The sequence below is a fragment of the Schistocerca cancellata genome, chromosome 7, assembly GCF_023864275.1.
Source record: "Schistocerca cancellata isolate TAMUIC-IGC-003103 chromosome 7, iqSchCanc2.1, whole genome shotgun sequence".
NCBI classification, from domain to species: Eukaryota; Metazoa; Arthropoda; class Insecta; order Orthoptera; family Acrididae; genus Schistocerca; species Schistocerca cancellata.
In genome coordinates, this window is record NC_064632.1 from 106,917,303 (window position 1) to 106,989,391 (window position 72,089).

The window sequence follows — 72,089 nt, forward strand, 5'->3', positions numbered from 1 at the left end:
TGACCTCGCCAGGGCTGATGGCAACCCGCCTTGGTACCGGGATCGCTGAACTTCGCCTACACATGTAACTGCTGACCTGCTTGGAATGGACATCAGTCAGAATCCAACACGCAGCTTGTAGTGCGACGAAATTGAAGCGTCACCCATCCACCAGTGTCAGCCCAGTTTGCAGGTGAATATAAGTTTAATTTAGTTTTTGTTTATGTACTTTTGTAATATTTTGTAATGGTTGTGAATTGCCTAAAGTTTTGTATTTTTTTATGTTTCATGTACGGAGAGGGCGGCGCAACGAACGGAGACAGCATCTTCGCTGCCGCGACCAGAGAGAAAATTGCTGGCCACTATACGTCGCGGGTCGACAGCCAAAGAGCAACAGAGGGTCCTGGAACCGAGTTGTTGCGTCGTGCTTCTAAAAATTGATAAATGAAAATATGTAAATTTTTTGTACAACAATGATATCATAGGAAGTTTAATTTTATTGAAAATGTTAGTTTTGTCTCGTCAAGGCTCAGGTTCACGTCTGTATGTAGGAAGATAATAAACTGGTGGGTGCTATTAAAGTTGAAATACGTGTTCTGAGGATTTATTTATGAAGAATTATGTGAATGAATTAATAATATATTTGACGAGATTATTGAATTTTGACAGTGTTCATCGCGACTTTGAATCTCAAAGTTTATTTAATGTGGTTCTAATATCGATTAAATCAAAATAAAGTGTATCAATATAATTTCTGAGGAGAAACAAACGACGTCAAAAATTGAAAAAGTTCACGCAAACCAATTGGCCCGAGTGACGTAATTCTGCGCATACGACTCAAATGATGTTTTACAGTTTCGTTCAAGAACCATTCTGAGACAATTTAAAAAGAATATAAATAATTTTGGAGTGGGTTGTAACTGACGTAGGTGACGAAGTCTGCACAAGGTCATATGTCGAAAGAAAATCATTTATAAGAAACTTACGTCGTTACACTACAAGCTGAACGAGTAACGGCAGAGCCGGTCTGGAAGAACGATGTCTTGTAAACATTGAGAATAAGAGAATCAACTGTAATAATGTCATACCAGCGTCGTTGACGCTTCACAGTTTCCCAACAGGTTTTCTGACTTCACGCAGAGGTTTCCCCACTCGGCCTTCTGCGCATGGAACGATATACTGACCCCTGATTGGAGGGCACAAAAAAGTGTTCCGCAGGCCGGTCTGAAGACAATACCACTCGAAAAAGGCACTTCGTTCAGGGCAAAATAGTGAGTGGTAGACCTGCAATACGTTTTCATCGACACTTGTGACCTGGTGACTAGGTTTGAGTATAATGGGGCACAACATTCGTAAGATCTACAGTAATTTACTCCATTGGCAGTGGGTTTCCCTAGCTAGGAACATTTCGTGTAATATCCACTTTACAGAAACAGATGGTATGAGGAGATAGGACAGGAGTGGCCTGCAGTAGTGTTCATGTAGTGTGCAGCCACCATGATGCCTTCGATTATTACCGCAGGCCCTATGGAAGCCAAGATATGTGTCCTACACAGCAAAATATCAGCGGAACAATGCTCCCATCGGAGTACAAAACATATGTTCAAGTTTATTTAAAAACTCTGACTGAAAAGTGGGGTGCCAGCTGCCCCACTCTCCCTTCCTCAGAACCTTTGAAAACTTTTGTCATGCGAAAATATTCGCGCTCTTCTTAAGATGCAACGCACCTCAAACCCCAATAACCTCTCTTAACTGTAACTCTCTCACACCCAGCAGTTCACCGCTGTAAGTGACTCACCCACTCCCAGTCGCCATTTCTCACTCACTCATTCAGAGACACTGTTTTTTTTGCGATTATAGTAGCTTGCAGCACACATTAAAAGCTTTTTTCATCGTTGGCCTGAGTAATTTTTGTGCAAATAAAATTAAATATAGTAGCCCTTCATTGTATTCCCACATCTGACACATCTCTCACTTTTATTATTATCGATATCAAGAGCCACAGACAACTTCAATGCATTCTTTAGACTCTTTGAGTGCAATTCACCACAGTTGAGTGCATTATGTGTAACTAACAAAATCAGATGGGTATTCTCAACGCAAAGTCCAAACGAAAAATACTTAACCCTAGTGAAACGATAACAATTTAACTATTTAAATTATGCCATGAGTCCCGTATTACTGCTCTGGCGTAGGAGAATCTACTGACAATGTTTCTCTCCTCTCGAGCTACATGAATGTAACAAAGTTAATGGGATCGCCACATAAATTTCCATTTCAGTCACTTAATATGAGAACCAAACTGAAAAACAAACGAGCGGTTCTGTCCTTATTTCAGCGAGGGGATAATCCCCTATAATGGCTCGTACGTTACTCACAATTAGAGTAGCTTGGTGGCAGAAAGTCGAAGTACCTGTTATGCGAGAAAAGTAATGTCTTCTTTTAAATGATCTGTTCACTGCTACGTCCCAAACAAGTCGACGTATAAGAATTCGTGAACATATCGCACGTTTCGGAACATCAAGGTGACAGTTAAGTACATGTGGATAAATGCCATATATCGAATTGTCAGTTCACCTTACAACACACTGTTTTATTTCCTTATTCCTTACTAAGTGTTGAAGCCAATGAATGTCTCCATCATATTCGTGTTTACATCACGAAGGTAATTTACTACCATCTTACTCAAAAGACAAGTAGAGATGTCAGCCGCAAATGGGCATACTTATGGCGATAAGTGAAAATTAGTGCTGGACCGGGACTGGAACCCGGGTTTCCCACTTTACGCGAACTGTCGCTTCAGCTGCTCCGGTTATCGTGACACACTTCCCTTCCAGTCCTACTTCTCAAACTGTCACACACTATACAGACGGTGTCCACTGTCCATTATCCTCACTGCTCGCACCTTTATCTGATCCCTGAAAGACTTCGGACACAGTGTGCATCCGCACTGAAATTATCATTACCATCAGAGCGTGTATACACTGATGAACCAAAACATTATAACCACCTGAGTCGTTCTTTGGAACGAAATACATCCCTGCTACTGCGTATCAGGGATCCGACATGCACTGAAGCGCCAAAAAATCTGGTAGAGGCTTGCGTATTCAAATACAGAGATATGTAAACAGGCAGAATACGGCGCTGCACTTGGCAACGTTTATACGTAGAAGACGACAAGTTCTGGCGCAGTTGTTAGGTCGGTTACTGCAGCTACAATAGCAGGACATCAAAATTTAAGTTACTTTGGACATGGTGTTATAGTCGGAGCACGAGCGATAGGGACACAGCATCTCCGAGATAACGATGAAGTGGGGGTTTTCCCATACGACCATTTCACGAGTGTACCGTGAATATCAGGAATCCGGTAAAATAACAAGTCTTCGACATCGCTGAGGCAGGAAAAAAGTCCAGGAACAGGACAAACGATGACTGAAGAGAATCGTTCAACGTGACATAAGTGCAACCCTTCCGCAAACTGCTGCAGATTTCGATGCTGGGCGAATCATTCAGCGAAACTTGATCGATACGAGTTTTCGGAGTCGAAGGCCCACTCGTGTACCCTTGATGACTTCACGACATAAACCTTTACGTCGCGCCTGAGCCAGTCAACACCGTCATTGGACTGTTGATGACTGGAAACACGTTTCCTGGTCGGACGAGTCTCGTTTGCCATCGAGCGGATGAATGTATACACCTATGGAGACAACCTCAGGAATCCATGGACCCTGCATGTCAGCAGGGGCTGTCCACGCTGGTGGAGGTGTGTGCATTCGGAATGATACGGGAGCCCTGATACGTCTAGATACCACTCTGACAGTGACGGATACGTAAGCATCCTGCCTCATAATCTGCATCCATTCATGTCCATTTGGATTCCGACGGACTTGGCCAATTCCAGAAGAACAATGCGTCACCCCACACGTCTTGAATTGCTACAGAGTGGCTCCATAAACATCCTTCTGAGCTTAGACATTTCCTATGGCCACCAAACTCCCCAGACAAGAACATTATTGAGCATATCTTGGATGCCTCGCAACGTGCTGATCAGAAGAGATCTACAGCCCCTCGAACTCTTACGGTTTTGTTGACGGTCCTGCAGGATTCATGGTGTCAGTTTCCTCCAGCACTACTTCAGACATTAGCCAAGTGCATGCCATGTCGTGCTGCTGCACTTCTGCGTAAGCGCGGGGGCCTTACACGATATTAGGTAGATGTACTAGTTTGTTTGGCTCTTCAGTTTATGTTGGTAGGTTTGTAGAGATACTTGGCATTATATGTCTACGCACAGGTCATGTAATTAGCGTAAACAACGGGCCGCTGATTTGCGTACGCGGTGATGGAGACTATAGCGACCCAGATGGGTTCCACAGGAGTTGGGCGAATTTCGTCGTCAACGTGAATTAACTATAGTAATCTTCAAAGCTATGTAGCAATTAAGACTCAAAAACTGTAAGTGAAAGGAGACGAAAATTTAATAGTCATGGGTGACTGGAATTCGATAGTAGGAAAAGGAAGAGAAGGAAAAGTAGTAGGTGAATATGGATTGAGGGGAAGAAATGAAAGAGGAAGCCGCCTGGTGGAATTTTGCACAGAGCACAACTTAATCATAGCTAACACTTGGTTCAAGAATCATAAAAGAACGTTGTATACATGGAAGAAGCCTGGAGATACTGACAGGTTTTAGAAACATTATATAATGGTAAGACAGAGATTTAGAAACCAGGTTTTAAATTGTAAGACATTTCCAGGGGCAGATGTGGACTCTGACCACAATCTATTGGTTATGAACTGTAGATTAAAACTGAAGAAACTGCAAAAAGGTGGGAATTTATGGAGATGGGGCCTGGATAAACTGAGTAAACCAGAGGTTGTACTGAGTTTCAGGTAGAGCATAAGGGAACAATTGACAGGAATGGGGGAAAGAAATACAGTAGAAGAAGAATGGGTAGCTTTGAGGAATGGCATAGCGAAGGCAGAAGAGGATCAAGTAGGTAAAAAGACGAGGGATAGTAGAAATCCTTGGGAATTTAATTGACGAAAGGAGAAAATACAAAAATGCAGTAAGTGAAGCAGGCAAAAAGGAATACAAACGTCTCAAAAATGAGATCGACAGGAAGTGCAAAATGGCTAAGCACGGATGGCTAGAGGACAAATGTAAGGATGTAGAGGTTAATCTCACGAGGGGTAAGATAGATACTGCCTACAGGAAAATTAAAGAGACCTTTGGAGAAAAGAGAACCACTTGCATGAATATCAAGAGCTCAGATGGAAACCCAGTTCTAAGCAAAGAAGGGAAAGCAGAAAGGTGGAAGGAGTATATAGAGGGTCTATACAAGGGCGATGTACTTGAGGTCAATGTTATAGAAATGGAAGAGGATGTAGATGAAGATGGAATGGGAGATATGACACTGCATGAAGAGTTTGATAGATCACTAAAAGACCTTAGTCGAAACAAGGCCCCGGGAGCAGACAACATTCCGTTAGAACTACTGACAGCCTTGGGAGAGCGAGTCCTGACAAAACTCTACCATATGGTGAGCAAAATGTATGAGACAGGCGAAATACCCTCATACTTCAAAAAGAATATAATTCCAATCCCAAAGAAAGCAGGCGTTGACAGATATGAAAATTACCGAACTAACAGTTTAATAAGTCACGGCAGCATAATACTAACGCGAATTCTTTACAGACGAATGGAAAAACTGGTAGAAGCCAACCTCAGTTTGGATTCCGTAGAAATATGGGAACACGTGAGACAATACTGACTCTACGACTTATCTTAGAAGCTAGATTAAGGAAAGGCAAACCTATGTTTCTAGCATTTGTAGACTTAGAGAAAGCGTTTGACAATGTTGACGGGAATACTCTCTTTCAAATTCTGAAGGTGTCAGGAGTAAAATACAGGGAGCTAAAGGCTCTTTACAGAAACCACATGGCAGTTATAATAGTCGAGGGACATGAAAGAGAAGCAGTGGTTGGGAAGGGAGTGAGACAGGGTTGTAGCCTTTCCCCGATGTTATTCAATCTTTATATTGAGCAAGCAGTGAAGGAAACAAAAGAAAAATTCGGAGTAGGAATGAAAATCCGTGGAGAAGAAATAAAAACTTTGAGGTTCGCCGATGACATTGTAATTCTGTCAGAGACAGCAAAGGACTTGGAAGAGCAGTTGAACGGAATGGATAGTGTCTTGAAGGGAGGATATAAGATGAACATCAACAAAAGCAAAACGAGGATAATGGAATGTAGTCGAATTAAGCCGGGTGATGCTGAGGGAATTAGATTAGGAAATGAGACACAAAGTAGTAAAGGAGTTTTGATATTAGGGGAGCAAAATAACTGATGATGGTCGAAGTAGAGAGGATATAAAAGGTAGACTGGCAATGGCAAGGAAAGCGGTTCTGAAGAAGAAAAATTTGTTAACATCGAGTATAGATTTAAATGTCAGGAAGTCGTTTCTGAAAGTATTTGTATGGAGTGTAGCCATGTATGGAAGTGAAACATGGGCGATAAATAGTTTGGACAAGAAGAGAATAGAAGCTTTCGAAATGTGGTGCTACAGAAGAACGCTGAAGATTAGATGGGTAGATCACATAACTAATGAAGAGGTATTGAATGGAATTGGGGAGAATAGGAGTTTGTGGCACAACTTGACTAGAAGAAGGTATCGGTTGGTAGGACATGTTCTGAGACATCGAAGGATGACCAATTTAGTATTTGAGGGCAGCGTGGAGGGTAAAAATCGTGGATGGAGACCAAGAGATGAATACACTAAGCAGATTCAGAAGGATGTAGGCTGCAGTACGTACTGGGAGATGAAGAAGCTTGCACAGGATAGAGTAGCATGGAGAGTTGCATCAAAGGAGCCTCAGGACTGAAGACCACAACAACAACAACTGTAAAACTTAAACTTTTATGAAACTATTCCGAGTCATCACGTCGTGGACGAATGAGATTTTTTGCATAAGTCATACGTTTCCTCTCCATGCGCGGACGACATCTTCAAATGGGACTGTAGTTTCTTTGAAAGTACAATCCAAGACCATTTCCGCGTGATCCCAGCAGAGGCATGATGCCACATGTTTTCAAAAGTAGTGCGCAACTGGCCTTGTCGGTTGTAGTGTCCGCTATTACTATCGCCCCATGATGCTTGACATTAAATTTATTGACGTGCTAAGTAATGTCTGTTTCCAGCTGGTATAGCCTATCGTGGTATCGACTTGTGTCTACCAGTACCTGAGTCTTAGGGAACTGAATCTGAAGGCTTCTCCGTTGCAAAACGTGTTGCACAACAATTGATGTGTTTGTTTCTCCCAAACTACAGTTAATGATCTTACAGTCGTTTTTCCACTCTTCTGTTTGTGATACAGACGATTATTTCTCCACAGGTTTTTGGTTTCCTATACATCCTTACTTTATACAACGGTTTTCGAGCACTCTTGGCCTACGCTAGTGATTCGTGTATCGTATGGGTTGATTTGTACTCCTAGGCAATATTGTGCTCCTTTGCTGCATTTTAACGAACGATTTCAAAACCATGGGTTGTGCAGACGGCTGTACGTCACTATAATCTCAACGTTCATTTTACGGCAGTTGACGAACATTCATTATTCCACAACGTATTGGCGAGATATTCCAATTCTGTGTCGAGCGTCTTCTGTCCACAAATGTTCTTCTATCTGATAATGTTTTCGTAACAACGCACATTTTAAATGGATGGTGATTTCAATCCCGATGTTGGTAATGCTGAACGTGTGAGGATTTTCGGTATACTGTGTGGCCCAATGTAGCCCAAGATACGTCTTTCTTCCTGGAGAATAGCACAACGAGAAAACGGTATCTGCTGTCTACCTCCTCCTCCATCTTGAACAGAAGCTTCGGATTAATCACATTGAGGTGTTCATGAAACTGACCTAGACTGAGCAACAAAATCACGTCGTCCACGTATCGGAACCAGATGTTTCGTTACTTTGAGCCCAGTTTCCAGGGCACATTAAAATTTTACCATGAAGGAATATGCTGATAGCCAGCTTAATGTTGTAATATCAACAGGAAAAATTCGATTCAGCTGTACCAACACCTCAGTAAATGGAACCTTAGTAAACAGTTATACCACATCGATGACGGCTAACGTGTTTCCCAGTTGGATCACTATTCCATTTATTTTATTTGTAAAGTGCACCGAATTCTTTAGATCCTGTATAAGATGGAGACCTTGTTGAGCTTCTTACGTGTCTGCGGATCTAATATGTCGGTAATGCTACTGTCATAATCGATGACATTCATAACTAATGCTGCTTTGTCCTTGTCAGCTGGGTGAATTTTCGTACTCTTTCATACGTCTTGTAGCATTGCTCTGAGTCACAGTAAATACATGAAATTAAAGCTTTCACTAAAAAACGACAATACTGTGTATGCTTGGGAACTGGGAGTATTACCAGCAACAAGCACACTATACATCATTATTTCAGAAAAATTTGCCATACGTTTCTATCGATGGACGACTGCACACTTGCTCTTGCTATGACTGAACAGGACAACACAGATAATCCGTGACAATGTGGCGTTTGGCAGGGACTGAGGGAGCATCGTGAATGGAACGTCAGCAAACTGCGCAGCGGAGAGTTTGTCATAGACAGTTTTCCAACGAGCGATAGGATAGCAGGAGCCAGCTGTGCATTGGCGAAGGAAACTACGGGGAGGCAGACGCGATCCGGAACTCGTCTGAAAAATCGTGACGTCACTCCCTTGTCCAGCGTTGTCGTTGGTCGCATCACCCGGTGTGATTGCCTGCCGCCGAATCAAGCCGAAACAATGGCTGCCATGCTGACAGCCCGTGGGTCTCCACTCCTTGTCACGTTGTCAATGTGGACACTTATCTTGCTACAAACAATCCCACCTCCTGATTCAATGAGTCTGACATGGCTGTAATATGAATATTTCATCCATAATGGACGGCATTACAATGGCTTCGATTGTTGATCAATACAAATAAAACACTTTCTGCGTCAGTCACTTGTTTAATTTGCCACTAAGATTTTTCATGGTTCACACCATCATCTTCAGGTAGAGAACTCTTTGTTTTTTTCACCTGATGATGGTGTGAACTATCGAAACGCGCAGTGTCGAAATAAAGAAGTGACTCACGCAGAATGGTTTTATTTGTAAAGCTGTAAGGTCTTACACTGCCGAGCGAAGAATATACATGTTCTCTCTCGTGCAAGAGATCCTCATGACTTTGAGAATGCTGTCCTGAACCCGTCAATTCCATATTCGCATGGCAGTTGTGGGATCCCGACCTTGGTGAGCAGCAATACGTGAATCGAGAAACAGCCGTCTCGACAGCCCAACATTTTATTTTTTATTTTATTTATTTGCTATTATGTTTTAGTCTTATTTATGTAACAAGAACAGACCTAATGTTGGACACAAATTGGCATGAATATTGTCCATAATATTTTAATGTAATTTCAGGTGTGTTAGGATAACTATAAAGAAAAAAATAATAATTAAAAAATGTTTACATAGGAATTCCGACACCTGAATAGACGCTTCCCCATACACGAGGCATAACACGAACTTCTCACAAACAAACAATATTAAAATATTTTTTCTTAAAACCGCTGCGTAATCTTTATATATACAGAATGTAGATGGCATTACACCTACTGAGGTTTCGTTAAAATGCTAGTCCTTTGCATATCCAAGCATGTAGAATATTTCTTGCCAGGCTGGTGACTGTTGCATGCTACTTTCTAAGTGTTCCAATTTTAATGGACAGCATGATATATGAAACAGCGGAAGATAGTCTTTGATCATACAGGCTGGTGACAGAATAAAAAAATTAATACTGGGATCTGTGGGTGTTTTTAACATATTGTAATTTCGTTCAGTATTTAACAGGCGTGGAGAACTGCTTATCGAAAATATTGCTATTTGTCGTCAGTTTTAAAAAGAAGCCAACTGATTTGTGTGCATACTTATTACTGCGGGTTAGATCGATGTCCATCACTTCATCCCAGAAACTGAACTGCAATCAAATCAGTGGCTGCTAGCCTGTGGCTTTGGAACGAAATGAACGAAGTCGGAACTCATTCTTGTGAAACACAGTGGACAATAAAATGCATTGGCCTGACGAGGAGCTACGTCGAAAAGTAAATATATTTTGAGCTAAAATTGACTGTCCGAGACTTTGTTTCGCGAGGACCTGTCAATTATTTTAGTGCGAGACCATGGCTGTTATTAGAAGACAAATGTTGATGGTGTTGAGACAGCAACCAGCCACAAATTTATTTTAAGTTCCTTTATTCAAAAGGTACCGTTACTGGTTTCGAATCATTACGATTCATCGTCAGACGGCTTTAGACTTTCATTACAACATGTGCTGCCTTTTTTACTGATTAGTTATCCTAAAATATAAATAATACTTATTTATAAGCACGTCACAAAGATGGCTTACGGAGCTGCATTGGGATGACACGTGAAATGTCGGTTTGGAGTACTTGTTTTCATAGTTTTCGTCCAGCAGACAACATTTGTAGTTTTCACCGCATTCACAGCATTGCACACATAAATTTGCATAATGGAGTGCTTCAGATTTGAATGCGGCGAAAACTATGGAAACAAGTACTCCAAACCGACATGTCACGTGAGTGTCATCCCAATGCAAATCCGTAAGCCATCTTTGTGACGTGCTTATAATTATGTATTATTTATATTTTAGGATAACTAATCAGTAAAAAAAACGCAGCACATGTTGTAATGAAAGTCTAAAGCCGCCTGACGATGAATCGTAATGATTCGAAACCGGTTAACGGTAGCTTTTGAATAAAGGAACTTAAATTTTTGACCGGTTGCTGTCTCAACATCATCAACAATTATTTTATTACCTACCTTGCTCCGACTTCACGATAATTCATTGTCGGTTGCTTTGTTGGAAACTGTATAGCAGTTTGACTCTGACGAGACAACTTTCCAGCACTTTTTCCCCATTCACGCGCTCGCCAAGATGTTCTGCATCAACAACATCAGCACAATCATTCATACAGTATGACACCGCTATATTGACTTTCTTAACATATATAATGACAGAAAAAGATCGAATACCAATAATTTTTAAGATAGAGTAATGAAATTCTTGGAATAATTGAGTAATTAACACTGCAAGATCACAAATTAACGTAACAAGCTATTGCAAATGTGAGTCACTGGGACATTTATAACCGATGTAACCACCAGACTGTTGAACGCAAGCATGCAAACGTGCATTCATTGTGTTGCGCAGGTGTCGAATGTCAGTTTGTGAGTTGGAGTTCTATTACTGTTACATTTCGTCGGTCAGAACAGGGACGGTTAATGCTGGTTGTGGATGACGCCGGAGTTGTTGTCCGCAGATGCCCTAAACGTATGTGCTCAATTGGAGACAAATCTCGTTATCTGTGGAGAATATTGGGCTGTATGTGGACGAGGGTTATCCTGTTGGAAAACACCCACTGGGCAGCACGACAGCTCTAATCACCAGATTTACGTTCAATTTAGCAGTCAGGATGCGTGAGACGACCAGGAGAGCACTTCTGCTGTCATAAAAAATCGCACCACAGACCATAGCTCCGGCTAAAGTTCCAATGCGTCTTGTACGCAGACAGGCCGGTTGCAGGCCCTCAAGCCGTCTGCTCCTAAACAACATACGGCCATCACTGGCACCGAGGCAGAACCAGCTTTCATCAGACCTGCACCCCAGCCTCCAGTGAACTCTCGCAAGGCATCACTGAAGTCGCAAATAGTGTTAGCTTGCAGTAGGTGGAATCCACATTACAGGGCGTCTGGCTCGAAGCAGTCCTTGAAGTAACCGATTTGTAACAGTTGTGTCAGCTGCTGCTCAAATTGCTGCTGCAGACGCAGTACGTTGCTCGAGAGCCATACACCGAACGCGACGGTCTTCCCTCTGAGCAGTGGCACGTGACCGTCCGGAGCCCGGTTTTCTCGCGACTGTACATTCTCGTGAAGACCGCTGCCAGCAATCATGTGCAGTGGCTACGTTCCTGACGAGTCTTTATGTTAAATCGCAGAAGGAACGTCTGGCTTTTCGTATCACTATTACACGACCTCATTCAAACTCAGTGAGATATTGATAATGGCGTCTTTGAAGCCTTAGAGGTGTTCTTGGCTGACATCAGCTCACCACGCCCAACCTCAAAGGTAACTCTCGCTCACGACCGTTGCAGAGTGTATTTAAAGAAAACTTGATTTGTATTCTCCAAACAATGTGAAGCGTAAGGGACTTAAAATGAGAGTTCGAACGTCGGAATGTATCCCATGATTTCGTGCAGCTCTGCAGCGAAGCCTGTAGCGATCTGTCAATCGCCACTGCAGAACATTACAGATCCCTCGAAGGTGTTTGAAGAAGACTGTGAAACAGGATTTAAAGCTGCAAGTGTCTCAACAGTTACAGCTGAGAGATAAATTGAGTAGGCGCAATTTCTGCACAACACTTCTGGATAGAATCGATCAGGATGACGCTTCTCTGACAAGTCTAGTCTTGTCTGAGGCGGCAAACTTTCATCCGATATTCTGCGTTCACAAAACATGGTCGACGAGGTCGCCAGACCTTTCAGACCTAGAATTTTTGTATGGAGTCATCTCAAGAATAAAGTCTTTCTGCACCGACTCCGCAATAATGATCCGTTGAAAGCCGTGTTTCGGAAAGGGAAAGAGGCCATTTCTCAAGAAACGACTGCGAATATAATGAACAGCTTCTACAAATTCTCATCAATGCATCCCCAATGATGAAAGTCACTTTTGTGATGCACTTTTTAAGAAAGAAACTTACGTTTGGCTTTTCAGTAATGGCAATGTTTGTAGAACAGTTACCGATTTACCCATATGGAACTTCCTGGCAGATTAAAATGTGCAGGACCGTGACTCAAAGATGGTACCTTCTCCTTTCGCGGACAAGTGCTTTACCAACTGAGTTACCCAAACATGCAGTAGAGTTTCTGTGAAGTTTGGGAGGTATGGGATGAGGTACTGGCGGAAGTAAAGCTGTCAGGATGGGTCGTCAGTCGTATTTGGGTAGTTAGTATAGCACGCTCCAGCTAAAGGTAAACATCCCGAGTTCGAGTCTCGTTCCGGCACACACTTTTATCTGCCAGGAAGCTTTATAGCAGCTCACACTCCGCTGCAGACTGAAAATTTTATTCTAGTAAGGACCTACGGTTTGGCACCCCTCCCCCCTCCTCCCACTCCTTCTTTTTCGTAGACTTTCACCCATCTCAGTTTTCGCTATTAGTTGTGATACGTAATGAATACAAATCTTGCTCTTGGCCGCTCTTTACAGCTTCGCGCCCCAAGCGGCCACTAGTAATTGCGATACGCCCTGTACAGAAATTCTACTGCCGTGGCGCCTCTGGCCTCCCTATCAGTTTGCGCCTCGAGCGGCGGCTTCTGTCGCTTGGGTCTTAAACCGGTCCTGGCCCTACCCACCACATCTTGCAGATTGCGTAGAGTAAGCAAGATGCAAGACAAAAAGCATCAGTGACGCGATTGGAAATCTGCAAGTAAGTGCTCTTGCTCACTGGTCGGACACTTACGGGTGGATTTGGAGCCGTACCTGCAGGGTAAGGTGAAAGTTGTATGTAATGGTGGACCAAATTTGTCTGTAGCCGCCAATGAAAGAAAGACGTCGAATTAATCTGTTTGTCACCCGTCGTCTGCTTACAACGTGAAAGCGACAATCGTCCAGGGAAATACTTTTACTGGTTTTCAGAGTACTATTTGTGTATGTTACTATTCTATATGTTTAACCACTGAGTCCTTGCTTTCAAAATGCCCCTCTTACGGGAAACGCTGTTGACATATGCACAAAAATTCTTACACCGTTAATTATCCAATGAAAGACACTTAATTGGAATTCACATTTGAGGGAATTGTTTCTCAATTTTCGCTGTTGGTTTGCAGTGCTGAAAGTAAGCTAAATTACTGTATACGAGACAGAATGAAATTGAAATAGAATTGAAAAAGAGGCGTGTGTAAAACATTATTTTCAGTTATCGTATCGTTTGATTTTCGCTTTATACTGCTGTTCTTGCAAGTTCTTCTACAATTTAAGAAAATCATTGTGACATTAACACGAAAGTATTAGATAGTTTATGTATGTACTTGTAAAATCTAGTGATAAATAACGACGCATCGGTTCAGGACTTCAGTAAACTTAAATGTTATTGAAGAAACATGTGTTAGCGGAGACCTCCAGTGAATAAATAAATAAGTAAATAACGTCCCTCAGATAATCTCGTGAGTCCCTATGATACTGAGGGATGGGAGCTATAAATTATACCTATCTTGCTGTAGCACTTTGACTATAAATCGACGCCAGTCTCTAGCTTCCTAGCAACAGTGAAATATTGGCAACGGTGTAACGTAGGAAATAATGAATTATGGAGGCCTCCAGTCTAAGCAGCTAGCGTGATCTCAGAAATTGGTCATTCCAGCTGGGCGTTGAGTAGAGAGAGAGAGAAAAACAGGGGGATGGGAGAGAGTGAGACAGAGAGAGAGAGAGAGAGAGAGAGAGAGAGAGAGAGAGAAAGAGAGAGAGACAGACAGAATCAGGACTAAATCTCAAAATTACAAAAAGCATATAAGCTCACCTAGAGTCACTGCAATAAAAGTCTATGTCTCATGCAAAACTAATATATTACAGCACAATAGCTCTAACGAAGGTATAATATGCTGCAGGAACTTCAGTGATTCATAAATCAAACCAAAATAAGAGATTGATCCTCAAGAAAGAAAAACTCTAAGGAGAGTATTCGGACCAATTTTTTGTGAAGGAACTGGGATAAAAAGGCTTCCGAGAGAGATCTACAAACACGCAGGAAAAAAAAATTACGTTACTCAAACAGAAGAAGATATTAAGGAAGTGGATATCACACAAGATAACATAGACACTCTGGACCAGTTCAGAAACACAGAAATGAAATAAAATATGGAAAACGCACGGAAAAGAGAACAGATAATAAATGTTTGGAAGATCTAAGAACAATGAAGGAACAAGAAAAACTCATGACTACTCAAAGAAAGACTCATGACTACTCAATTTCTAACGCTCTCCTAAAAAAGAATATTCTGAAATAGCAACGATAATAATAATAATAATAAGAAAGTTCGTGAGCATTCAGAAGTATTGTTTTTGATGTACATATAATTACTACATTGTCGAGATGTGGCAGATGCTTTCGATCTTGAGAGGGCACTCTCATATATACATTGACATGAACAATGAATACTATTGTGCGAGGTGAGGCCACTTAAGAAACAGAAAAAATAAATAAGAAAGGCACGACTCTTAAATATTCTGAAGGTTTGATGAGTCGAACTGGAAAGCGGTAGCAGATGAAATTGTTGACGGGTTGAATGGTGTCTGTATAGTGACTATATCATATTTGTGATCTAAACTGCAACGTTAAGCGATCGTTAAGTCCCACATAAAGGTTGTCCTTTCTTGAAAAATGAATAAGACCCAAGCCAGAAATATATATTTTAATCCGACAATCCTGCATTATGGTTCTTCAGACACTCATAACTAAATAACGCTGGGTAACTTTCTCATTACTAGAACCGATTTTATTCTACCTAGCAACATTTAGTTGTTGCCTAATTAAGAGAATATGAATCCTAACGTGGACTTGAAACACAACAGTACAACAAACCATGTAACCAGAGTATCAAGCAGCTACTCTTTCGAAGATCTCGGAGCAACTTACATTCAGTGACCTGGAAATAATTTTGTGGTGCAAAGAGTAGTTCATTTTTGAACATCTGCATAGTACGAGCAGAAGTGCTTCTGACAAAAAATGAAACAGACTGATATTACATGAGAATGCTTAATTTCGTAACTTCTGCGTAATACATTTGCGCTAGGCCTGGGGGACGTGCTCTACTACTACCTTACAAAATTGGTACTTTATTTATTAAACTTACGAAAGGTACGTATTTGAAATGAATACATGAAATATGGATTGAGTTTATAATTATTATTCGATCTGAAGGATACAAAAGTTTTACAGAAGCCAGTGAGACGAAGCTTACTTAAAACACACGCTGCCCTCACCAGTTCTTTATCATACCTTTGAAAACGCAAAACCTATTTGGTGATTGAAACCCCATTGCGAATTACATACAGTTCATAAAAAGATCGGAAACTGTCTCTTGAATCGTAATCGTGCAAGCCACTCTGCCATAGTATTCAATGTATGACAAGTCAACATGTCACGAAACCAAGTCCCAATCAGCCCAATGAAAACTGCCTGCGGAGCCAAGATCGAGAAAAACATTCGGCAATTTCGATCACAAGTGAATGTTCTTCTCATTGTTTTCTTCGAGTACTATGAGATATCTCATCAAGGGCTCTTGTCTTTTGGTCGTATTGCCGACCGAAGTGGCCGTGCGGTTAAAGGCGCTGCAGTCTGGAACCGCAAGACCGCTACGGTCGCAGGTTCGAATCCTGCCTCAGGCATGGATGTTTGTGATGTCCTTAGGTTAGTTAGGTTTAACTAGTTCTAAGTTCTAGGGGACTAATGACCTCAGCAGTTGAGTCCCATAGTGCTCAGAGCCATTTGAACCATTTTGGTCGTATTGTTAATAAGAATACTGCCTGGAAGTTGTGCCCCGTTTGCGCTAAGCAATCCGAAGAAAACGACAAGAATTGTGGCAAAATCACTAGAAATTGTATTACAATAATACTTCCACTCACACCTCAGTGCTTGTTCGTCATATTTCACAAAAAACAAAGCAATATTCGCTGAACATGGCCCTCTGCGATTTTTTTCTGTTCCTGAGGCTGAAGAGAACAATGAAAGGAAGTCGTTTTACCAGCAGTGATGAGACGAAAACAGAATCGCTGAAGAAGCTGCTCATCATAACGAAAGATGAATTCCAGAAGTGCTTCCAAGATTGGAAAAAGCCTTGGCACAAGTGTTTTATATCTGAGGGGCATTACTTCAAAGGAGAAAAAGTTGGTGATGATGAATAAACAAATACTCTTTAAAAAAATCACTTAACTTTTTGATTAAACCTCGTACACCACTCTCGACAGAACGATACAAGTCCGTGGGTACACTTCCAGTATGACGTACAGCTTTTCTGGGGAAATTACGCACTACGTCACGCGGACAACGTGTCAGTTTAATTTTGTATCTAAGTAGCTAACAAATTGCGGTGCTGCGTGCGGGCAATCTACCGTTTACCCGAAATGTCTAAGAGAAACAGATGATCGGCGTCGACTTTGTAAATGACCTATGGCAGATCCTATAAGTCAATGGCTTCGGAACTTCGTACTGATCAGTTTGTAATATTCAAACACTCCCCAGCAGTGCGGCGTGGTAACTTGCTGTGCGCGACTAATGCACGACTGTAGCGAGATGCAACTGACGGGCAGCGTCTGCATCTGCATGACTACTTTGCAATTCACAAGTGAGTATTTGGCAGAGGGTTCATAGAACCACCTCTAGACTAATTCGCGACCGTTCCACACTCTAAAAGCATGTGTGAAACTGAACACTTAAACACAGTGCTTGACATAAAAAATGAAGCACCAAGAAGACGTGGCCGGGTGTCAATGTGACTTCGTACACGCACACACCATTGGCGGGCGTGCAAATGATCAGTGTTGCAGTTCTCTGTGATAGGTAGAACGGCCACAAGAGTGCATTACTGACGTTCGTGTTTAATGTCTTTACCAAGTCTGGTAGGGTATACACGGGGCACGAACAGCGCCAGATGTGTGATCACTCTGAAGGACACGAAGATATCGTGTACCCATGGGAGGCAACGGTATCAGCACCTGACAGTGTTTAAAGGGTGCCTCTTTGTACGTGTCCATTTGGCCGTCTGGCTGGACCGTGCAATATCCAGATTTGTGGAGCATTCTGACTGGACAGCATCCCGATGTTGGACTGTGTGTGAACGTGAGTGCACGTACTCTCGTCGGCAAAGTTCCAGTCGATCACGTGACTACCACAACGGAATATCGTCGTATTGTCCAGCACGCACAGCTTAGCCCATTCACATCTGCTCCTGTTATCCGAGAACAAGTAACGGACTACCTGGAGTATTCAGCGTTATCTCGCATCATTGGTCGGGGACTAGAAGCGGCAGGATTAGGGAATGGCGGTCTCATGTGTAAGCACCACAACGGGACCTGCTGAGACTGGAATGATCGTCGGTGCGAGTATTCTGGTGACCTGGGGGACTTCCTTTGCTTCATTTGTTTTGAAGAGGCACAGCGGTCATGGTATGGGGAACTATCAGGTATGACTTCAGGTTACGGCTGGTTCTCGTTGACGGAATCCTCAAGGCACAACGCTACGTCACGGACGTACTATGTCTTCATGTGATCGTCCACACCCTGCACGGTTGTCTACGAACTGCCTGCGTGGTGTTGAGGTACACATATGGCCAGTCAGGTCCCCATATCTATACCCATAAAACAACAATGGAAGCAAAAAAAAAAGGGTTCAAATGGCTCTGAGCACTATGGGACTTAACTTCTGAGGTCATCAGTCCCCTAGAACTTAGAACTACTTAAACCTGACTAACCTTAGGACATCTTTCACATCCATGGCCGAGGCAGGATTCGAACCTGTGACTGTAGCGGTCGCGCGGCTCCAGACTGTAGGGCCTGGAACCGCTCGGCCACTCCGGCCGGCAACAATGGAAGAAGCTTGGACGTTTCTGCGATCTAGTGCTAGTATCCAGGATATCAATAGCCAATCAGGACAGTTGTGGGCCAGCTTGCCTCTGGAGAGGATTCAATGACTTTATGACACCATACCCAATAGAATCAGCGCATGCATGTAAGCCAGAGGGAGTGTAACGTCATTGGGATTGGTGGGCTCATAATGCAAAGATCTGTGTAAGTTTTTTTCGATTTCGTAATCACTGCAGTAACATCACATGACCTCTCAACCCGTGAAGTTTCATTTCGTTTCTTCTTCACCTCTCTGAGTGCTTTCTGTTTTTTTTTTTTTTTTGCAGTTGTCATTCTTCCTTACGTTTTCGAAAGTCAACAAAATGTTTTGGCGCTGAGAGGAGAAAATAGATCTTAACGTCGTGAAAAGATTTCTGCCCAATGAGAAGCGCCTATGTTCTAATGATTGCCACCGCAACACGACTATTATATCTGTAACGCTCACTCCCTATTTCGTGATAATACAAAGCGAGGTGCCCTTTTTAAACTGTATAGATGTCCTGTCTGCTAAGGATCCCATACCGCCCAGCGACATTCAAGAAGGGGACGGACAAGTTTGTTGTAGGCAGTCTCTTCATTAAATGTGTTGCATCGCCTAGGTGTTCTAGAAATTCAATGTAGTCTGTGGATCGCTTTCCCCACAGCATTTTAACAAAACAATTTTAACTGTATTCCTAGGCATTTCGTTGAATCGACATCCTTTAAGTTTGTGTGACTTTTAAGGTAACCGAAATGTAACGGAATTTGTTATTACTCATGTGTGAGACCTTATACTTTTTATTATTCAGGGTGAATTGCCACTTTTCGCATCACGCAGATACCTAAATTGTTTTGTTATTAGTTTTGATTTCTGATGACTTTACTAGAATGTTAATCAAAGCATCGTATGATAATGAGAGATTGTCTGTTATGTCGTTTATATAGCTCAAGAATAGCAGAGATCCTGTAACATTTCCTGGAGAAACCCCAGGTACAGCTTCAAGTTGACTAGATGCCTTCTCGTCAATTACTATGAAAAGTCAAAATATTTCTGACAGGAAACCAGGAATCCAGTTTCAGAGCTGAGACGATACTCCAAAAGTATACAATTTTCGTAGAAGCATGTTGTGTTTTAGGAGTTTCTTCCACAGTCACAGATTTTTTTTTTTAATTTATCAGAAGCTGCTTGCAAGAAATGGTGTCAAAAGCTTTCTGGAAATCTAGAAATATAGATCAAACTCATTACTTCGTGTGAATAAAGAGACAGTTGTGTTCTTAAAGGAATGATTATTTCTGAGTCTTTGCTGATTAGGCCGTTCACGATGAGGAATTTAATGACGTTGGATCACTCTATGTGTTTCAAAAAAATGGTTCTGAGCGCTATGGGACTTAACATCTCAGGTCATCAGTCCCCTAGAACTTAGAACTACTTAAACCTAACTAACCTAAGGACATCACACACATCCATGCCAGAGGCAGGATTAGAACCTGCGACCGTAGCGGTCGTGCGGTTCCAGACTGAAGCGCCTAGAACCACTCGGCCACAACGGCCGGCACACTATGTGTTTCCAAATCCTACTAGAGATCTACGTGAATCCTATGGGTCTGTAATTCAGTGAATTACTTCTGTTTCTGTTCTTGTTTGTTCATCTGCCCTATGTAGTTTTCCAGTTTTTAGATACGGATGTCTCGTCTTAGCAGCAGTTTCACGTGATTACCCAAAATGGAGCTATTGCTTCAACATATTTTATCAACACATTGTCTTTATTAAATGATTTAAGTTGCCTCGTTACACTGAGAGCATCGACCTCCAAACTGATCATGTTGACGGTTGTTCTTGTTTCGAATTCTGGAATGGTCTACAGGCCGTTCTTTGAACCAGGAGGGGACTTCTGAAAATGACCTTGGAGTGTGCTAGCCACTGCAAAAATTAAATAGTATATGTTCTTGTAGTAAAAGTTGCCAATCGTTAGTAAAGTCTCTAAGTGAGCACATCCGTACTATAGAACATCTTGTGCAAGTAAATCATTGAGTTGAAATTGGAAGTGTTGGCCAAAATTGTAAGAAAGATCAAAAGTTAACGATCTGTCGACAACGAGATCACTGGAGAGTAGCAAAAGTTCGTATTTAGGGAAGGGTGATGGAAGGAAGTCAGCTGTTTCCTCTCAAAGGAACCATTTGGACATTTACCTTAAGAGATTTAGGCGAATAATGTACAAAGTGAGAATGTTTATTTTACACGTAGAGAAAAGTGTTGATGTCAAGTACAGCGTTTTGTTGAATGTGCTGGACGACACAACTGAATGTAGGATAGACGATCAATACGTGATCGTAAATAAACTGGACAGAAGAGGAAGAGACGTCAAAAATGTAACGTATTGTGTTAAAGAAACTCATTGAGCAGTGCCGATCCCCTGAAACTGCTGCATAAAAGTTTAGAGTTGTGCGGGGATCCAGGCATGGTTTAAATGATTTAATTATGACTGAGTGACATGTTTACCGGATACCATCTTCCTTATAGTCTCTGTGGCATTGGAGAATAGGGGTGGAGGGATCGGGGAGGGAGTGTGATCAATGACTACACTTCGAGGCGTCTCTAGATACATGATTCAGCGAGATAATAGTCTTAAAAAAGACATCATCGTGCGAGCCCCGGTACGGTGACCGTTTTTTTTTTCTGTGAGGATTTCTCATATAGATATCACATTTCACTGCACTTGTAGGGGTAAGTGCTGCGGTGTTAGTCGCCACCGTCGAGGAATGTGCGACGCAGCATGGTCTGTGGTGAGCTGAAATTGTTTTAAAGTCATTGTTCGTCGTTAGCTCGGCGATAAGAGGATAGCTTCCTGGAAGGTCAGCAGGTGGCAGGTTTATCTGCAAGGCCTGTCCCTGTCCGTGAAGAGTTACGCCGATAGCTGTGTCAGCGCTGTCCGTGTGCGGCAGCGACCAGCACAAGGCCCAGTGTCTGACTGACCACACACACTGCAGCCATGAAGGCGGTGCTGGCCATTCTGGTGGCCACGGCCGCTTTGGCAGCGGCGTCTCGCTTCGGAACGCCGTATGGGCGAGCCGTTTCTCCAGGTAACTGCTCTTTCTGCTGGGGGTGCTGCCTGCGTTTCCTTTCAGTATCATCGTGCTGTGGGCTTTGCAACCTAGTACTTATAAAATGATTTAAAATTACTTTCTAGTACACACTGCTGAGCCAAAAGATTATGAACACTTATTTAATAGCTTTGGAAGGCAGTTCAGGAGCTGTTCGGGGCGGTGTGGATTCGACGAGCCGCTGGTAAGTTTGTGGTAACAGGTGTCTATGCACAGGTTACGCAGTTACCGTCAGTTGTCGGCCGGTTTTTGTGGACGCGCAGCTAGCGCCATACAGAGTCCCAGCTGTGTCCACTCGAGTTGAGACTAGATCACTCTCGCAGCCGAGACATCAACGGTGGTTCGTTGTCATACTCTTTAAACCACTGTAGCACGGTTATGGCCTGATCAAAGACAGATATCCCCAGTGGGGAAATGCCATCGCCGTCGAAAGAGACATCAAGCAAGAAATGGCGCAGGCGGTTCGCGAAGATGTTCATTTACCCCACAACTGTCATGATGCCTTAGGTTATTAACACAAGTGTCATGGAAGCATAGCACAGCCCCTAGCACAATACGGCCCCCACCAGCTTCTGTGGCGCGATGCGTGTTTCGAACAGTTCTTCCCCAGGGTGACGGCGTACCAGGACACGAAAGTCGACCTAGTGTAACGAGAAACGTGATTCATTCCACCAGCCGATGCGTTTACATTGATCCACGGTCCAATCTCAATGATACTATGCCCACTGAAATAGTAACTGACGATTACGTCTACCAAAAATGTTTCGCCTGTTCATACTAGGCCTCTTCAGTGGTCTATAACACAAAGAAAATGATTTAACACAAATATTTTGATAGGAGTGATGTAGCGATTACATGCAGCTCATTTGTTGTTGTTGTTGTTGTGGTCTTCAGTCCTGAGACTGGTTTGATGCAGCTCTCCATGTTACTCTATCATTTAACTTATCTAAATGCTTACGAATATAGGGTGCCGCAGAAGGAATTGCCAGTATTCAAGGACATGACAGGAAAGACCATTTGAAGCAAAGAAATTCATTGTTGGATACATTGGCTTCCGAGATAGAACACATTTAATGTACATTATTATTTATTTTATGCATTACTCGATACATCGTCAGGCTTACAAATCCATACATGTACAACTGCTAGTAAACATTAAAACATGCGATTTAATAAGTATTAAATGAAACATAAGTATTTTTCACACATTCATGTCTAAGCATTATCGCACAAGTCACATTACAGCTCTTGTACTGTTCACAATAAATGTTCAAATATATCACCATAAACTTCATTGTGTTTGTGAGCTCTTTGAAGAAAACGTTGTGTTTCATATCTGAGAGAACTGCGCTACCATGATACGACCACGCAATTCATCTCGCGTATTCAGCTTCCTTTTGTACACGTCAGACGTCCTCCAGCCCCATCAACAAAAATCTAATTATGTAAGGTCTGGCGAGCTTGGCGGCCAGTTAACTGTTCTAGCACGACCAATTGATGTTGAGATGTTCCCTCGCATTTCTCGTAAAGTGTGGAGAAGCGCCGTCACGCTACAAGTACACAGCAGGCCGCGTCGCAAGAGGAACATCCTCAAGGTGCTCAACAAACGAATTTTCCAAAAAATGCAACTAATTCCGTCCCGCCACTGGCCTAAAAGAAATGTACATTCAATGTGTTCTATCACGGAAACCATTCGGAATGGGGCATACATCAATGTGAAGTTTTTGCTCCAAATGAATACTAACTACTCGCCTCGAACACCCTGTACGTGGTTGTGGTTTTTACACCTGCATTCGTTTTTGTGTCCGTTCCATATATCCATGTGTTCTTCTGTAAGTACTAAATGCACATAGTAGAGGTTTCTAAAGGATAGGTCACATTTAAGCATTAAATTACAGATAACCGATACAGTAGCGCACTGAATGTGGTCTTGCACACATCCTTTAGGGCTCACTCAGGTATTGTGGAAACTGGAGAGCGTGAGAGTATAATGGGATCCTTGGGTGGGAGGAAAGGAAATTTTTATTTATTTTGTTTTTAATGTGAACTGTGACTTAGTTTGAATATTGTTCTTCTGTTGTCGCTCTTTTGGTCATTTTGTATATTATGACCTTCTGAATAAAATATTCTTCCTGAATAGATCATATTGCCTCTCTTTTGTTTTTATGGCATAAGACTGCCATAAAACGCTCAGTTGCAAAAGACCGAGTTTTTTTCTTATCTGTATGGTAAAACATAATTGGAGCAGCAACTGAGGAAAAATGGCTGCAAATGGCTCTGAGCACTATGCGACTTAACTTCTGAGGTCATCAGTCGCCTAGAACTAACTAACCTAAGGACATCACACACATCCATGCCCGAGGCAGGATTCGAACCTGCGACCGTAGCAGTCCCGCGGTTCCGGACTGAGCGCCTAGAACCGGTAGACGAAAAATGGCTGCAGATATTAACAATATCCATACTGTCGTTCACCTTCTGTGGGCTGACTCACATAAAAATTAAATATTTCCGGACATGCTGTTTAGCATTAACAGTTTGCTGAAAGACTGGTGTTACAGTGCGTACATCAGACATTGCATAACAACAGATATTGCGCACCAGAACAGCAGTCTTGAGATCATGCAACGATAGTGACGTGGACGGTTACGACGCGTGTTCTGTGACATCTGGTGACAAGACACGTCTGCTTCTCTCTCTTGCTCAACAAACGTAATGACGCAGCGATGTGCTCGGGACAGAGTACATGAGAGACGCACATGCACAGACATGTGACAGCAACCGACTGGTACGCTGAAATCACTGTTTCCAGCATTTTGAATAATGGGAAGTGCTCATTTTTTTCAACAAGCGTCAAATCCGTGTCAGTCTCATAAATATTTTTCCGGGCTAGTTTTATTTTTCTTATCCTGTGTTACCACCGACTGCGTTTCACGTAATACAAAAAAATGGTTCAAATGGCTCTGAGCACTATGGGACTTAACTGCTGAGGTCATCAGTCCCCTAGAACTTAGAACTACTTAAACCTCACTAATCTAAGGACATCACACACATCCATGCCCGAGGCAGGATTCGAACCTGCGACCGTAGCGGTCGCGCGGTTCCAGACTGAAGCGCCTAGAACCGCTCGGCCACTCGGCCGGCTCAGGTAATACAGTAAGGCAGAAAACACACGCGTTAGAGAAGAAGTCTTGCCAGTTGCCAGTGGTGACTATACAAATGGGTATGTCTACGATGGACATGACAAGTGATTACCTTCCACCCCTATAATGAAGGCTGTAGTTTTCTGTTGTCTTCATTCAAAGAAAAGGACTGGTAGGAGATAACGGCTTTACAACTTAATTATCTACAATTACAAGTTTAATTACCTACAAATTACTCACTCTTACGAAGTCATAAAAGAATGAAATGTTTCCAGGTGAAGAAGCAGACTCTAGAACAAATAGAGGGAATTATATAATCACTAGCCAGGATCGAATACGTGCACTTGAAAACTTACTTCTGCACAAACAGTAATGTTGGCGCATACCCCGAAAAAAAAGTATAAGCAGTTCTGTAGCATAGAGAAAAACTGATTGCCTCCGTCTAAATTACTGACCCCTAAATATGTATAACGGTACTTCTCTGCAACTGTCCAGCATCTCGTCGTCTCGCTGAAAGAAAATATACTGATGTGCCAGTACACGCAATGTACGCCGTACGCCACTTATTAGGTTACAAAAAGGCGGGATTGTGACCAAGGGAACGATAGGGTTGGGTGTCAAAAAACGTTTCCAACTCTTAATAGGTCTATGTATCGAGCAGAAAAAAATAGCAAAACAAAAGGTCTACCAATTACTGTATATGCGTTAATTTAAGTAGACGAGGCCAACAGCTGAAGATAAACACTGTGTCACCATGTGTCATTAGGTACAAACCATACAAAGTTATACATTAACCGTAGTTAGAGCAATCAAGATTGTGAGAAAAGCAAAGATCTACTGCATCACTATAAATATGTAGGTTAACCTAACTAGATCTGTAGGTTAGTATGAAAAACATAGTCTGCTAATCACTGTAAAGATGACAAATTGATTTGCAGACAGGCATAGTGAAAAGGCTTTCAGCCAAAGCCTCCTTCAGAAAAGAAAACACACACATTCACAGAGCAAGCATATCTCATGCATAAATGATCGCAATGTCTGGCAGCTCAGAACAGAATGAAACTGTCACGTTGAGCAGCAGTCTGGTCCTGGGCAGGGAAGGGGGGCGAATGGCAGGGTATGGATGGGGGGAGAGAGGAGTGATGTGGAGTGTGCAGGGATTAGATGGAGGCATGTCAAGACTGCCAGGCACAGCATCAGAAGGCTGTGGGGTAAGGGAGTAGGGAGGAGGTGTATGGGGGAGAGGAAAAGGGGAAGATACTGTAATAGGGGGTGAGGGGGTGAAGAGTGGATGGATTGACCAGTCGAGTCACTTACTTATCCTGCCCCATCAGAGGATCAGGCCAACTATGAAAGCAGCCATGTCACATACCAGCTCTGCTGCAGTCATAGCACAACTACTTTTATTGATACAACTTCCAACCAGCTGTCCACCAGGAAGAACAGCCGCCACCAAACTATGAACAACATGCAACTGGACGTAATGTGCTTGATTTCAATTCCCTTCTGCCCTAAGCTTTTTTGAACTGGCCAAATGGATTTTATCGCAACATATTTCCATTTCTGTAACTATTGTGGCCTCTGCCTTTGCTAATCTACTGTCCTATTACCTCCACCCAACAGTTTCCGCCCTCTGTCCTATTATCTCCTTCCTATTCACATCCGCTCACCCTCATTGTGTTCCAGCCTCTGCCAACGCAACCACCCACCTTTCCCCTTCCCTGCTCCTCTCCCTTTCCCCTCCCTGTATGCCCCCTCCCCACCTCCTTACCCTACGGTCTCCTAGTGCTGCAACTGGCAGCCTTGCTACGCCTCCATGTAGTGCCTGTGCACTCCATCAGACAGGAGTCTTCTCTCCCCCATCCATACCCTACTACCTCTCCCTCTCCTCTGCCCCACTCCACATTGTCACTCAACATAAAGTTGCATTCTGGGTCGAGCTGCCAGAGATGGACATTGTGTGTGCATGAAATGTGCTTGCTTGATGAATGTATGTGTGTTTTATTTTCTGAAGAAGACTTTGGCTGGAGGCTAAATGCATAAAAATCTTTTCATTGTACCTGTCGGTAACCTAGTGTGTCATCTTTACGGTCAGTAGCAATCTATCCTTTCTAAAATATTGTTGATATTTCAACCTGCAGTTTCCATTGTTTGATTCTGTAGACAGTAATTTTATGCAAACACATTGCCGCCTTTCAATATGTCAATGGATTTTTAATACTATCTAACATAAGAAAATTCACCGGTATACTTGGGAAGGCAGGGGAACCAGATCTGTCATTGATTATGTAATAACAGATCAGGAATTCAGGAAGGCTGTGAGGGACACACGTGTATTCAGGGGATTTTTTGATGACATTGATCATTATTTAATCTGCAGTGAAATTGGGATTGTGAGGCCGAATGTGCAGGAGGTCAGGTCCATATGTAGGAGGATAAGAGTCGAGAAACTTCAGGATAAGGAAATCAGGCACAAGTACATCACAGCGATCTCAGAAAGGTACCAGTTAGTTGAATGGAGTCAATTACAGTCATTGGAAAAGGAATGGACAAGTTACAGGGACACAGTACTAGAAGTAGCTAAAGAATGTCTTGGAACAGTAGTGTGTAAAGTTAGGATGAAGCAAACAGCTTGGTGGAATGATACAGTCAAGGCAGCCTGTAAAAGGAAAAAGAAGGCGTATCAAAAATGGCTACATACCAGAACCCAGGTAGACAGAGAAAGTTATGTTGAAGAAAGAAACAAAGCCAAACAGATAATTGCAGCATCCAAGAAGAAATCGTGGGAAGACTTTGAAAACAGGTTGGAGACTATGGGTCAGGCTGCTGGAAAACCATTCTGGAGTGTAATTAGCAGTCTTCGAAAGGGAGGTAAGAAGGAAATGACAAGTATTTTGGACAGGTCAGGAAAACTGCTGGTGAATCCTGTGGATGCCTTGGGCAGATGGAGGGAATATTTTGAAGAGTTGCTCAATGTAGGTGAAAATGCGATCAGTAATGTTTCAGATTTAGGGGTAGAATGGGATAGGAATGATGATGGAAATAGGATCACATTTGAGGAAGTGGAAAAAATGGTCAATAGATTGCAGTGCAATAAAGCGGCTAGGGTGGATGAAATTAAGTCGGAACTAAAATGGCTCTGAGCACTATGCGACTCAACTTCTGAGGTCATCAGTCGCCTAGAACTTAGAACTAATTAAACCTAACTAACCTAAGGACATCACACACATCCATGCCCGAGGCAGGATTCGAACCTGCGACCGTAGCGGTCACGCGGTTCCAGACTGAAGCGCCTTTAACCGCACGGCCACACCGGCCGGCTAAGTCGGAACTCATCAAATACAGTGGAATGTCAGGTCTTAAATGGCTACAAAGGATAATTGAAATGGCCTGGGAGTTGGGACAGGTTCCATCAGACTGGACAAAAGCAGTAATCACACCAATCTTTAAACATGGAAACAGAAAAGATTGTAACAACTGCAGAGGTATCTCTTTAATCAGCGTTGTGGGTAAAATACTCTCAGGTATTTTTGAAAGGAAAGTGCGAGTATTAGTTGAGGACCAATTGGATGAAAATCAATGTGGGTTTAGGCCTCTTAGAGGTTGTCAGGACCAGATCTTTAGCTTACGGCAAATAATGGAGAAGTGTTATGAGTGGAACAGGGAATTGTATCTATGCTTTATAGATCTAGAAAAGGCGTATTACCGCGTTCCTAGGAAGAAGTTAATTTCTGTTCTACAAGATTATCGAATAGGAGGCAAACTTTTGCAAGCAATTAAAGGTCTTTACATGGATATTCAGGCAGCAGTTAGAGTTGACGGTAAATTGAGTTCATGGTTCAGAGTAGTTTCAGGGGTAAGACAAGGCTGCAACCTGTCTCCTCTGTTGTTCATATTATTTATGGATCATATGTTGAAAACAATAGACTGGCTGGGTGAGAGTAAGATATGTGAACACAAAATAAGCAGTCTTGCAAATGCGGATGACTTACGTTGTGATGGCAGATTCGATTGAAAGTTTGCAAAGTAATATTTCAGAGCTAGATCAGAAATGTAAGGACTATGGTATGAAGATTAGCATCTCCAAAACGAAAGTAATGTCAGTGGGAAAGAAATATAAACGGATTGAGTGCCAAATAGGAGGAACAAAGTTAGAACAGGTGGACGGTTTCAAGTCCTTAGGATGCATATTCTCACAGGATGGCAACATAGTGAAAGAACTGGAAGCGAGGGGTAGCAAAGCAAATGCAGTGAGCGCTCAGCTACGATTTACTTTCTTCTGCAAGAAGGAAGTCAGTACCAATACTAAGTTATCTGTGCACCGTTAAATCTTTCGATCAACTTTGTTGTACGGGAGCGAAAGCTGGGTGGATTCAGCTTACCTTATCAATAAGGTTGAGTTTACGGATATGAAAGTTGCGAGGATGACTGCAGGTACTAGTAGATGGGATCAATGGCAGGAGGGTGCCCCAATGAGGTAATCAAAGAAAAACTGGGAATGAACTCTATAGATGTAGCAGTCAGGGCGAACAGGCTTAGATGGTGGGGTCATGTTACACGCATGGGAGAAGCAAGGTTACCCAAGAGACTCATGGGTTCAGCAGTAGAGGGTAGGAGGAGTCAGGGTAGACCAAGGAGAAGGTACCTGGATTCGGTTAAGAATGGTTTTGAAGTAATAGGCTTAACATCAGAAGAGGCATCAATGTTAGCACTGAATAGGGGATTATGGAGGAATTTTATAAGGGGGACTATGCTCTAGACTGAACGCTGAATGGCATAATCAGTCTTAAATGATGATGATGATGATGATGATCCTCACATATTAAAAATGACTGAAATTAAAATATGCCATGTGCTATTCATGTAGCGATAATGGAAGAGAGGGCTACAGGAAATGGGGGAAGGGAAGAAACTAAGGCCATAGGTGAAGTGAGGAGGATAACAGGGTGTTCTGTTTCTACTCATGATTACGCGTTTTTAATATGAAAACCTGTATTTTGGTAGTTTCGTGCACTACCTCATTATAGAATTTCGTCTTTTATATCGAGTATGCGAAGGCATACTTTCCAAGAAATCAAGGAAAGAAATTGTTACGATTGTTGCTTATGTACCCGCAAAGTGGTGAACATGTGTTCGATTGCGGTGCAACATATGAACTCTGATTATGAATACTCTGACAAAACTGCACTGGCAGATGTTGGTACACCAGTAAATGAATAGCAAACCAATCTGGTAAAATCGTTATATGTTCCTGAGGGCCCGTGGCTTGGGTAGGTGTACATTCGTCATCTCCATTCCTCCGTTACATTCCATACTTGTATTCGTTGCCTCCATGAACCACTGACCTTGCTGTTGGTGAGGTGGCTTACGTGCCTCAGCAAATGCAGATAACCTTACCACAGATGCAGCCACAACGAAGCTGAGATGGTGAAAAGACGGAAGAAGCGTGTCGTGAGATAAAAGAAATTATTCAGGTAGTTAAGGGAGACGAAAGTTTAATAATGATGGAGGACTGGAATCTGATAGTTGTAAAACGAAGAGAAAGAGAGATTGTAGGTCAATATGGTCTGGGGGAAACAAATGAAAGAGAAAGTTGCCTTAGAATATTACACACAGCGTAACTTAATCACAGCTAAAACTTGCCTTAAGAATCGTGAAAGAAGGTTGTATACCTGGAAGAGACATGGACACACCAGAAGGCTTCAGATTTATTTTATATGGTAAGATAGAGATTTAGGATTCAGATTTTAAATTGTAAGACATTTCCACGGGCGGGTGTGAACTCTCACCACAATTTTATGGTTATGAACTGTAGATTAAAATTAAAGAAATTGGAAAAAGATAGGAAATTCAAGAGATGGTACCAGCATAAGCTACAAAATCAGAGTTTGTTGAGAATTACAGAGGGAGCATCAGGCAACGATTGAGTAGACCAGGGGAAAGGAATACAGTAGAAGACGAAAGAGTAGCTTTGAGGAACGAAATAGTGAAGACAGCAGAGGATCAAATAGGTAAAAAGGAACAGTAGAAATCCTTGGACAACGCAGGAGATACTGAATTTTACTGATGGAAGGAGAAAATATAAAAATGTACTAAATGAAGCAGGCGAATGTGAAATGAGAGTGACAGGAAGTGCAAAATGGCTAATCAGGAATGGTGTAGTACAATTGTAAGGATTTACAAACACATTTAACTAGGAGAAACATAGATACTTCTTGTAGCAAAATTAAAGAGCACTTTGGAGAATTGAGAAGCAGATGATGAATATCAAGAGATCCTATAGAAAACCAGTCCTAAGCAAAGAAGGAAAAGTTGAAAGGTGGAAGGAGTATATAGAAGGACTGTGCAAGGCAGACGCACTTGCCGTATTACAGAAATGGAAGAGGGTGTAGGTGAAGACGAGGTGGGGAATATAATACTGAGAGAAGAATTTGACGGAGCACTGGAAGATCTATGTCGAAACAGGGAATAGACAACATTCCGTCAGTACTACTGATAGCCTTGGGAGAGCCAGCCACGATAAAAATCTTCCATCTGGTGTGAAAGATATATGAGTCAAAAGATACACCCTTAGACTTCAAGAAGAATATAATAATTCCAACTCAAAAGAAGGCAGGTGATGACAGGCGTGAATATTAACGAACCATCAATTTCACAAGTCATAGTTGAAAATACTAACACGAATTATATTAGAGAAGAGTGGGAAAACTAGTAGAAACCGACCTCGGGGAAGATCAGTTTGGACTCCGGAAATATGTAGGAACACTAGAGGCAATACTGCCCCAACAACTTATCTCAGATCTTACAGGATAATGTAATGTAATCGAATTAAATCAGGTGATCCTGAGGAAATTACATTAGGAAATGAGACACTGATAGTTGTAGATGAGTTCTGTTATTTCGAAAGCAAAATACATGATGAGGGCTAAAGTAGAGAGGATATAAAATGTAGACTTGCAGCGCCAAGAAAAGCGTTTCTGAAGAAGAGAAATTTGTTGACATTGAAAGATTTAAGTGATAGGAAATCTTTTCTGAAGTATTCGTATGGAGTGTAGCCATGTCTGGAAGTGAAACATGGACGATAAACAGTTTAGACAAGAAGAGAATACAAGCTTTTGAACTGTGGTACTATAGAAGAATGCTGAAGATTTGATGGGTAGATCACGTAACTGATGAGGAGGTACTGAATACAATTGGGGAGTAAAGGAATTTGTGTCACAACCCGACTAGAAGATGATTGACAGGACACATTGTGAGACATCAAGGGATCACCAATTTAATAATGGAGTGAAGTGTGTGGCCTAAAATCTGAGGAGGAAGACGAAGAGATGATTGCACTAAGCAGATTCAGAAGAATGTACGTTGTAGTACACGTAGTTATTCGGAGATGAAGAAGCTAGCACAGGATAGAATGACACGGGGAGCAGCCTCCAACGAAACCGTTACTCGCATATGAATTTACAAGTATAAGCTGACACAACACTGTTATACTGTGGTATATGTTTGATGCTCTCTGGCGTGTGGGATTTAAAACCACAACGCCAGGGTAGTTTAGGATCTGCTGGTAATTAATATCCCAATATTCCGAAAGACAAAAAATTATCTAAATCTACCGTCGTCACGATCAAGAAGTCGGCAGTGATAACACAATCACCACAATGAAACATTAAACAGCTAGAGGAAACAAATCATCACGTGTACCAACATGAGTTGGAGTGAAGGTGTATCGCACGGCACAAGCTTTGCTCATTATCTGTTCGTCTAACACATAAGTCAGCGTAACTCGTAAACAGGCGCGGCCAGGAAGGCCCAACGGTATCGACCGGCCGCCATGTCATCGTCGGCCCACAGTTGTCACTGGGTGGGGATATGGAGGGTCAAGTGGTCAGCACACCGCTTTCCCGACCGTACGTCAGTTTCCGAGACCAGAGCCACTACTTCTCAATCAAGTAGCTCCTCAGTTTGCCTCAGAAGTTTGCACTCCGCTTGCCAACAGCGTTCGGCAGACCTGATGGTCACCCATCCAAGTGCTAGCCCAGCCCAACAGTGCTTAACTTCGGTGATCGGACAGGAACCGGTGTTACTACTGCGACAAGGCCGTTGGCCAAGTCAGCCTAAAATTGTCACAAATCAAAATATATTTTTGTACTTGATTAGACGTATGAAGAAAGGTGATCATGCCGTAGATATGGGGCTGACGTCCGCTGCATGTCTGACTCTTTCATCAGTCACATCCTCCTTGAACAATGGCGTGTCACCCCCACTGCTAACCGTTCTGTGCTGCAAAGACGTCAGACCATTCACGTTAAGATTATTAATGTTTCTCATACTATAATGGCTTAAACAGATGTCTCCAGTGAAGGCACTTTCAGAGCGATACATGACATAATTCCTCCTACTTCCTAACTCTGAAAGCCCGTAATTTCACGATGGACTATTTTTCCTTTCTTGTTCTGCATTTCTTGGACCAGGCTACCAGCTACCAGACCGTAGCTGAGGTGTCTGTCCCTGCAGACTAAGCCATATTTTTATGTTCGTCACTCTCAGTATTCTTACTCCAGCCCTCCAGAATTTCAGATGACGCAATCTGCACTTCCATTGTGTTTACTTGGATTTTTGTGTGCATCTACTCCTTCCACTGTGACAATGGCTGCTCACGTCTTCATGAATCCAGATCATTAAACTCAGTTAAAATTTGAAAATCTCGTGAGCCCTAGCTCGAATCACGATGCTGTTTTCACCAATCTCACTTTCATACACTCTCACATCCATCTGTATATGTTTCCAGCCGATTCCTTATCTCTATCTACCAAGTTATTAACACTGGGATGGGTGTCTGATGCCGCGTCTCAACCTGACGCAAAATAAATTTTAGTATTTGAAACTCAGCTGATAATAATGTCAATGAAATTCTTAGAAGCTTGAATCAAAGGATCTTATATCAGAAATACTAGCTGGAGGGAATGTGTGTACGCACGTGAGAGGGCTCCTACTATGAAAGACACGTGTCTGTGGTATGTAGATTATGTAAACGTTATTGTACGACCACTTCAAATACAACATTTACTAAGTGCCTGACAGCTCCGTTCTCAGGAAAGGAAATATACAGTGATGTGACAATTTTCATAGGATGTCTCGCAATATCGTGTCGAAACTCCTTTTGCCCGACATAGTGCAGCAGCTCGATGTGCTATGGACTCAACAAACCGTTGGAAGTAGTGAGCTATATTGCGTTTATGGCCACTCATAATTGCGAAAGTGTTGCTGGTGCAGGATTTTGTGCATTAACTGACCTCACAACTATGTCGTGTAAATGTTCGATGGAATTCTTGTTGGGGATCCAGAGTGACAAAATCATTCACTCAAATTGTCTGTTCTTCAAAGCAATCGCTAACCATTGTGCCCCGGTGACATGGCGCATTGTGATCCACAAGCATTCCATCGTTGATTTGGAACGTCAATTTGATGAATGGCTGCAAATGGTCACAGGGTAGCTGAACATAACCATTTCCGGCCAATGATCGGTTCATTTGGTCCAGAGGACCCAGTCTATTCCATGTAAACACAGCCCACACTATTATGGAGCCATCACCAGCTTGCACAGTACCTTGTTGACAACTTTGGTCCGGCCGGCCAGGGTGGCCGAGCGGTTCTAGGTGCTTCATCTGGAACCGCGCGACCGCTCCAGTCGCAGGTTCGAATCCTGCCTCGGGCATGGATGTGTGTGGTGTCCTTAGCTTAGTTAGGTTTAAGTAGTTCTAAGTTCTAGTGGACTGATGACGTCAGATGTTAAGTCCCGTAGTGCTCAGAGCCATTTGAACCATTTGAACAACTTGGGTCCATGACTTCGTGGAGTCTTGCCACATTCGGACACTACCATAGCTCTCCCAACTGATATGGGGGCCCATCTGACCGGGTCATAGTTGTCAGTCATCTAGTCCAGCCGATATGGTGAGGAACCCAGGAGAGGCACTGCAGGCAATGTGGTGTTGTTAACAAAGGCACTCAGGTCGGTTGTCTGCTGCCATAGCCCATTAACTCCAGATTTCGCCACACAGTCGTAACAGATACGTTCACCTTACATCACCCATGGATCTCTACGGTTATGTTGCTTATCTGTTAACATCTCTACTCTAACGCCACTGTTCTCGGTCGTTAAGCGATGGACTTCGGTCACTGATTTGTACCGGGTAAGAGGTTGTGCCTGAAATTTGTGTATTCTCGGTATAGTCTTGACACTGTGGGTTTTAGAATATTGAATCCCCTAACCATTTCCGAAATGGAATGTCTGATGGGTCTAACTTCAACAACCATTGCGTGTTCAAAGTCTGTTAATTCCCATCGTGAAGCCAATAATCACGTCGGAAATTTTTTCACATGAATCACCTGTGTACAAATTACAGCTCCGCCAATGGACTGCCTTTACACACTTTGTGTGCGCGATACTGTCACCATCTGTATATGTGCATATCGCTGTGACGTTTGTCATCTCACAAGGGAAACTCCCCATCGCACCACCTTCAGATTTAGCAGTAAAATTGCTCAGAGAATAGCCTGTCAAAAACTGAACCAATGAAGCATGAAAATAAGAATAAGGTGTATTGAACTGGAGAAAAGCAAAGCAGAAACAGTGAACATACCAAGCTCAAGACGTGCAACATCGAGCGACTCCTGAGAAACACATCAAGGCTGTATGGTCGCGGTGTTGGACCGCAAAACGGGAGATCTGTACCCATACCTCTCTCTTCCTCCATTTTTTTCCGAATATTTATGAACTGCCCGTTCAGTCACTGGCATGATTGTTCTCCTTCTGTAGTCTCGAAAATCGTCATACTATACATTGCTTACAGCATATGATTCATATGGTAAGAATGTTGAGCTGTGTTGCGGCTCACATTAGTTCCATTGGTAGGTTGGCATCGAGTAATAGGGATAGTCGCATCTCGTTTTCTTCTTGTGTTTACAGGCGCCACTACATTTGCTAGCGTTGTCTGTATGCGAGTGGCAGCAGCAGCAGTTATCGATATCTAGTACGGTGGTGCTATCTTTGGAGGGATGTCAAGTGTTTTCGGGGTCGGAGTGTGTTGGGGAGATCAGCTGGGACGGAGCAGCAGTGTGGACCGGCCGCGCGGCGACATGCCAGGATCGCTGGCGGCATGCAGGCGCTGCCAGATCAAGGGGCTACAGTTGCGAGGGCCACAACCTCGTTGTCCACCAGACCCAGAAAGTTTGAGCTGAGTGAACATTAATCCAGTAGTGAAGCCTGTTACCCTCAATAGGCTGCCACCTTATTGCCAACTCATAAATGAGGTCGTCTTTCCTCAACAGGCTGATCCCGGGGCACTGCCTCACTGCCATTAGAATCGGTCACCTGAAACAACAAAATAGCAAAGACAAATATCGTGTAACACTGACAGAGTTACAATTTGAACCAACGGTAACTATAATGACAATATTACAATCATAATCACGCTCTGCTACCACTGAGACCTGGGTTATTGGGGGAAGGCATGATTCAGTGTGGATAGGGCCGTAATCAGATACCGTTGGTTGTTCAGTCTTTTTATAAATCACGTACACCTTATTTGGTAACAATTGCAAATAAAGTTGACAATAAGCAACAACTATCAGATCTGACTTTAATGACACAATGTCTAATTAAAATTTTTTTTAAACAAGTTGCACTCACGGCTGAAGGCCTTATTGACCAGAAATTCAAATTATCTGTCGGCTGAAGGCCCCAATAGTAATAACTCAAAAAACAATTTGACGGATGAAGACCTGGATAGCAAATTCTTCAGAACCAGTTTAAGTTCTCCAGGAGATACCAAAATATTTTTAAAAAAGACAATCATCAAAATTTCACTACTAAGAGACAATATCTAATTAAAAATTCTTAAGACCAACTGCATCCACGGCTGAAGGTCTTATTGACAAGAAATTCAAATTTTTTTTCGGCTGGACTCCCCAATAGTAATAACTCAAAAAACAATTTCACAGCTGAAGGCCTGGATAGCAAATTCTTGAGAAGCAATTAAACTTCTGAAAACGATATTTAAAGAACGATCATCAACAATTCAGAGTTAAGATATTTTGTCTGATTAAAATTTCTTAAGACAAATTACACTCACAGCTGAAGGCGTTATTAACAAGGAATTCAAACTGTTTGTCGGCTGAAGGCCGTAACAGTAATAATTCAAAATTAAAATATTTTTGTTAAAAACTTTCTGACCAAATCAAGAGAGAAGTGGACCTCAGACAGTGCTCCAAGGATCGACCTTGGAAAGTCGCTCAACTTCGTAAACGAAGAGACAGGCAGCCAAGAGTTGTATTCACTTAACCAGTTGGTAACTCAAACCAGTGACAGTTTAAACGCAGACCAACACTCTTGCATAATCTACCTAACGTCTGATAGCCAATACAATTATGAAATAACCCAGGCAAGGCGGAACTGGCAGACAGCACTGCATCTTCAGAATCCAGTGCTTAGAACATCCAGAAGCAGAAGGAAGCACTATGACCAAATTAGTCCAAAAGAAACAAAGTATCCGAACCACAATCAAGGAGGCTATTGAACTACATGCCTTACCGGACAGCAGCGGCAAGTGCGGCGAAAATGCACTAACCTCCAGCTCAGGTAACTGGGGCGTTAATGGCCACTAGGCAGAAAAAATACTGCTGGTTGAACCTCACCAATAATAACACAAGGAATTCAATGATTAATAATAAGAAGTGGAAGACAGCTAATAAATTTGACCAACTCCAAACACTCCACTCGTTGCTCTTCATCTCAGCGACGCTGCGAGCAGCAACGCGCAAACAAACGGAGTGATCTCAAAATAGTGGAGGTTCCACTACTGTGTTAATGTTCACTCAGCTCAAACATCCTGGGTCCGGTGAACAACGAGGTTGTGGCCATCGCAACTACAGCCCCTCGATCCGGCAGTGCCTGCGTGCTACCAGCGGTCCTAGCATGTCCTCGCACTACCTGACCTCACTGCTGCTCCGCCCCAACTGAACTGTCTGATGTACTCCAAACTGGAAAACACTTGACGTCCCTCCAAAGATAGTACCACCGTACTAACCGCTGCTGCTGCCACTCACGGACAGACAATGCCAGCAAACATAGTGGCGCCAGTAAACACAAGAAGAAAACGAGACGCCACTATACCTATTACGTGATGCCAACCTACAAAGGGCACCAACGTGAGCCGCAACACGACTCAGATACACTCCTGGAAATGGAAAAAAGAACACATTGACACCGGTGTGTCAGACCCACCATACTTGCTCCGGACACTGCGAGAGGGCTGTACAAGCAATGATCACACGCACGGCACAGCGGACACACCAGGAACCGCGGTGTTGGCCGTCGAATGGCGCTAGCTGCGCAGCATTTGTGCACCGCCGCCGTCAGTGTCAGCCAGTTTGCCGTGGCATACGGAGCTCCATCGCAGTCTTTAACACTGGTAGCATGCCGCGACAGCGTGGACGTGAACCGTATGTGCAGTTGACGGACTTTGAGCGAGGGCGTATAGTGGGCATGCGGGAGGCCGGGTGGACGTACCGCCGAATTGCTCAACACGTGGGGCGTGAGGTCTCCACAGTACATCGATGTTGTCGCCTGTGGTCGGCGGAAGGTGCACGTGTCCGTCGACCTGGGACCGGACCGCAGCGACGCACGGATGCACGCCAAGACCGTAGGATCCTACGCAGTGCCGTAGGGGACCGCACCGCCACTTCCCAGCAAATTAGGGACACTGTTGCTCCTGGGGTATCGGCGAGGACCATTCGCAACCGTCTCCATGAAGCTGGGCTACGGTCCCGCACACCGTTAGGCCGTCTTCCGCTCACGCCCCAACATCGTGCAGCCCGCCTCCAGTGGTGTCGCGACAGGCGTGAATGGAGGGACGAATGGAGACGTGTCGTCTTCAGCGATGAGAGTCGCTTCTGCCTTGGTGCCAATGATGGTCGTATGCGTGTTTGGCGCCGTGCAGGTGAGCGCCACAATCAGGACTGCATACGACCGAGGCACACAGGGCCAACACCCGGCATCATGGTGTGGGGAGCGATCTCCTACACTGGCCGTACACCACTGGTGATCGTCGAGGGGACACTGAATAGTGCACGGTACATCCAAACCGTCATCGAACCCATCGTTCTACTATTCCTAGACCGGCAAGGTAACTTGCTGTTCCAACAGGACAATGCACGTCCGCATGTATCCCGTGCCACCCAACGTGCTCTAGAAGGTGTAAGTCAACTACCCTGGCCAGCAAGATCTCCGGATCTGTCCCCATTGAGCATGTTTGGGACTGGATGAAGCGTCGTCTCACGCGGTCTGCACGTTCAGCACGAACGCTGGTCCAACTGAGGCGCCAGGTGGAAATGGCATGGCAAGCCGTTCCACAGGACTACATCCAGCATCTCTACGATCGTCTCCATGGGAGAATAGCAGTCTGCATTGCTCCGAAAGGTGGATGTACACTGTACTAGTGCCGACATTGTGCATGCTCTGTTGCCTGTGTCTATGTGCCTGTGGTTCTGTCAGTGTGATCATGTGATGTATCTGACCCCAGGAATGTGTCAATAAAGTTTCCCCTTCCTGGGACAATGAATTCACGGTGTTCTTATTTCAATTTCCAGGAGTGTATATTACTATCGCAAGTAAATGTTATGAATAGTGAGAGCATGCTTGATGCCTCGTAGACCTCTCACAGAGGTGTGAGCTATGACACAACGAAGTAAAATAAGAGTCAAAGCTTCCAAAATGTAATGGAAGAGGCATAACATGTGGTACTAGTGTAGGCAAATAGCAGGTACTTAAGTCGGGAGGTCCTTTCATTAATCGTCGCTGTTGCAAACGGATGTTACACCACGATATAGAGACACATTTGAACACAACGAACAGACATGTAACAGACCGGAAGACCAGTTCATAATTTTGTGGGAAAAAAGTGGGGCGTGAGTGAGTTTTCAACCTGGACTTCTCTCTAAGCAGTCCAACGCCGTGACAGTGTGACCACGAGGCCACAATCGCTTACATTCTCTCGACGTTGCAGATGTTGACATTTGACCGTCCACTGTTTCCATTTTGCTTCTTTTTCCCACAGTTCAGTACACCTTCTTCCTTTTTTCGTGCTTCAACCGAGCGAGGTGGCGCAGTGGTTAGCACACTGGACTCGCATTCGGGAGGACGACGGTTCAATCCCGTCTCCAGCCATCCTGATTTAGGTTTTCCGTGATTTCCCTAAATCGTTTCAGGTAACTGCCGGGATGGTTCCTTTGAAAGGGCACGGCCGATTTCCTTCCCAATCCTTCCCTAACCCGAGCTTGCGCTCCGTCTCTAATGACCTCGTTGTTGATGGGACGTTAAACACTAACCACCACCCCCACATTTTCGTGCTTCATCTGTGTTCAGTTTTTGACGGGCTACCCAATGGGCCATCTTACCACTAAATCTGAGGGGGCGGTGATGGGGAGTTTCCATTGTCAGTGTGTTCCTCTTCAGCCTTTGCCTCTGGGTTGCAAACGAAAGGGAACGCGGCCGCTGTCCTCGGTTGCAGACGCGCAGCAGGAGTGCTGCCAGGACGGGGTGCCGGTGTGCTCGCAGCTGAGCCGGCGGCTGGGGATCCCCGACCTGGGCTGCGAGCTGCTGTGCCGCGCCCAGGGCCACCCCGGCTCGCTGGGCTGCAGCTACCGGCCGGCCGTGCCCGCCTGCGGCTGCCGCAACGACGCCGCCCTCTCCACGGCGCCGCCTCCACAGGAGAAGGCCGACTACTCAGCGCAGCCGGAGCTGCGCATGCTCGGCGGCAGAGTACCAGACCTTAGAACTCTGCCGCGTACGAGATTCTAATAAGGGACGTCATCTTGTACCTGGCAGCATATACGTCGTCAAATGACAAAACTTATTTCATACGGTTTCAGCTCAGTAGATGAGACATTCAGCACCTGTTAGTTTTGACTAATGAGAAAAAATGTTGCTACATCTTTATGTGTCATACTCAACTAAATGAGATGAACCTGCTTTAACATCCCACCCCAGTACTACATATGTCTTCAAAAACCGTTCACCTTCCTTTAATAGCTACAGATTGGTAATCGATTATCTGGTACTGGTGTTAATTAAAAATCTGTCCATTTTATTAAGTTAATTAAGTTTCAATAAGAACTGCTGCATCAGTTATTTAGCTATACAAAATCATTTGATTTTCCTCAATAACTATGCATTGGCAATCGATTATCTGTCACTGGTGGCAATTAAAAATCTGTACATTTTTAATAGGGTAATTAAATTTAAACAGCAACCTCTGTATCACTTACTTAACTCAACAAAAGGATTCTATCATCCATGCTGAGCAAAGGCACTTTTTCTATCCTTTCTGCGTCAGAGCAGTAGCGTAGTGTGAAGTCTACCTTTTTTTTTTTGCTTGTTTAAATTGTTTTTGGGAAATACTTCACGATCTCTTACAAACTTCATCTACACTGACGAAACTCAGCAGAGCTACCTGATCAATTGAAATCTAAATTACACTAAAAATCCTAAAAGAAGAATGCACACAATATTATGGTAATTATTAAATAGATTTTAAAAATACTGTCAGGTTGCTCCAAAATATTCACTTGTTTTTGTGAATTTCTTTATTGTTGAAAATTTTGTATTTGTGGGGACCCACAGCTTCCAGATGCTTAATAAACGTAAACATGGTCCGTAGTAGGTTGCAATACGATGTTTATTTAATCGTGCGATTAGCTAATTTCGACTAGGCGTCATTGTCAAACACATTTTTAATATCTGTATTTGTCTCCTTCATTACTTGTAATTAAGAATGATTTGAAAATGACTTGAAATACAGATAATGTGCTTCATAATGACGCTTAGTCGTCCTTACAGAAGACGCAATTTAATAAGACACTGAAATGAATTTCACTGGAGTTCTTGCTGATAATAATCGCTTCACTGCAACACATCAGTTGATGAAGAAAAGAATTCTGAGAAATGAAGATCCGAGTTCACCACTCGAAACCAATATTAGTTAACTGGTTAGTTTTTTTCTGTATTGTACTTCAATTCTCCATCTGGGGTAGGCTTGCAGCAGCATATGCGCTGCTCTTCACCTGAAAGACATTAATTATACAATAAAAGACATTTAAAATTACAAACGAGAAAATATGGCGTACATAAACATTAAAAGGGGGAACATAATGGAAGAGAACAGAAAAAAGGGGGCGACTGTAAAATGGAGATAAAAATCTGAAAAAGTATAGCAAAAACAGGATCTGCCAGGGGTATGGAGAAGGGAAGAAGGGAGGGAAGGGTGAGAGAGGGGAGATGGACAGGGGCACATCGAAGAGGGCTGGGGAGGGAAGGATGTGCAAGGGATACAGTTGAGGAGGGGGTTCAGGGACTCAAGGGGGGAAAGAAGGAAAATATGCTCTGGGAGAAGGTGGGGAGAGGAAAAGGGGGGCACTGGGGAGGGGAGGGAACAAGGCCAGGTTACAGTGGGAAGGAAGGGTAGGTGTCACAGCGAAGTTCAACATCTGGGAGGGGAAGGTGCTGGAAATTGCCCTGGTGAAGGAGATGGAGAGTGTGGTGGAGAGAGGGAGGGATTCAATGATAGAGGTGTGGCAACAGGCGAGGGGTGGAGAGGAAGGAAGAAATCAGGGGGTGGGGGGATCAAGCATGTGGACAGGGTGAAGGATGTGGAGATGTTGGTGGAAAAGGAGGAGATGGGGAAGGGGATGAGGTCATACACCGAGTCGTGTGGGGGAATCAAGGTGGATACGGAAAGCAAGGTGGAGTGCATGGCGTTCGAGGATTTGGAGGGCGTTGTAAAAGTGGGGGCAGGGAGGAGGGGGGAGGCGTGGAGATCCAAGCAACACTGGCATAACAGAGGATAGGACAGACGAGAGATTTGTAGGTGTGCAGGTTGGTGGAAGGATGCAATCCCCATGTCCAGCCAGACAGGAGTTTCAGCAGGTGGAGGTAGGAATGGGCTTTCTGCTGGAGGGTCAGGAGGTGAGGAATCCAGGTGAGGTGATAGTCAAGGGTGAGGCTAAGTTATCTCAAGGTGGGGGTGAGCTGGGTGGGATGACCATAAATGGTGAACTAGAAATCGTGGAAGGCGCAGGTGGTGTGGCCTATGATGATTGCCTGGGTTTTGGAAGGGTTGAGATGAAGGAACCACTGGTTACACCAAGTGATGAACTGGTTGAGGTGGGTTTGGAGGGTGCATTGGGACCATTGAAGGGTAGGATAGAGAGCCAAGAAGGCAGTATCATCAGCATATTGAGAAGGTGAACTGTTGGGGGTGGCTTGGGCATATCAGCGGTGTACAGGAGATAGAGGAGAGGGGAGAGGATGGAGAACTTGGGGACGCCAGCAGTGGCCTAAAAGATATGAGAAATGGTGTTAAGGACGACGTGAGAGGAAGGTAGCAACCAAACACGAAAAAACTAAACTAAACTCCTCCCAAACAGGCCATGAATGCCCAAAGGTACTGACCAGCCTCATGTATCATCCTCAGGTCACAGGCATCACCGAATGTGGATATGGAGGAGCATGTGGTCAGCACACTGCTCTCCCAGCCGTATGTTTCCAAGACCATAGCCCACACTTCACAATCAAGTAGATCCTCAGTTTGCCTCAGAAAGGCTGAGTGCACCCGGCTTGCCAACAGCACTCGGCAGACCGGATGCTCACCCATCCAAGTGCTAGCCAAGCCCAACAGATCTTAACTTCGGAGATCTGACAGGAACTGCTGTTACCATTGCAACAAAGCCGTTGGTTAGGAAGCGACCAGACAGACAAAATTGATAGGCAGGGAATAGGTCTGGAGTTTAAAGATGAGATTGGGATGCCATACGCGTTCATAGGCATTTTGGAGGTCGAGGGAATAAAAAATGGTCGAGCAACGGGAGTTAAGCTGCAGAGAGCGAATGTGGATGAGGTTAAGGACTTGATCTTCGGCGTAATAGGAGGGTCGATAGCCACACTAGGTAAGAGGGAGGAGGTTGTGTTGAGTAAGGCGCTGATGGATATGATGGGAGAGGATGGATTCTAAGACCTTACTGAAGATGGAGGTGAGGCAGATGGGATGATAGGAAGAAGCGACACCAGGGGGTTTGTTGGGTTTGAATAATAAGAGGATGGGGAAGTCTTCCACAGGACAGGGTAGAAGCCAGTAGAGTGAATGACGTTATGGAGATTGGCAAGGACAGTCAGGAAGGAGAAGGGTCTTTCTCTAAGGTGGCGTAGGTGACACAGTCATGACCAGGGACCATGTTGCATTTGGACCGGAGGATAAGTTTAATGTTGTGTGCTGTGTTGATGTCGGAGGGGGCAACTGCCCCAAGTACTGGAGACTAGGAGCAAGTGGAGCGATGAGGTTTTGGAGCATTCTATGAAGGTGGGGGAATAATGAAAGTGGGGATCATCAGGGATGGAGAAGACCTCAGGAAGGTGGGAAGTGAAGTGGTTGGCCTTACTGAGGTAGTCAGGAAGCAGGCAGTCGTTATGGAGAAGGGGGTAATGGGGTGCGGACTGGGAACAAGTAAGGCACTGAGTCATGTAGAGGTCTGCCGCCAGTCCCAGCGTTTCTTTGCTGTAATAAGGTGCCGTACATGTTGCTGTATTTGCCAGTGGTGTAGTAGTATATCCCTGGCACGAGTGCACAGGAAGGAGTGATGGAGGTGGGAGGCAGCAGGATTTGCGGATGAGTAGGACAGCCCAAGAAGGGAGAGCGGTACAGTGTGGGTGAGTGGTTTTAGTAGGAACATGGGCCTCCATGGTGTAGGTAATTGCCTTCGGAAGGAAGGACAAGGCATGAATGATGTCGTCAGGATGGTGATAGGGTGGCTTTCGACCTGGGTGTTGATGAGGTCCCACTAGGCATACCAGTTGGTATGATGGTAGTTATGGATGACCTTGGGAGGGGTGTATGAAGGGGAGCCAGTGGGAAGTGGTGAGCAGACACATTATGGTGAGAAGGATGGGGAGGTGGTTGCTACCTGTGGGGTCAAGGATGTCGACGGTGATACGCCCAAGGAGGTTGGTGGAGGCAATAACAACATTGGGGGTGGGGTCACTTTTGGGATGGGTGTGCTGGGGAAGGGTAACAAAGTGACCCTGGATCGTGGAGAGGAACTGATGCCACTGCTGAAGGGCAGCAGGGGAGCAGATATGGATATGTTGGTGGCAATCACATAGGTGGAGAAGGTGAGGTCAGTGTGGGAGATGAAGTCATGGGAAGAGGAGCAGTGAAGTGGACATAGATGATGCCACAGGTAATTGTGAGGGAGGGGAAGAAGACACTCAGGATAAGGTGTTTGGCAGATGGGGATTTGCTCAAGGTAGCCACACTGCACTCAAAGACCAGAAGCTTCAGTGCTGTGGAGGATAGAGGGAGAGGTGCAGAGAGTATGGTGGGGCTGGAGAAAGGTTTCATTCAGGAGAAAGGTGTCGACCCGGTGGTGGGAGAGGGTGTTCATGAGTAGGTGTTTGTTGGTGAAGAAGGAACGCATGTTCTGGAATAAGATGTGACACTCGTGGTGCGCCATGATGGGAAGAGAGGGAGGTGAAGAGAGGGGAGAGAAGAGGCTTAAACTAGGGTGTTGAGGTGGGTGAAGGTGAAGTGGGCTTGGTTGTGGGTGAAAGTGGCGAAGGTCTCAGGTGAAAGATGGAGCGGGTGGCAAGGGAGATCTGTTGGAGGGTTTTGGGGTGCTGAAAAATTTGGAGGATTCAACAGGGTGGCGAATGTGGAAAACCAGGGTACACTGGGTGAGGAGATGGTCAATGGAGGTGGTGGACCCTGAAAGACCCCCATGAGATAGGTGGGACCAGGTGCATTGTGGATATGGTGGGCAGAACAGATTTCCAGGTCAGGTGTGAGTTCAGTTCTGCCAACATCTCATCCTCCATGATCACCGGGCTGAGCTTGGTGCTCATGGCAGTGTAGGTGGGGGGATAATGGGAGGCTGGGGCTGATGGGGAGAGGAAGAGGAAAGGAAGGGTGTCAAGGATGCGTGGGGGCCAAACATAATGCTTAGAAGTTTGTGGAGGAGGTCCATGTGAAAGGAGGGGGGGGGGGACTTCATGAGGACAGAGACCCTGTGAGAGCTGGGAGATGGGAGCACCTGGTAGATACATTTGTATCTCCATGGTGATGGTATGGGCATCAAGGAACTTAGGCTACAGGCATCAAGGAACTTTGGGTCTGAGGTTGACAGGACAAAGGTGTGGAGGGTGGGGGCTGGGGGATGGGCGTCAGGAGTAGGGTTGGTGTCCATGGAGAAAACGGGGGAGGAGAGGAGGTGGTGACTTTTTGTTGGAAGTGGTGGGAGCAGAGTTGGCAATGACATGCTTCTAGGGTTTTTTGGATACTGTAGGCTGGGAGAAGGGGAGAGGGATGGGGAGGAGAGGGAGGTGGCGGCTAGCAGCTCCCATAGGTGTGGTGAAGGTGCCTTGAGAAGCAGCTGGTTCAGTGGTGACGATTGTGGCCTTGGATGACGTGATGCGTGCGAGGGACGCAGATGATGAGGTGACGGGGGATTGAGAGAGGGGAAGCCAACCACATAAGGGGTGTCAGCAGAGGCGGCAGCGGAGGCTGAAGTGGAGGTATACGTGAGGGTGGGGGCAGGAATTGTTGTGGGTGTGGAGGCTGGAGGAAGGGTGTAGATGGGGGGGGGGGGGTTCACAGCAGGGGAGGAGACGGGGGAATGGGTGAGTTGGGGGGGAGGGGAGGCGATGTATAGGGACGGAGGCCAGGGGCGGCACTCCAGGAAGTGGCTGTGGAAGAGGGGTATGGGGAGGTGTAGATGACAGTGGAGGTGGGAAGGCTCATGATGGACGGACGGCGACGGACGGACGGCAGGCTGAGGCGAGCACCTAGCGGCGGCGGCGGAGGCGGCGAGAACTGGACGACGGCGAAGAGGCAGGTGGGCAGGCGGGCAGGAGGGCAGCGGCGATGGCGGACGAAGAACGACAGTGGCCAGCAAGCAGACCTACGAACAGACGGACGGGCGGATAGACAGAGCAAAAGCAACAGCGCTTCGAAAACGCAGATTTCATCCTGAGGGTAGCCCAGGCTGCGCAATCTGTCGTCTTCGAAGGAGGGGTCCAACCCTCGAGATGTTCGCTGGTTAGTTAGTTTCACGTTCCATAGATCAGTTGCGCAATAAATCATATGATGTGGAACGATTAATTTTACATTAACATGAAGCACATTTACGAGTCTTATTTTAGTTTTTTGTCTTTTTGTTTATTACTATTATTATTATTAAATACACTGATCAGCCAAAGCATAATAACCACTGACCACCGTGACGCTGGATGCCGCCTGGTGGCCTTGCGGGCACGTGACCCTGTAACGAAAGTATGTACGCGGAGCAGACACGTACAGGCGATCACTCTAGCGAAGATATGGGCTGCAAGTTGGGAAATCCATTGAGATAAGCAACTCTGATAAAGGACAGATTATTACTACGCAGAGCCTGTGAACGTATGTCTCGAAAACGGCGAAGCTGGCGGTATGTTCATGTGCTACTGTCATGAGTATGTATGGAAACAGGTAGAAGGACAGTGAAATTACCGCTAGTTGCTAAATGGGTGGACGTCCACAACTCTTCGCAGGGCCTGGAGTTTGGAGACTTCTCTACTCTGTAAATTTGGATAGATGGTGATCTGTGGAATCTCTGCCGAAAGAACATAATGCTGGGGCACGCGCAAGTGTTTCGGAGTACTCCGTTCATCGTACCGTGTTGAACATGGAGCTCCGCAGCATACCACCCCTACGTGTTCATACAATATGTTGACCCAACGACATCGTCAGCTACGATTTCAGTGGACGCGGGATCTTCACGATTCGACCGTTGATCAATGTAAATGTGTTGGTTCTTCAGGTGAATCAGATTTTTTCTACACTAGGTCGATAGTCATCTCCACAATTGCAGTCATCGACTTGAACAGTGTCTCGAAATGTACATTACGCCACGGACGCAGACAGGTGGGAGCAGTGTTATGCTATGGGACACATTCTCCTGCACTTACATGGGACTGTGGTATTAAATGGAAGACACATTGACAGCTGCGAACCACGTGCATCCCTTTATGCCTGATGTCTTCCCCGACGGCGATGTCACGTTTCAGCAATATAATTATGAACGTCTCGGAGCCAGAACCATGCTACAGTGCTTTGAGGAGCATTGTAGTGAACTCACGCTGACCTCTCGACGACCAAACTCGCCTGATGTAAGTCCTGTGTAACTCATCTGGGTCGTTATCGGGCACCGTCGTCGTTATCTACGGCCGTTTATTTGCGCCAGTTACATGACCTGTGTGTAGACATCTAACACCACGTAACTCAACAAACCTAACGTTTTGGCTCATCAGTGTATCCAGGCATAAGCTAATAGTTCCTATCCACAACGTTTACAGAAAATCTTCTACAGAAAGAAAGGAATTGTCGAGAAGAAATTTTTCAGTCTGTTTTCAAGTTTTACTTTGCTTTCTGTCTCATATTTTATATCAATGGGTAAATTATCAAATTTTAGTTTTGGCATTGTGCACCCCCTTTTAGTGCTAACGACATCTTTAATCTGGAGTAATGAATGTCATTTTTTTCCCTTCCGGTACTGTAATTATGTACGTCATTGTTCCTTTTGAACTGCATTGGACTGTTTACAACAAACTTCATGAGGGAATAAATATACTATAAAGTAGTAGTCAGAGAGATAGTCTTGACCGGACGTCGAGTTATACCGGCCTGAAGCTCTCTTTCTTCCCTGTCTCATCATGGCCCCAGTTAAACTACAGAAAATACCAAGTGCAAAAATGCCACCAAAAAGAGAAGGAATTAGTACAGGAATAGATGGCTTAATCCTTGCAGTCACTAACATTCTAACATTTCGTATTATTACATTAAGTACACTGACAGAAAAAAGTTGCAACTTGTGCGACATAAAAGTAAGTTGGTAGAGGCGTTTCTCCATCTGAAAGATGATGTTTATTCAAATTCAGTCGCATAAGAGTTGCGCTAATAGCGCCACTATGAGAATAAAAGTCGAGTTTGCATTAAATATACGCTCTAATGATAATGGGCATTAGTTACCTTTGAGTTTGGGCGCGGTGAGTTGATGTTAGTCAAGAATGCCTTTAAGGTGACAAAAACGCCATTATCAACACCTCACTGAATTCGAACGTTGTCATGTAATAGGGCTACGACAAGATGGATGTTCCTTCTGCGATATTACAGTGATTGCTGGCAGCTGTGGTCCCAAGAAGACCGGGCCCCAGATGACCATATGGCACTACCAGAGTATGGCTCTTATCATTGTACTCACCCACAGTACCAATTTGGGCAGCAGTTGGCACCAAAGTGACACAACCAACTTTTATAAATCATTTGATTCAAGGACAGCTCCTAGTCAGACGCCCCATAGCGTGCCTTCCATTGACCCCAAACCACCGTCATTTACGACTTTAGTGGTGTAAAGCGAGAGCTCATTGGACGGAAGATGGAGGTCTGTTGCGTTTTCTGATGAAAGCTGGTTCTACCTCGCTGCCAGTAATGGCCGTGTGTTGGCTATAAGGTAGCTAGTTGAGGTCCTGCAACCTACCTGATTGCATACTGGACAAAGTGGAACTACATCATGGGGTATGGCCTGGGGTACAAATTCGTATTACAACGTTAGCGCTCTCGTGGTTACCCCACGCACCCCGACTGCGAATTTGCAGGTCAGTTTTGCGAAAAAATGAAATGTCATGTGGAGAGGGCCTCCCGTCGGGTAGACTGGTCGGTTGGTGCAAGTCTTTTTTTTATTTTTGTTGACGCAACTTGCGTGTCAATGAGGATGGTAAGATGATGAGGACAACACAACACCCAGTCCCAGAGCGGAGGAAATCTCCAACCCAGCCGGGAACCGAACGCGGGCCCCGCCAAAGGCATGCTGCCGCGATGACCACTCAGCTACGTAGGTGGACAGGTCAGTATTGTGATTCCATCTGTTGTGCTGCCGTTCATGAACAGCATTCGAAGGGATGTTTTCCAACAGGATAACTCTCGTCCATATATCGCTGTTGTAATCCAACATGCTCTAAACAATGTCGACATGTCTTGGCAAGGTCAATCACCAGATGTGTACATATAGGACATCATCGAAGGAAATCCTTTATACACTCCTGGAAATGGAAAAAAGAACACATTGACACCGGTGTGTCAGACCCACCATACTTGCTCCGGACACTGCGAGAGGACTGTACAAGCAATGATCACACGCACGGCACAGCGGACACACCAGGAACCGCGGTGTTGGCCGTCGAATGGCGCTAGCTGCGCAGCATTTGTGCACCGCCGCCGTCAGTGTCAGCCAGTTTGCCGTGGCATACGGACCTCCATCGCAGTCTTTAACACTGGTAGCATGCCGCGACAGCGTGGACGTGAACCGTATGTGCAGTTGACGGACTTTGAGCGAGGGCGTATAGTGGGCATGCGGGAGGCCGGGTGGACGTACCGCCGAATTGCTCAACACGTGGGGCGTGAGGTCTCCACAGTACATCGATGTTGTCGCCAGTGGTCGGCGGAAGGTGCACGTGCCCGTCAACCTGGGACCGGACCGCAGCGACGCACGGATGCACGCCAAGACCGTAGGATCCTACGCAGTGCCGTAGGGGACCGCACCGCCACTTCCCAGCAAATTAGGGACACTGTTGCTCCTGGGGTATCGGCGAGGACTATTCGCAACCGTCTCCATGAAGCTGTGCTACGGTTCCGCACACCGTTAGGCCGTCTTCCGCTCACGCCCCAACATCGTGCAGCCCGCCTCCAGTGGTGTCGCGACAGGCGTGAATGGAGGGACGAATGGAGACGTGTCGTCTTCAGCGATGAGAGTCGCTTCTGCCTTGGTGCCGATGATGGTCGTATGCGTGTTTGGCGCCGTGCAGGTGAGCGCCACAATCAGGACTGCATATGACCGAGGTACACAGGGCCAACACCCGGCATCATGGTGTGGGGAGCGATCTCCTACACTGGCCGTACACCACTGGTGATCGTCGAGGGGACACTGAATAGTGCACGGTACATCCAAACCGTCATCGAACCCATCGTTCTACCATTCCTAGAACGGCAAGGGAACTTGTGTTCCAACAGGACAATGCACGTCCGCATGTATCCCGTGCCACCCAACGTGCTCTAGAAGGTGTAAGTCAACTACCCTGGCCAGCAAGATCTCCTGATCAGTCCCCCATTGAGCATGTTTGGGACTGGATGAAGCGTCGTCTCACGCGGTCTGCACGTCCAGCACGAACGCTGGTCCAACTGAGGCGCCAGGTGGAAATGGCATGGCAAGCCGTTCCACAGGACTACATCCAGCATCTCTACGATCGTCTCCATGGGAGAATAGCAGCCTGCATTGCTGCGAAAAGTGGATATACACTGTACTAGTGCCGACATTGTGCATGCTCTGTTGCCTGTGTCTATGTGCCTGTGGTTCTGTCAGTGTGATCATGTGATGTATCTGACCCCAGGAATGTGTCAATAAAGTTTCCCCTTCCTGGGACAATGAATTCACGGTGTTCTTATTTCAATCTCAGGAGTGTATATTTCAAACTCTTTAACTAATAACGCACACTTGTTTTCACTTCCTCTAAAATCTACCTTCTTGCGTAAACGAGGAATTGACATGTCCATATTCATCTGAAGGTGTGTGCCTGAATTTAATACGGCTGCATCCGAAAAGGTTTTTTTGTATTATCTACCAAAGACTTACAACAGTTCTTCCGAAATTGGTACATCATCGCAAGATGGTTCTATAATTACGACTCCTTTGAATGTGCACTTCTCCTCCAACTCTCGTACTGTCATCGTAATTCACGGCGAGTTATTTGTTTTCAGTGTCCCAAGAGTTTCTGTAGCCATGTCAGTTACTCGTTTTCTGTAATGACTGAAGAATTTCTGTTTTGCAGAAAGGTGTTATTGGAAATCTCCATCGTGATACTAATATATGTATCTCATTGTATTAGGAAGTGAGCAAAGTTCTTTTTCATTTCTTCTCCTATCAGCATAATGATATTTTGACATGTTGGTCACAACGAAACATGTAAGAACCTGATAAACCATTAAAGTTAGTCAGATTACTGCGGGATATGATTTGAGCGGTAATTTATGTTTAGCTACTAAATTTGCAGATCTGAAGAAGAAAACAATTATGATTGCTTTTTCTTGATGTTGTTTTACCCACAACTTTTCACTATCACTCACGCATTTTTCTGTACTTTGCTTTTCTTTGCTTCTCACACCCCCTCCCCAGCAAGTCGCATGCTGCAAGTGGGTGAAATTGAAAAGTATAAGAGACATGTGTTCGTATAAGGCTTTTCGCGTGTGATTTGCACTTTGCGCGATCACTGATTTTATCATTTAATTTTTTTGGCAATATTGACAGAAACAGCAGCTAAAATGCATTATCGATAGGAACACATTCCATGATTTCCACCTTAAGTTCGTGGACTTTTGAACACACTGTGCGTATTACAAGGCATTGTCATTTACAGGCTACCACGGCAAAATATTTTTTTGAAAACGTGTTAAAGCGACACAATTTCGGAACTGTAATTTCATCCCTACTGTTACTAATATTCATACCTTGAAAATCCTCAGTTTTTCAGTCCCTCCAAGGTGTGCTGTCATTCACTTTATTAACATCATGATTACCATTTTTTTCATATTCGCCGTCTATTTTAACTCTTTTAGCGCCACTGTTACTATTCTGCCTATCAATGTATGCATACGTTGCTGTTAATGCACTGCTCTTAAGGAATGATGAAATTTAGCTATGTTTGAAAAACATACTGAAATTGCGTAGTTCTCACGGGCCTGCACGCACTCGAATCACTAATAACGCTATTTGCCTCGCAAGTTCGCAAGTACCGGTTATCAGAGTTTCGATAAAAGCAACCGTGACAGTGCGAGAATGCTGATGAAGTTTGAAATATTTAAATACGTAATGCTTCTTGCAAAATTAATCAGCAAACATGTTAATATTAAAACAATAAAAGTTTATGGAGTCTGCGCACAGCCCCACAAATTAAAATTAAATGTTCAGTTTTACATATCCAGCGAGTGGGAAACAAACATCACTGGTTGGGATGGGTAATTTAAAATCAGAGAATGGAATGGTTTGATACAGAGGTGGTCGGGAGGGGGGTGGGGGTTCTTCCCACACCCCCTCCTCAGCAAGTCGCATGCTGCAAGTGGGTGAAATTGAAATCGGAACTCCTGGTAACTGAAATATTCACAAGTGTCCAGGCCACGAGGGAATTCTTTTTATATTCTACATTGTAATGGAAGATTAGATCATTTTCCGGCTCACCGGTAAAAATACAAGACCCCACAATGCATTTAACACGCACTCTGTTCGACGTATCGAAACCAATCGTTATACTGTGTAATATGGCTATACTGCTACGATGATGAAAAGTAAATTTATCCTGTCGCGCAGACAAGTGTAACATGTCTGTCTCCGTTTGTTTAGTTTGATAACGTATGGTTTTGCGGTTATGGGACTCGAGTTTGGTGGCCGTACTGGGAGAACACGATTCACTACGAAATAATTCTGACTATGTGCCTTATACGAACACATGTCTCTTATACTTTTCAAATATTAAAGTTGTTCTGTTGAAAAATGGAAAAAGAAACCTTGAAATAATAACAGTACAAGTCGAATCACTTCATGTTATTGCTCCTAACTATGACTAGACTCACTCAGTCTTGTATTAGCAGCTAAGCTCGTCTCATATTCATGCTAAAGCATGTGTATCTACATTAATTAAACAGGTAATCACTGATCATGGACGCCTTTTCATTTAGTTTCTGTACGTCCGTGTTTTAGACTGGAGGTCTTGGGGACCACGGACGTTCACTATTGTAAGAAAATGAAACTCCTTCACCCATCCTTATGATCTTATTAATGTGTATCCGCAGGACATGTGGCCTGTATTTCAAGAAGTGTCATGATGATCTCTCCATTGGCAAAATATTCCGGAATAGTCCCCCATTCGGATCTCCGGGAGGGGACTGCCAAGGGGGAGGTTACCATGAGAAAAAGATTGAATAATCAACGAAAGGATAACGTTCTACGAATCGGGGCGTGGAATGTCAGAAGCTTGAACGTGGTAGGGAAACTAGAAAATCTGAAAAGGGAAATGCAAAGGCTCAATCTAGATATGGTAGGGGTCAGTGAAGTGAAGTGGAAGGAAGACAAGGATTTCTGGTCAGCTGAGTATCGGGTAATATCAACAGCAGCAGAAAATGGTATAACAGGTGTAGGATTCGTTATGAATAGGAAGGTAGGGCAGAGGGTGTGTTACTATGAACAGTTCAGTGACCGGGTTGTTCTAATCAGAATAGACAGCAGACCAACACCGACAACGATAGTTCAGGTATACATGCCGACGTCGCAAGCTGAAGATGAACAGATAGAGAAAGTGTATGAGGATATTGAACGGGTAATGCAGTATGTAAAGGGCGACGAAAATGTAATAGTCATGGGCGACTGGAATGCAGTTGTAGGGGAAGGAGTAGAAGAAAAGGTTACAGGAGAATATGCGCTTGGGACAAGGAATGAAAGAGGAGAAAGACTAATTGAGTTCTGTAACAAGTTTCAGCTAGTAAAAGCGAATACCCTGTTCAAGAATCAGAAGAGGAGGAGGTATACTTGGAAAAGGCCGGGAGATACGGGAAGATTTCAATTAGATTACATCATGGCCAGACAGAGATTCCGAAATCAGATACTGGATTGTAAGGCGTACCCAGGAGCAGATATAGACTCAGATCACAATATAGTAGTGATGAAGAGTAGGCTGAAGTTCAAGACATTAGTCAGGAAGAATCAATACGCAAGGAAGTGGGATACGGAAGTACTAAGGAATGACGAGATACGTTTGAAGTTCTCTAACGCTATAGATACAGCAATAAGGAATAGCGCAGTAGGCAGTACAGTTGAAGAGGAATGGACATCTCTAAAAAGGGCCATCACAGAAGTTGGGAAGGAAAACATAGGTACAAAGAAGGTAGCTGCGAAGAAACAATGGGTAACAGCAGAAATACTTCAGTTGATTGATGAAAGGAGGAAGTACAAACACGTTCCGGGAAATCAGGAATACAGAAACACAAGTCGCTGGGGAATGAAATAAATAGGAAATGCAGGGAAGCTAAGACGAAATGGCTGCAGGAAAAATGTGAAGACATCGAAAAAGATATGATTGTCGGAAGGACAGACTCAGCATACAGGAAAGTCAAAACAACCTTTGGTGACATTAAAACCAACGGTGGTAACATTAAGAGTGCAGCGGCAATTCCACTGTTAAATGCAGAGGAGAGAGCAGATAGGTGGAAAGAATACATTGAAAGCCTCTATGAGGGTGAAGATTTGTCTGATGTGATAGAAGAAGAAACGGGAGTCGATTTAGAAGAGATAGGGGATCCAGTATTAGAATCGGAATTTAAAAGAGCTTTGGAGGACTTGCGGTCAAATAAGGCAGAAGGGATAGATAACATTCCATTAGAATTTCTAAAATCATTGGGAGAAGTGGCAACAAAACGACTATTCACGTTGGTGTGTAGAATATATTAGTCTGGCGATATACCATCTGACTTTCGGAAAAGCATCATCCACACAATTCCGAAGACGGCAAGAGCTGACAAGTGCGAGAATTATCGCACAATCAGCTTAACAGCTCATGCATCGAAGCTGCTTACAAGAAAATTATACAGAAGAATGGAAAAGAAAATTGAGAATGCGCTAGGTGACGATCAGTTTGTCTTTAGGAAAATTAAAGGGACGAGAGAGGCAATTCTGATGTTACGGCTAATAATGGAAGCAAGGCTAAAGAAAAATCAAGACACTTTCATAGGATTTGTCGACCTGGAAAAAGCGTTCGACAATATAAAATGGTGCAAGCTGTTCGAGATTCTGAAAAAAGTAGGGGTAAGCTATAGGGAGAGACGGGTCATATACAATATGTACAACAACCAAGAGGGAATAATAAGAGTGGACGTTCAAGAACGAAGTGCTCGTATTAAGAAGGGTGTAAGACAAGGCTGTAGCCTTTCGCCCCTACTCTTCAATCTGTAAATCGAGGAAGCAATTATGGAAATAAAAGAAAGATTCAGGAGTGGAATTAAAATACAAGGTGAAAGGATGTCAATGATACGATTCGCTGATGACATTGCTATCCTGAGTGAAAGTGAAGAAGAATTAAATGATCTGCTGAACGGAATGAACAGTTTAATGAGTATACAGTATGGTTTGAGAGTAAATCGGAGAAAGACGAAGGTAATGAGAAGTAGTAGAAATGAGAACAGCGAGAAACTTAACATCAGGATTGATGGTCACGAAGTCAATGAAGTTAAGGAATTCTGCTACCTAGGCAGTAAAATAACCAATGACGGACGGAGCAAGGAGGACAACAAAAGCAGACTCGTTATGGCAAAAAAGGCATTTCTGGCCAAGAGAAGTCTAGTAATATCAAACATCGGCCTTAATTTGAGGAAGAAATTTCTGAGGATGTACGTCTTGAGTACAGCATTGTATGGTAGTGAAACATGGACTGTGGGAAAACCGGAACAGAAGAGAATCGAAGCGTTTGAGATGTGGTACTATAGACGAATGTTGAAAATTAGGTGGACTGATAAGGTAAGGAATGAGGAGGTTCTACGCAGAATCGGAGAGGAACGGAATATGTGGAAAACACTGATAAGGAGAAGGGACAGGATGATAGGTTATCTGCTAAGACATGAGGGAATGACTTCCATGGTACTAGAGGGAGCTGTAGAGAGCAAAAACTGTAGAGGAAGACAGAGATTGGAATACGTCAAACAAATAATTGAGGACGTAGGTTGCAAGTGCTACTCTGAGATGAAGAGGTTAGCACAGGAAAGGAATTCGTGGCGGGCCGCATCAAACCAGTCAGTAGATTGATAGAAAAAAAAAAAACAATTTCGGTGTTTGAATGCACCATGTTCAGGCATTAGTTGGTGCTGAAGGGGTTATCACGATCCATATATTCGCTGCATCAGTGGTCAATATATCAGGTTTACGCAGACTGTTGTAACCGTGATGTCAGCACTCCAGCCAAATGCCATGGCAGATGGCGCTGATGAATGACGGTTCCTCTGGCAACGTGCGTGTTTTCTTTGTTGCAGGCTGTGTGATTGACGCAGCGCACTGTAGGCAGCAGAATGGTCCGATATTCATGTCGGGAACAAGCCGACACGGTGTTTGTGTACTGCCAGGCAGGTGGAAACGGTCGATGGGCAGCAGGGCTGTACCAGAACACGTACCCTAACAGACACCAACAACGTCACACAACATAAGAAGCCCTTTTTGGGGGCCTGTGTCATCATGTGTCCTTTCAGACAGACGAACGTGCAGGGAGTTGGCGGACTGTGCGTATACTAGATTTGGAGGACAGGATTTCACAGGATATTGAGACGAAAGTGGCCCGCCAAAACGGTGTCAGCCGAAGTACGATGATGTGTATCTTACATGCCAACCGACTTGAAATGTTGTGTGATGTGGCTCGTGTCTGTGAGGGTACTTGTTTGGTGTAGCTGTGCTGCCTCTCGACCATTTCCATCTGCTTCGCCGTAGACAAAAACCATCTCGGCTTGTTCCCGACATGAATATCAGACCATTCCTCTGCGTCAATCACACAGCCTGCAACACGCAAGGAACACACGGCACGTGATCAGAGGAGATGTCATTCGTCAGCACCATCTACAGCGGCAACTATGCATTACAGGACAGGTGTTCATAGGACCTTATTTACTCCGTTTCCAGTCAGGAATCCGTCAGTCGAGTTGGTTTTATTAATGTTCACCCCGTGCAGACCCTCAACTGTTGTCTGAGAGGCATGACTCAAGAAAAAATGATCATCATCAAAGTCTCTCAAAAATTTCAAAATCCTGAAGTGAATGGGACGGTCTATGTAGTGGACTGACCCGACAGCCAATCCACTAGGACTGGTAGCCGAATAGCACGCGTTAAGCTCACGCAGGCTGGCGTGAGGTCTGGAACAGTTATAGGAGTTGAGTCTAATAAAAAAAGGAGGTAACTGGTAGAATACTTAACTTTAATCCACAATTGGTGAACATCTCTCTTGACTGTACATGCTTCACAAGATGAATAGCAAAGGATATGGCGCCTTGCTAGGTCGTAGCAAATGACGTAGCTGAAGGCTATGCTAACTATCGTCTCGGCAAATGAGAGCGTAATTTGTCAGTTCCATCTCTAGCAAAGTCGGCTGTACAACTGGGTCGAGTGCTAGGACGTCTCTCTAGACCTGCCGTGTGGCGGCGCTCGGTCTGCAATCTCTGACAGTGGCGACACGCGGGTCCGTCGTATACTAGCGGACCGCGGCCGATTTAAAGGCTACCACGTAGCAAGTGTGGTGTCTGGCGGTGACACCACGGTCCACATCACTATTTATCGTATTGAAATTCCCTGCTAAAGCCGCAGGACACGACAGGTAGTTTAAATTGTGGAAAGGAGCCAAAATAAGCGGCTGTCAGTAACTTTATTTAATTGACCAGACTTTACAAGAACCGAGAAAATAAAAAAAATAAAAAAACACAGCATTAATTTTTGGAACTTAATAACCGGCTGAATACGCCATACAATTCCATGCTTTAGGTGCAAGACCACTTTAATTTAAAATCGGCTGAAAGCCAATAACTTAAGACTCAAACCAAAATCAGAATTTTTTCGAAGGCAAAATGCCTTATCTTAAAACAATTCTTCAATTAGGCTGAAGGCCCAAACAATCTGACACTTTAAGAGCAAAATAACTTTAATTCAAAATCTGCAGAAGGCCCATCACTTAAGACTCAACAAAATTAAATTTTTAAAAAGGCCAAAGGCTTTACTTAAAACAGTTCTTTAAATTTGGCTGAAGGCCCAAACATCTTACGCCTTAAGGGCAAAACAACCTTAATTTAAAAATCGGATAGAAGTCATACAAATACAAATGACAAGAACAAATAAGAAAAGGCAGTACACCCAACGGCGCTCAGAAGTTTCCGAGGGTCAGCCAGGAATTCAAACACTAACGCTCGATTACGTGAGACAGGCCGTCGGTCCAACCATTCGACGACAACCCAACCGATAGACAGTCAACGGACCCACCGACAAGATACCTTCCGTTCCACCCGACCAGCACACAGCAGGGCGTTCAATGGAACAACGTAGAAAGTATTGGCGGCCACAACCAATTATACATTGAGCTGTAAAAACTACACACCGTGCTGGGCAGCAACAACACGATGAGGAAAATACACTGCCTGAATTTACGTCAGCGGCCAGGGCAGGTAACAGGAACGTTAACGGCCACAAGGCAGAAGATTCCGCAGGTGCACTTCAATTCAAATAACCAAGTACAGTTAAACTCCACCGGAGGGTGGCTAAAATTTTTCAACTTGAAAACACACGTTGTTGCTCGCGGGAATGTCCCAACAGCCGACAACGATATCCAAACGAGACAATGTGATCAGTCGTGACTTGCTGGTAGATCAAGTCAAAACTCGTGCCCAAGATTGATGAGCCACGGGCCTCGTAGCAATGGGAACAGCACCACACACTCCGACACCGAGTAGACGCCCCCAGCGGGCCCGGCCAACACGACGCGTCGCGGAGATTTCCTCGCTGCTCCACGCCAACCGACCAACTTCTCAGGCCCAGAAACGGTGAAAAGACCAAATATACGTCGGCCGATGAGCCGACCAATCTAACGACCAAACAACGGTCGTCCCGCTCCAATCTCCATCCGTCGGACAGTTCATGCGTGTCGCCAGCGGTCGGCGAGCACTGGCTGTCCTCGCCTCGACGGCGCTCCGTCCCCGACTTCACTGCTGTTGTGTCCCGACTGCACTGCGGCACTGCTGGTCCGTCCCCAACTGTCTCCAGACACTCGACGACCCCGAAATTCTATCGGTCGCTCCAGAGATGGCACGACAGTGCACTTATCGATACGCGCTGCTGCTGCCGCACATGGGCGAGTAAGGCAGGAAGTAAGTGATGCCAGTAAATGGAATAAGAAAAATTGCGGCGGTACCGTAATAGAAGACGACAAACAATAAATGGCATGAACTCGAGCCATGCACGGCTCACATGCCATTTCTAATTTTGTAATTGCTAGTAATACTGCCTTTGTCTTAGCCTAACAGAAAAAATACCACTTTGACTCACTTTCTTGATTCCTTCAGATGTGTCCTTTCAAAACAAGAAAATATTAGAATATTCTTCTAGACACACTTCAGTACTCAGAAAAAAATGGCTGTGAGCGCTATGGGACTTAACTTCTGAGGTCATCAGTCCCATAGAACTTAGAACTATTTAACCCTAACTAACCTAAGGACATCACACACATCCATGCCCGAGGCAGGATTCGAACCTGCGACCATAGCAGTCGCGCGGTTCCAGACTGCAGCGCCTAGACCCGATCGGCCACTCCGGCCGGCAGTAGTCAGAAAAAATGTGGGTTTTGAGTGGTATATTGATTTTTAGTAATCTTACTAGATGTTCAGCTGTCACTTGTGCCTGTCAGTTGCATATGCCTTTTATGCAGTTACATTAAGCCAGTATTCTTTCTGCTGTTGTTGTAAATGATTCTCCAAACTGTCTTTTGTAAATAGCTGTAATTCGTTCCATAACCAACCGGAATTTATAACATTTCTGACTCTGCAGTGTTGCTTACTATAAGTACTTATATTTTAAACTCAGGTCGTATGATATATTCGTGTCAGTTATCAGCCAGTTCTACTCCACACTTTCGTTCGAATTTGTATATATATACAAAATAAAAGAAATAGCTTTCTAAGTGATATTGAGATAATTTAAATAAAGTTTTTTGCCTCAATTTCTTCAATATGACAACCTTTTGAAATTTTATATTTGTAATTCATTTATGCACATAGCTTATTGAAAGAATAGAAATCGGGTGAACATCTCAAGGCCTGCCATGTGTTACTCAAGCCACCGAAATTCTAATTATTATGGTTTCCGTAGATCAAAATTATATTTTTGGAAAACAACACCCAAGTTCATGAGCAAGATAACATTTTATGAAATCAGCACTGAAGTTCACTCTTACAATTTGGACAAATGCCGTTAACACGTACTTTTCCTCAACTTATGAATGTTTCTTAATAGTGATTTGTATATTTCCACAACGACTGACCTGAGTGTTAGAGTCATTGATGTCTGTAGTTATCCATAGTACCATCTAGTGCGGCACCTTTACTTTTTAGTTCCGTATTATTATTTTCCTGCTACATATACTGCGATTTTATATTAGGGTTTTACCCACGTATATGTTTCTAATTTCGTCATTAACCTAGTAGTACGGCCGATCTTCCATCTGCCTTTTTATTTCTTCGTTCTTCTTTTAGATGTTTCTCTTATAATACAACAAGTGTTACCAGTTACATGATTGTCTCTGGGTAGCATGTTTGTTTCAATTTAACTATCACAGATGTACTATATGTATGTAATATTTATTCTGCAGCTTTGTCGTTCTTGGGGCTGAATACGCAGTGTTACGATGTCAATGAATACTTTCAAGAAACAAAACTGAATACCTCAGATCGGAAAACAAAAATGCCATTTTGAATAACAAGAAAGACTCGTTGGATTATAAGAGACGGAATTAGACACTGAATTAGTCATAATGAAATGTAGGCAGTAGGTAGGCGATATACGACAACTAAAAACTGAAGATATTCGTGTAGGAACGGACTACCAGGTGAGACAAGACGGTAAGCTACATAAAAACTAATATCGAATGAGAAGAAATTTAAGAATGAGAGATTCATAAGAAATAATCCAGAACACCAGAAGTGATATTACTTTCTGAGAGCATGGCATTTTAGGTTTCTCAATGCCTAGTTCGAAATTCACTACAGTCTTTCTTTTTCAAAATTTTATGTCTCTCCTTGCTCTCTTATCTACGAACGCTCACGCAATTGCTAAAATTTTAAACTGCGCATTATTTGAACAGTCTCTCGACCTAGTCATCGCTACACAATTACTAGATGATGTGATATTAGAAGAGTAAGAGACAACGAAAAGCAGAACTATCGTTCAGGATTCTGGACGGTCAGTCTCCAGAACATCGCTCTAACTTATTTGGTGTTGCCTTTAGCCTTTGTCGTTCCTTTCTGTGCTGCTTTTGAATATATTTTTCCACTGCAAGCGATTTTAACCTAAATTCTTTTTCAACACTTCCTGTAATTTCCAATTCATAACGCGTTCTTTATCGACTGTTCTCAATTACTTTATCGAATCCATTGTTTGTAGCCACGATTAATTTGGTAAAATTTATGACAGCAATTCAATAATGTAATCATTTTAGCGCTTAATACTTGTAAATACAATTACCAGTTATTAATTGAGGCCAGTCACACATTGTTTCATACGCAACCTTCATAAATGTATTTAACGATTAATTAAAATTTTAAAGACGTAACGGCAGCTATTCACTCGATTTTTACCGCTAGCGGTTCTTTGTAAATTATGCACTATCGGTCATATATGGCACTTCATACAGAATACAACTCATTCTAAGGTAACAATCAACTGTATACGTTAGTGTCTTGTAAAAAAAAAAGTAAAGGCATTATTTCAAAGCTGAGTGTTGTTGTTAGTGTGCATCACACAGTGATCGCGTCTCCCTCTGTTACCCGCAAATAATTGTGTTCAGTGACCTCAACAAAGAGGACTAAAATACTAAAACAGAAAGACTGCTATAATAAAGATTTTGAACAAAATATGACTGTCCAAAGACTCTTTCATTGTTATTGTTATTGTTTGGTTCCACGCAACTTTCCATGATAGTCATTCTGTGTAAGCCCCTCCATCTCCGTTTAATTACATCCATCCGTCCATCCATCTAAATCTACTTACTCCATTCAAGCTTTGGTCCCTCACTACTGTTTTCAGCCCTACTCTTCCTTTCATTACCTAGTGACGATACCTTGATGTCTCAGGATATGTCCTATAAATTTATTCCTTCTTTTAGTCAAGATACTGCTTAAATTCCTTTTCTCTCCCATTCGAATAACAAGGGAACTGTCCAATCCAAGTGTCGAAACCTGTCCGGAATTTTTTTTTTATACAGAAACGTAATATCAAAAGTTAAGCTGTCGAGACTAACTGAAGTATTTAAAAATTTTTTATAACAGTCGAATATGTAGCTCGCCAGGTGGCTGGAGAAATGTAAAAATCTTCTTTAGCTGCGACGGACAGCGGATGGGTAACACAGTGAGTGCGTAGCCTTGGCTGACCGCGCGACGGTAAACAGGTAACACGGCCGAACGCGACCATGATTTGCAAAGTGGATTAAAGTTCCCGTTGACGATTTCTCTGACACAGTTGCTCTTCATATATACTAGCTAAAAACATTTGTCCATGCGCATATTCCGCAATTTCACAGTAATGCGGAATCCAGTTAATATTTTCAACCTTGCAAAGATGAAATAAGAAGAAAGTGCTATGCAATAGAAATCATCTACTTCCTCTGAAGATCCTCATACATATTATTTACTAGTTACTCTCCTGGATTCATTCAAATGATGTCGACATTTCGTTAGAAATTATAGAAACGTTAAAAGAAACAGGAAATAACTGACGATGCCGCCAATTGTGGCCCGAACGATGATAGTTGTGCTAATTAATCTCCAGAAATAAACTACAGTACCTTCCTTTCTTCTTCTGTAGTGGTAAATCCAAGGATTGGTTTGCAACAGCTACAATGGCAGCTTGTCTCCATTCTGTGCGTTTTTCAGCTTTTCTCTTCATTTCTTTATTGGTGTTACATGCCACATCTTTCACGATTTGATCCATGTACCTCAGTCGTGGTCTTCCTCTTGGTCTTTTTCCCTCGACATATCCCTCTATGATTGTGTTCAGGAGTCCTTTATGTCTTAATAGATGGCCTGTAAATTGCACTCTTCTTTTAACAATGAAACTCCAGAAGCTTCTCTTCTCACCTGCTCTTTCCAGAACCACCTCGTTTGTGACCTTGTCGATACATTTTATTTTGAGCATGCGTCTATAGCACCACATTTCAAAAGAATTTAGCTTCTGGTCTTCCTCTGTCCCGAGAGTCCATGTTTCACACCCATAGCATGCCACACTCCACACATATGATTTCAAAAATCTTTACCTGATTTCAAGACTGATGCTCTTAGATGTTAATATGTTTTTCTTCTTGTTAAAAGCAGCCTTTGCTTGAGCTATTCTGCTTCTCACTTCTGCCTTGCTCCTTCCATCCCTGGTAATACTACTGCCCAGATAAGTAAATTTATCAACTTGTTCAAGCAGTTCATTGCCTACATGAACTTGGACTTTCACTTGATCTTCTTTGTCGCATGCCATTACTTTTGTTTTTGCTTTATTAATTCTCACATTATATTCTTCACCCATAACTTTATCCATTCTATTCAGTAGGACTACAAGATCTTCTTCACTTTCAGCCAGGCATTTTCCAAGTATATCTTCTTCTTGGATGGTGATTAAAGAAGGTATTTGTAATGCAAAGTTTATTTCTTTGGCAGAATTCTACAAGTTTATCTCCTCTTTAATTTCTTAATCCTAATCCAAAATTCCCTGCCACATCCTCTTCTTTACCTTCCCCGACAACGGCATTCATATCTCCCATGATGACAAGGTTTTCAGCTCCTTTAATTCTGCCAATTACTTCTTCGAGGTGGTCATACATCATGTCGATTTCATCATCCTCGTGCCTCGTAGTTGGCATGTATACTTGGATTGTGATTGTGTCTCTTGGTTTAGTTTCCAATCGGACATAAATTATCCTCTCACTATGTTGAACAAATCCTTTTACTCTTAACCCCATCTCTTTACTGAGGATAATTCCCACTCCTGCAATCCCGGGATTGTCTTGTGCTGTTCCAGTGTGTATGATTCTGTAATGCCCTGACCAAAAGTCGCCAGCGTTTGGCCATCTCATTTCTGAGACTCTCAGTACATCAATATCCATTCGTTTCATTTCCTAGCCCGAAGAAAACATGTACGGTAATAGCTTTCAGTGTCAAAGGGAAGGAGTAAATTTTTTGGTTAAACAAATGACTGAGAAAATGATTAAAGTTAAGCAACGTACAAAGCCGGTTCCGTTTCGTAAAATCTGAATGTGAATTGCATAAATGCAACAAAGATCTACACGGAGAACGAAATACACTCCAAACTGAAACTCGGAAAATTGTAAAGAAAATCTAGTGGAAAGATTTCGAACCGCTCTTAAGAGTCAACAGCTCGTTACCGAGGAAAATCTTCGTGATTGGGCCTTCTAAATTCCAAGTGAGATTGACGTTACTGACTTCCAGGTTTTTCAACCTAGTTAAATAGTTTCAAATCAAAAACTTACGAAGTTTACTTAAAGTAAACGTGTAGAGGAAATGTGATTAACAAACTATAGTATAGACAATTTATAGCCGACGTAAAGACGAAGCTTTTTGTTAGCCCCTAACATGTTATGTATAAAGCCAGTCAGTCAGATATCGTGAAAAGAATTCGTGTTAATCGCACTTTGTATTTCGAACAAAAGAAAGACATAGTCGCATGCTCAGTCGATGAATGCTGTGAATCATTGGTGAAGAACAATACCAGCAATAACTAATTATCAGTGGATTACTGTTTCCGCAGCTTTATACCTGTCTTCAGAAACCTCAGTGAAGCTTAAGACCAAAAATTAAAAAGAAGGAGTGTTTAGTTGCAACAATCTTGTAATCGGCGTAACAAAACCTGAAAAAATGGAAGAGAATGATTTTCAATATTACATCCGAATCTTCTTCTTACTAGTTACAGAAAATAATTCATTGTTTTTGTTGATCTTTTAGCCTCGAAGAAACATCACATATGTCTTTTGGAGGGCAATGAAACAGTGCAGTCTCTCAATGAAGCAATTTTTCGGCATTGTAAAGCAATTTTCGGAAAATTATCAGACACAGTAACTTTTGATATATCATTGTCATTTCAGGTTTATCAGCGGAGTAGTGTTATTATACTTCAGGCACCTGTCCATTGTCACTTTGCATCACCTGGTTTTACGAATTTGATAAAGTATGTATGGTACGCAGCACAGTACGATTTCTTACTCCACGCTGTCTAAATAAAACTAGTAATTACAGTGGTGTGTCTAAATGCATTAGCTCTTCTTTTGCCAGCTGTGTCTGTTGTAAAGAAAAAATTTGTTTTCGTCATCTAATAGACAGTATGCATCTTTGTGATAACTGCTCAAAATAGTTAAGGAACTGTTTCATTGTTGGTAAAATACACAGTATTCGAAAATAATCATAAGAGCTGTGCTACAGAAATTGTTATAAAATATTTCATGTCAACATATGAAAGTCTCGATTGACGGCAGTCGTCTGCAATGCAACATCATGTTGATGTTCTTTCCTCTGCTAGTCACTCGTGAAACAATTACATCTGCAAAAGTTTAGCTGAAGATATGAACTGCAGGTTATTCAAAATATGAGTGGTTTGAGACATTTTTGGTGTGGCTTAAACGCTTGAAATTCGCGTGGGAGCACCCTGGACTTCGTGCTACGCGGCGCTACGTTCTTTTGTCGTGGCTGTATCTACTTGTCCGCCGATTCGCGGGCCAGGCGGGAAAAACTGCACAAGCAACTGTTATAAGCGGTTTTTCGTGTGGCAAAAATTAGCAATTTTTTTAAAATACTTGCATAGTGCCTTAGTACCTAAAAATTTTGACAGTGCATTTCTTTCGGTATGTTCTTCTTGTATGAAAAATTTCTGGTTACGTTTCGACATGTAGATTGGACCATTTTCTTGTCAGTGACTCCTCATTAGTTTATTGGATCCAAGTAGGAGGTATACGGAGATTTGGGGCCATTGGGGGAGCGCAATGGGAGAAGATCGATGTCAACTCTGGGCCAAATCTGACCTTGAATTCCTCTCCCCTCTGCCTTCCCTCCTTTCCATTCGTCTGTAAGTAATTCGCGTACATATTAAGCAACCATGATTTGCTAAAACGATGGTTGTATATTGTTCAAACCTGCCCGTACTTGGAGGTGAAATTAGCATATTCGTGTTAAAATCCCAGTATGGTTTGTCAGTTTTCTATCTCGGGTGGCGTAGTTTCGTCACGATGGGATCTCTCAAGACTCTCAACGTTTCTGAGGGAACTGCGTTTACTCCAGGTGCCTTGTGTCACCTCCATCTTTCAGTTCTTCGTCAAATTGTTTTCACAGTATATACCTCCCACTTCTTCTTTATCTACCTCGTCATCTATATCCATAACATAGGCTTCAAGATCATTTCATTTGAGTATTCCATCCTTATATTCCTTTCACATTTTAGCCTTTCTTTGTTTGCTTCCTCTTCCTTTACTCCCTTTACTACCTCTTCAGTTTACAAGGTTTTTCCAAGTGCATTCCTTCTATAGACGTTCTGTACAGTGCATCAGCCTGTTCTTGCTTTGTACTGTCTGTCATACAGCTGCTAAGGTTTCTTTAATTTTTCTGTCAGCGACAGCTATCTTTCAAACTATCATGCAAGCTTCTAGAGCTTTATATTTCTATTCAAGCCATTTCTACGTTGTTATTATGGACTTATGGAAATTTGCCTTTATTCTCTTTTGCCTCTTCCATTTGTGTTTTTATGTTTTCTCATATCGTCAAATATATTTCAGTCCCCTGCATTTTCCAATGATACCTACTGGGCCTTGTCTCTTTGCTTAGTTGTTCATAATTTGCCTTCACGACACCGTCTCTCAAAGCCACCCTTTGTATTGTATTGTATTTCTTTTCTCTGTTTCAATTAATCGCTACCTAACGCTCGCTAAGACATTCACAACTCCTGGTTCTTCAGTCTCCGCTTAATTTCTTGCCTATCTATAATATTTTCCAGTTTTTAAATACAGTTCATTAGTAACTTTTGTCAGAGTCCACATCTGTATCTGGAAAAATATTGCAGTTTAAAATACAGTTCCTATATCATTATCTTAACAGTGTGTAATCTCGAATATTCCGTTCTCTATAGGTCTCTTCCACGTATGCAGCTGTCTTTGATGGTTCTTAAAGCAAATGTTAGCAATAACTAAGTTTGTTCCATCAATAAAAGTTCTCCTACAAGTTTTCCTTCTTTTTCCTGGTATGGAATTCCAGGCCCCCATCACTCTTAAATTTTTGTCTCTTTTGGTGATATGAGTTATTTCTTTTATTTCATCATACAAACGTATACAGCGGTAGAGGCGGTTGTCTTTTCTGTCTATCTTGGCCATGATAATAAGTTTACTAAGCTGTTTATAGTAGTTCAGCCACGTTCCTTTTTTCTTCCTATTTTACCAATTCTTGTATTACCTATATCTGATTTTCTTTTCATAATACTTTTCTTAATCTATCATAAAATACAAATGAGAAGAGTTGTTTTCGTTTTGGAAGGGAGATATATCCTGTAGACTTATAACAGTATATTATCCCTCACAGCCGACACATCTAAAACCATTTTCGAGTGATATATACATGAATAAGGATCGAGGTTGTGATAAAAGTTACTCATCCTGTCCTCCGTTCTGCTCTTAGACCAAGACTTTCATATTGTGTCCAGCATCACTGCTTCCTGTTCGTGCTCTCCGTGACACGGTTTCCGACGTTCAACTACTTTCCTAGTACGCCCGAACACTTATATGATATTGTTCCAGAGATTGGAGTTATTGTCAAATAGCGTGACAACAGACATGTAACGAATGCAGATATTCGCTGCCAGGATTGTGTACAGGTACAGTGGATCTTTGTCACGATGAAAAAGGATGTGGACATCTAAAGGGAGTTATTTGTTAAATGAAAGAGTTATCGAAACTCAGTGTCTTGTACCGTATCTGACGTACGGAATACAATTTTGCGCACCTGAGTCAGAATGTGAGACCCTTAACTGTCAAGGTGGTCATGGTAAGTTTTAGTTTGACAGTTGGTCCAAAGGCAAAAGCAATCAAAAGGGAGAGGAGGTGTCTCATCTCATGTCCAGCTGGAGGCTGGAACCAGAGGTAGCGTACTAACGTGGATCGACACTCCAGCATCGTCCTGCAACGAGAACATGATTTCTCTCCCAAGCTTCTCGTTAGATATTTGGAAGAGGCATAGTAATTTGTCAATCAAGGCATTTTATAGGACCCAACAACTTGTGCTGAGGCGACGGTCCTACTCAGCACTTACGGCACAATGCACACGAAAATTCAAATGGGAAAAAAATTAGAAATAACATAAATTTGCGATACCTATACTGTATCAGTATAATGTAGCCCATTTAAAAATATAATAGAGATGCTTTGAGAATTTAAATTGGAAATATTTTGTGTTGCTGTTGTGAAAACATATTGAGTAATTCGTGACTGACTGTGTAACCATTCTAATGGTTACAATGAACAGTGACAGAAGAAACATATAACTCAACTTATATGTTTTTTTCTGTTACAGTTCGCGGTTAAATCCGACTTTATTATATGTATGAGAATGACATGGTTTTTCTGTCTGTATGATTTGAAAATGGTTTCTGGTAACCGCAGCTAGTCATCAACTAATTTAAAAGTGAATCATGCAACTTCGGCTGTTTCTGCATCGTAGTGTTATGGTGTGCCAGTTCATAGAATAAGGCGTCAGTGAGAAGGTCTAACGATTAGGTCGACAGATTGTGCAAGAATGACGCAGTAGCAGTGCCCAAAAATATAATCGACAACGGGCATGTAAGCCTGCGTTCTTACATCGGCGATCCAAGATATTACGAGTACATGATTAATGGCTTGTTGGTCCGTCTTTGGACCACAATACAGCAGCTGTTCCGCGTGGCATGTATTGGGCAAGTCTTAGGTATGTTTGCAAAGGCATCTGAAACCAAACGGCTACTCACAGCTGACGCAATTCTCGTAAATTGATGGCCTGTCGTTTGTGGACTCGGAGATGGCACCCCAAGATATGATCCAGATCAAGTGTAATTGTTGACCTATAATGCAAATTCGCTATCATGCTCCTCTAACCAATCTAGCCCGATTCTGTCCTTCTGAAACGTATCCTACTGAAAATTGCCATTGTTATGGAGCAAAATCTCAAACATGAAGGATAAAGTGTAATGTTGTTGCATTAATTTTTCGGAAAGCGGTGCTGATATTCAAGACCATAAAAGTGGGTTAAAAGCCGTGAGCTATCTGAGGAAGTTAACCTTGCATTACTGCACAACTGTTTCACCAGGTATCCAGTCTAGCTTACCAAATTCCCAACCAGACTAACATTAATTATAATCTTTTAGTACTCATCTTACGATAATGGGTGATATATATATATATATATATATATATATATATATATATATATATATATATATCACCCGTTATCGTTTTGGAAGGGAGATATCTCCCGTAGACTTATAACAGTATATTATCCCTCACAGCCGACACATCTAAAACCATATTTCTTTTTATTTAAATTGTCTTATATATATATATATATATATATATATATATATATATATATATATATATATATATAAAAGACAATTTAAATAAAAAGAAATAAATCAGTTTATATTTGGACATTTATTTTAGATTTGATCATTGTTCTGTTAAAATTTCAGCATATCAAACTTGATTCATAACTAAACTGGTGCGTTATTTAGGATTGTGTAGCTGTGAGTTTGTAATCTTATGGAACAGATCAAATATGGAGCCAAGACTGGGAGATTGCATACAACACTGCATTCATAAAATAACACACGAAGAACGTTGAAACATATGCAAGAGGAAATTAACCACAACCAACCGATTCAATTTTCACCCAAAGAAGTTACGTTTGTAGCGCAATCCCGTCCGTCATGTAATTACCACATACTGGTATACTAAATTCATACAACTCTCTGTGTGAAATCTTCCCAAAAAGAATAGCTGAGGGCTACTTTGATGATTACACCACATGCTTCACGTGGTCAACTTGGTTTACACAAAGAGTGTAACTCTACAATAATTTTGATAATTAAAATAAATTAGATGGAAAAGCAATTTACAAAACAAAAACATCGAACTGGTTACTATCGTCTTACTATTAACCTGATGGGTCAAACAATTGTATAAGCATGTGGTACTGGTCTCACAAAGTACATCCCACGTGGGTTGAACATAAAGAAAAGTTGCTATATTGAAAAATATTGTCAAGACGAGACGTTATCATCTCATGCATATTCGCATTTAAAATTGATGATCTTAGTTAGAGTTACTGATCAACACGTGGTTCCACTTTACTCACAAAGTAGTGACAAAGCAACTACTGGAATATATTCTAAACTTCACACTCGAAATACACTGCGTTGCAATTTAAGATAACATTAGATATTTTAGATCTAAACCTGAAATAATGGTGATTAAATTTTCAGTTAGGCTGAACTTAAGAAATCCATTGTCCTACAGACTTAGCAGACATGCGCTTAGCCAGAGATCTTACCACTTCAGACGCTCGCCACGGACAGACTGATCTGGGCTACGGACTGACCTGGGTTCCTACCGAGTGTGCTTAACAGATACAAACGGAAGTGACCAGAGAGGCAGCTTCCTATGCCAACATGACAAGGGACGGGCAGGACCATACTAAGAATAGAAACCTCTCTGCTTTTAGAAAGCGTATCTACCTGTTCCGACGTTGGTTCTACTGTTCTCTAGCAGACAGGCTTGTGTGCAACCCTCAAGCATGCAACTAGAAATACATTTGCTCATTCATCCTCTCACACAGAAGGGAAGGGGGATGACAGTATCTTATCACATACAGTATATAAAATAACGCGGATGTAGGTTCCATATGAGATTGTGTGACATGAATTACATATCAACTGTGTTTTAAAGTGTAGTAGTGTGACAGATCGTTCTTGTTTTTGTGTAAAAGTAACACGTTTCACTGCTCAGTCTCCTCCCAGATAGTCAGAAACACCACAGTAAATTTAGAAGAGGAATTTATGCCGTAAATGACAACAGATTTAAGAAATTAACATGAAAGGAATCCAACAGAGACCTTTCATAACCCCAACGCTCCGGGAAAAGACTGTGCAGGGAATTTTATGGCCACGCTAGGACATTCTCA

At 43.3% G+C, this 72,089-nt stretch overlaps 1 protein-coding gene across 1 annotated transcript; it reads left to right on the forward strand.

Moving 5' to 3' along the window:
• Nucleotides 1–21,630: 21,630 nt before the first annotated feature.
• Nucleotides 21,631–41,090, forward strand: LOC126092370 (uncharacterized). The gene is made up of 2 exons (XM_049907919.1): nucleotides 21,631–21,784; nucleotides 40,512–41,090. Exons 1-2 carry the CDS (start codon nucleotides 21,694–21,696, stop codon nucleotides 40,799–40,801), a joined length of 381 nt encoding a protein of 126 aa, XP_049763876.1. The 5' UTR covers nucleotides 21,631–21,693; the 3' UTR covers nucleotides 40,802–41,090.
• Nucleotides 41,091–72,089: the final 30,999 nt, after the last annotated feature.

Bases quoted from the DNA above. Each gene is read 5' to 3' on its own strand.
- LOC126092370 (XM_049907919.1), top strand. From the start codon at position 21,694: ATGAAGGCGGTGCTGGCCATTCTGGTGGCCACGGCCGCTTTGGCAGCG. The intron at 21,785-40,511 runs GTAACTGCTCTT...CCTCGGTTGCAG, and splicing joins TGGGCGAGCCGTTTCTCCAG to ACGCGCAGCAGGAGTGCTGC.